Below are 71,787 nucleotides of genomic sequence, written 5' to 3' on the forward strand. Positions count from 1 at the left end.
CCGGAGCGCTGGGCCCGGACAGGCCGCCGTCCCCCCTCACCGCAGGCCGCACCGTGCCTGGCAGGAGGCCTGGGCCTCCCGGGGCCGCTCGCACGCCGCCGTCTCCCTTCCGGGCAGCCGTTCAGCTCCGTGGAAGTCACCCGTTGTTTCCGCTTCTTCTCAAGTACCCCAGGTCAAAGGAAGACCTGTGTCAGGGGCATTGAAAGCCTAATAAAGTCTTTCATCCGTAGACCTGCTTGCTGGCGCAAAGTCAGGGAAAACAAACTAAGTCATCGAGTGTTGTTCAAACTGTCAGATCCTTTTCAGCACGCTCTTCCTGCCAGCCGGCTAGTGCGTGTTCGGGGGCTGGCGCGGGGAGGGGGAGGAAAAAAAAATAATAATAGACCCCCCTCGTGGCAGCAAGCCCGTAGAGCAACTGGCTCCTCTCCAAAGCAGCCTCCCGGCAGCCCCCAGCCTGCCTCCGCGGGCACAGGCGGCTGCCAATCTGCTGTGCGCACACCCGCACGCCGCACACCCGCACGCCGCACACCCGCTTCCCAAGTTTGCTTGTGAGCGGCGCTCGGCGCCCGCTGCTCGCCCCCCGCGAGCTGGACGGCCTCCAGGGTTTAAACGCCCGCTTAACCGCTCCCTTTTGTTTCCGAACGCTAAGCCCTCGTCTGATTTTATCGACGCGGCGGTGCCAAGAGGAGGAGGACGCGCCGAGGGTCGCGGATCCCGCGGGAGGCCCTTTGCGGAGGAGCCCGCGTCCTTCTCCGGGCCGCGCGGCCTGGGCTCCGCGCACGCTTCTCCCCTCAAAAACTCAATTACCGGCACATTTGGGAGCTGAAAGTCAGCGCCGTTGGCTCCCTTTGCCAGGCGCCGTCCTTCGAGGGCCAAGCAGCTCTTTGCACGCTCGGCCTCAGCCAAGCAGAGCGGCGGGGAGGCAAGACCAGGGCCCCCAAACACCCTCCCTCCGATTGACAGTCGTAGCGTTACCAGGCCTCGCTAGGTGACATGTTTCCGCAGGCGATAGATTTGATGTGATTGCAAGAAACATCCTTTACAAACACGTTCCTTCCCCCCGCCTCAATAAAGCAGGTGAAGCCAACGGTGTTTAGAGCTAATGTCGATTCCTTTATACCGTGCAGCATTTGGATGCCCTCTTAAGGACGCGAGGCTTCAAAATTTGCCTCTCCAGCATCCTCTCCTCCTATCTCCAGATGAGCTGTCAATGTTAGTGGTAGGAAGGACGAGGTGGATTTTATGTCAGGCAAAACCATACAGCTCTGGAGTAACAGGAGACCCTTCCCCAAAATGTCTTCTCCTTCCCACATATCTCTTTAAGGCAGATCAGAGAGGAAGACTACATGTTTAGCGGGTTTATCACACACAGAAAGATGCAACCAACCATCCCCCACCGAGATCATACATTTTCATCCCATACTTCGTCCCCATCCTGCCATCGCCTCTGTGCTGTGGCAGCATCGTGGTGATGCTGAACTGTGGGAAGAGTTTAGACATCCACACGGCCACTACGACTTTGGGTGAGCAGGAATAGCTTCTCATCTACAGCATTTTACACCGATCAAAGCTCTACCTTAACGCATCCAGCAATGCGGAGGAAAGTCAGCCTCCTGCCAGGTCGTTACTGACACATTTTTGACTTTCCTGTTCTGGCTACGCCCTCCTTTGCTTTTTATTTCCCACCAGAAAAGAAAGCAATGATGAACAGGCAGTTGTGGTCAACCAAAAACTCACGAGTTCAGGATACATCCCACCTAAGAGTTCATACACACACAGAAACTTAGTCGGGTCAAAAACAGCATAGCCTGCCACAATGTCACTGAAAAACAAGTCTAGCAGGAGGATACATAAAGACGTCGGCTGAGTAACTTTCTTCGGTGCAAACCAGTCAGATATTTTTGATATCCTGCAGCTTCAAGAGGGATAACAGGCAGTTGAGTGCGAGTGCTGAAGATCACGTTAGCACTACCGGATTATTCAGGTCATGCTAAACAACAAATTCAGTGGATTAAAAGAGTCCTCGTTCCTGCTGTGCAGTTTTAACAGTCTGCAAGTTACACCGTGAGCCTGAGGATGCTATGTACGTCGCATGCCTTGTGCAGCACTTTATAGTCAGACAGGCTCAGCAAGGGGCATCGGCCTTCCTAAAAATTACCATTGACCCATTCCTGCTTAGGAACATTGAGAAACCAATGGACTCGCCCAGCAGCGAGGCGAAAATCTCTTTGCCAAGCCATGCAGAACTCACTTTTGTGTCTGCAGTGCTTTGGCATTGTATTACCATGACAAAACCAAATTACCACCATTGAGGGTAGCCCTTGCTAACACAGCCGCCCTTCTGCAGCGATACACCAGCGTGCACAAACGATAGCACAATGGAGGGGACGTGTAAGTGTGCTGGGACCCCCGCCGCGGCGGCGCACAGTTCCTCCGTTTCTTTCTTGTCTCACCCAAGTCATTCGCTGTGCCGGCGTGAGTGCAAAGCTCGGCGGTGCAAAGCATGCCTAATATCAGTGTAATGCCCTTGTCTCGCTGTTAATGTACTACCCGATGACTGCTACAGAGCAGGGACAGGACAGCCCCCGTTGTTATTGCAAAGCATTTTGGGGGACTTACGTTAAGCACTTCTACCCTCCTTAAGGGTCACTGAAATCATGGGTGTTCCCCTACACTGACCGAAGCCATGTTCCCCAGGTGATTAATACCAAAATCACCCACAGTAATTAAAGCTGTATTTCAGACGCTGATTTAAAAAAGGCTTTTGTAATCCTGACAAGCAAAGACGTTGTACTGCCCGGAGAGGAGGTCCAGGCAGGGAGAGACGGAAGCATCCTGCTTTCCAAGGCAGCTCCCACCAGCGCACTGCCGAGCCCCCGCTGCCCGCGACCGCCAAAGCTTCCCAGAAAGGCCCCGCGCGCATCGCATTGCTCCGTGGTGCATTTGCGAACACAGTCCCTTCCATAAGCAAGCAAGCAAATGGTGAACAAGTGAATCGGTGGTGTTTCTGCCCAATTTTTCAAAAGTATCCTGCTGAGGGAGATCAACCTGGTGGCTTCTCCCATGTCTGATACCAGCTGAAAGAGCTGGTCCTTCCCTCAGGGGATGCAGTGACCAGGTCTTTCCTCTTACCCCACCACCCGTGCTGGAAAACTTTTGGGAATTAATTATGCTTGAGATTTCTCTGTTGAATCTGGATGAAATTAGCTGACAGGCTTGAAAAATATTACGGGGACTGACAGACAGACACACCTACACGCTGTATGGGACAGCACAGAACCGCTTTCCCGAGCAAAACCAGGCTAAAAACAAAAACGGTCCCCGAGCAGGGCAAGCCGTGGCTGCGAGCCTCCGAGCCTCGCTGGGAGAGGGCTGATGGGATCTCTGCGGAGGCCCACAGGCATCCTGAGATTCAGCTCACAACGTGAAAAAGAGAAGGATTTGGTTCAGAGTAAAACACTAAGCCACAAACGAGGGTTTATGGGGACAATTCTCACTAAAACTGAACTCAAGCAGCTTTACAGAATAACTCCTTCGCCTCGCAATCAGCACCTCATGGATTCGAGCCCACACCAGCACCCAAATTCAGAGGCCAACGCTAGATGCTGAGGCCAAGCTACAATCCCTACGAGCTACAGATCAGAGCAAACTCAAAATCCCGTCCGTGCCGGCTCTTGGGAAGAGATCACATCGTGTCTCTGATTGCAAAGAGGAACCGTCACCCTCCAGCAACGTTTCCTGGAGAGAAAACAGCAGAGACTGCGTTTGCCTACGTTTCCCACACAGTAGCTAACTTACTGGTGTGCAAAGTCAGGATAAAATGATACTTTTAAACAGCACTAAGAAAATTGAACTAAAATATTACATTTCATGAGATAACAGCAGCCATGCAGCGTGCAGCCTGCTTAACCATCAATGGAGGCTTTTCCACAAATGTTTGCAGATATTCCTGACAATTTTTAGCTAAGAAAAATCCCTATGAGTTCCCATAAAGACTTTCTGGAAGGTATGAGATGGCCAAACCGAACACTCATTACCAGTGGATCAGACAGCAGATGGAAAAAACACGGTAAGAGGTTGCACCGAGTTTGCTGTTTCCTTAAGTTGCTGATGGATTTGCACATGATGCAACTAGACACAACACAGCACTCGCATCTTCCTGCATCAGTGATTCTGCAGACATGGATCTTCCCCAGCCTCCTCTCTCCCCTTCTAAGGCCCAGGCATTTTTGTCTGCAACCGGATACAATCACATCCTGCGTACAAACCCAGCAAAACAAAACGTCCCAGTTTCAGGTCGTGGAGCCGCCATGGCAGAAATAAGTATTGTTTGCCGGGGCTTTCTTTCTTGCTACTCTTATTTTCTGAAATCGTTGCTCTGCAGAACAATTTAACAAAATACATTGCCTGATTCACGATTTTGCAGCTAGCTGCGAAGAAGCTAGGTTTTTTTGTTGCAAAAGCCAACCCCTCCACCACACTGAAACGCAAACCTTTCTGAACGCCCAACCTTCTCCAGAACTTTCAGAATCAGTAAATACACGACGAGCTCTAGGCCTCCTGCCAACTCCAGCAGGAAACCACCAAACCCAAGATCTCCGGGGTGCTGCCATGTGCTGCAAGCGGCAGAGAACGCCTTTCGTTCTGCCTCTCCGCCCGGGACACGCTACGGCTGATGGAAAGCAGCTTGGGACAGACAAATCCCTTCCTTATTCCCAGTCTGAACTCTGCCTGGCAGCTGGTATCAATAGCACTCGGGGGGCTCAGGAGCAGCTGCCCGTTTGGGGGCTGATGCCCCAGGAGCTCAGAATAACACATCAGGACGCACCGCGGCCGCGCTGCTTTTTCAGAAGCACGTGTAGCTTGATGCTGCTGCCTCCGCTTCTCGGGAGAGGAGCCTGCTTTAGGGTGCCGACACAAACTCCCTGACCTCCAGCACCCGTGAGAGAGCCTGAACTCTGCTTGCAGGGGGCAGCTTCAGGAATCAGCATCTGGTTCTCCTTCTCCCTCCCTCCCCACTTCAATTGCCTGATTTGGAGATCATCTGCCTTTCCCTGCTGTCTCCCTCCGCATCCTTTCCTTCTCTCTTCTCTGAAAGATGGGATTTTTCCATGTTTAATTGCAAAGGGGGATCGTTGTGCTCGCTGCCTGGCTGCAAAAGCGTCGCAGGCAAGGCACGAGGGAGGCTGCGCGAGGCAGCGAGCTGCCCTTGCCCCGGCCCCCGCTTTGCTGAGGGCACCGGCCGTGAAACGGGACCCGCAAAGGTGCCCTACGCTTTTCTGCACGGCCTTTGGGTGGAAGGAGCAGCCACATCAAATCTGCACTCTGCACGCTGTGCTTACCTTTAAGGGACGCATCTGGAAGGGAATATTTCCCTAGTTTTACATGTTTAATAAAAAAAATAAAAATAAAAAAAGCATGCTTCTGTGCAAACACTAGCTCTGGGCTCAGCGGATACAACGTTGTCATACTCCCAGGTGAGAATCCAGCTAAAGAAACCCAAGTTACTGATAAGCATTGGTATTTTTTCTTCATTATTAGGTTACCTCCGCTTGTGTTTGGGGGTTTCTTTTTCCTGACAGGGACTGCCTCATGGGGCTTTTAGTAACTAGGAAAAAGGAGGGGGGAAGTAAGAATAAATCAAAATTACATAGGCACGTCATTTTTAGAAAGCTCTGCTCACTTGGGTTATGGTTTGTTCTGATTTTTGCTTAGAATTAGAGCTGGTCAAATTAATCATTATAAAAAATATTCATAAGTACATCTGCCTTTCTGTTGGAAAATATTAGTGCTCTGATCTCAGAGCATTAATTGCCTGTGTAGTTTACCACCAAACTCGTGGCATATTTTTCTGCTCCCCAACTGGACAGTTACAGCAAAACAAAAGACCAACAGAAGAAGTTTCCAGATACCATCCGCACAACTTCCAGAGCAATTACTCATACAAATATTTGCAATCTTCTCCAGCTCCACCAACACTATAGCAAAATTCTCGACCATTTTCAACCCAGGCTTGCGAGTAAGCAGAAGGTGGGTCCTGCGAGCAGAGCTCAGGGCTGTCCCGCGCGAGCACGTGGCAGAATTAAGGCTTGCACTCGTTTCATTTTATTTCTCCATTGCGATGGTTTCAGAGCAGAAGGGTCCTGCCCATCACTTCCCTGCATCACACAGTCATTCACACCAGCACTAACTACCCTCAGACCCGAGGAAAGCACCGAGAGGCAACAGCAAGGCCACGGCGCTACGAGAGCGAGCGACGGCGTCGCGGTGCCTGCCGTTGACATCTGATGGTACATTCCCCGTATAAAATTAATTGATCATATCTTTTCAATGGACCACCCACAGCTCTCAAAGCTGAGCCAGATGGAAGCAGAGAGACTCTATCTGGAAATTTTAATCAACAAAATACGATTGCACAAATAAAATGATTTTCACTATGCTTTTTTTTTTTTTTTTTTTTTTTTTTTTTTTTTTTGCAAATAAATGCTAGTCAGTAGGGCTGCACAAGTGATTCTCTTCAAAGTGTTTTGATCTGGACTACTTAAACCTATTTGAGGGTTTTCTGACACTTTCTTTTTAGAAAGATGGAATTATCACTTTCCCCTGGAAATTGGCTGTACATATTTTATACCCACTTTTCTTGCTTCCTCCCTCCCCAGAAGCCATGTCTCACATCAGTGCTCTGCCACTCGTGGATCCTATGAGTCCTTTTGCCTTGATGCTTCCCAGGATAAAGCCATCTTTACCAGTCATAGAGCTGATTTAAAGCAGCCTTTCTGGATACAGGATTTCATCACTCCTCTCTCCCACCTCAGTTTTTGCAGCTATAATTACTGGTGGATCTCACTTTATAAATATACTAAAAAAAAAAAAAAAAAAAAAAAAAAAAATCACCACTGCACATTTAAAAACATCCTCAAAACCCAATCCCTGGCCCCCAGGCCCCTCCGTCCTCCTCGGGCACCATCTCCCCCACCATCTGCCTCTTCCAGCAGACAGCGACTGGGCTCCAGCCGCCGGCCGGACGCTGCCCAAGACCTCGGAGATCCAGCCGCAAGCCTTCGTCTTGGACATCTGGTCGCGGGTGGCAGATTCTCCCTTTCACACACAAAACACCGAAAACCAGTCGCCGCGTGGGACGGGGAATCAGAGCCTGATTAACCTTATCTTGTTACGTGCAGCTGCAGATGTTGAGAAACATTTTCACACCCACGCTGGCCAGAGCGGGTCTTTGGACCATTAGCCAACGCGCAGGATGCCGCCCCGAGCCCCACACGCTCCGTATGCTGCACAGACCTCAAATGGCTTTTGGTGCAATTCAGGGCTTGGGAATCAGGGGGAAAAGGAAGTTTGCGCCTTGTTATGCTGCTCTGCAAAGCAGCCAGCACCAACCACCCCTCACTTCTTAACGTTGCCGCAGTTCATAGAAATTCGCCCCGGCAGCTGGCTGGAGCAAGCCTCCGCTCCTCGGCCGGGCCACCCCGGGGGACACCGGCCGGCTGGGGACCTTCGCTGCTCCGGAGGGCAGAAGCCAGGACAACTCGCCCCGTTTTTCTTTCTGGTCTTGGAGACAAGGAGGATCCTTCTGCACGTGCTTTTATTAAAGCATGTGCCTGCGCCATGAGCTCAAAATGACACTTGAATAATTTAAGATAACGATAATAGAAACATTAAAAAAAACTCTTGCAGAGACCAAACCCTATTCCTCTCACAGTTTCTGAATTGGATTTTGCTTGTAGCCACTTCTGTTCTATCTTAAGAGCTACAAAAAAGCACGATAGAAGGGAATATTAGGATATTACTAATGCTTCCTGAAAGCGCCTCTTGCTTAATCTTCTGCAGCGCTATTTCGGGATTCCTGTGCAGCTTTCAGCCTTCCACCGAGCGCTTTCCACGACCCGCCGCGCACATCCACAGCCGCAGCCCAAAGAGGCCGGGCTGTTTCTGTGCATCTTCCCCTGCAGCTGTTCTGCTCCCTCGAAGATGATGCCTCCCTAGGTCAGGACTGGTTTGGGGTTAGGGGATGAGCTTTATTTACAAGCCACAGTTAACTGTTTGGATTTCCCAGCCCCAAAATTCCTTGCTGGCATGCTGAAAAAAATGTTTTTTGACCTAAAAACTGAGCCCACACACTGATACTGGAGCCAACACAGCTGGACCGTGCTGGTATTCCGCATTCTGCTTTCCGGCACGCAGAAACACGGGCTGCTTCTAAGAGACCGGATCAGGACATCATCTTTTCCCCAGCAACATCTGGAATATTAAGAGGCTGGAGCAGGGCTGGAGCCGCGTGCGCTGAGCCAATCTCCGGCGGGAGCCTCCCCCCGCGCGCGTGCCGGGGAGCGCAGCAGCCACCGCCACGCGTCCTCCCACGTTCCTGGGGCCGCTCGTTCCCGAGCCACGTCCTGCAGGAGCAGCCGCTCCGGGCGAGGGGATAACGGGGTCCTGCAGCGCTCAGAGCAGCGGCTGCCCGCTTCCGGGGGGAATTGCGGCAAGAAAACATTTCTCCTCCCTTTGGAGGGGGCTGGAAATGAACTGCACAACCAGAAAGCCCATGCATTATTTTTTTCTTTTTTTAAGGGAGAAAAACAGCAAAATGCAAAGCCCACGACCCAAAACGCATCTTGGGAGCAGCTCCCGCAAGCCGCCACGGGTGCACGAGGCGACACACGCCCGCCGCCCGCCTGTTCAACCTCCCTTGCATCCATACGCCCATACGCACATGCCCCACAAAGGCATATTTTCCACGTTAAGCCTATGGATTACTGGCTCAGGCCCTTGGAAAAAAAAAAAGGGAAAAAAGGAAAAAAAAAAAATGTTGCCAGGCAACGAGCCAGGGGTTGCTATGGCATTTCGGAGCAGCGCGGCGGGGCCAATGAATGCGCGCGCGCGCCGGGGCCGGCACCGAGCCGCTAAATTTACTGCCGGCGCCACCAGGAAGGGAAGCTGTTGAGGCATGCATGATGCTGAGCGCGCGCTTGCTAAATGCGGACAACATGGCCCCCGTGATTAGGACCAGCACACTAATGAATATTCATTGGGCTGATTAAAGCAAAGTCAATTAACTACTTGACTGCTTGATTTTTACTGGATTTTATTCTTCTCTTTTAACCATTTTGCCACTGGGGATGCTCTTGTTCTCCCCTTCATCTCCCTCTTTCCTTCTCCGTATTTTCTTGTGCAATTACGGTTTAGGGGTTTTTTTTTCCTTTATGCTTTTTTACTGACAATAACACCTCCCAGGCAGATTTTATGGCTTATTTTATTTCACCAGTAAATCACGCTCTTCTAGGGTCACCGTCTCCCAACTCCAGCCGTAGGTAAGCTAGAAGGTCACAGATTTCCATCAGGGTTTTAACGCTCGTGTGCGATTTAAGCCAACACAGACAGCAAAGCCCTAACGCTGCCTTCCAGCTCCGCAGCGGGATCCCCCGGCCCTGCGGCCCTTTGTCTGGCAGCGCCGGGGGCTGCCGGGGCCGCGGCATCGCCCCGCTCCCCGGAGCGGCGGTCCCTCGGATGGGCTCGGCCCGAGCGCCCCGGGAGACCGAAAGGGATCCCGGAATAAAACAACGCCTCGTTAAAGAGGGTTTTCGATTTGGAGAGATGCCTTTCTTCTCCCAGTGCACGAGCGATGCGACACGCCGGTGCGGAGAACTGCATATTTCATACAGATCATTTTTCAGAATGTGCCCGCAAACGCTAAAGCATGTGATTAAATTAAAAATAAATGAAAAATTATTGGCCAAAAATCAACATCTGTGAATGCCCTTACAACAAAACCTGGGAAAATACATTCGTTTCCATCACGTTCTTTGGCTTATTTTGCAAACTCTCTCCCAGGCTCCGGCGTTGTAAATGCAACTGCTTCACAGAAAGATGTACTTGTATGACACAGTTATGAATCCCCTGAGGGCAGTTATTAATAGAGGTAACTAATACAACTGATGGATAGCGGTGAAAACCCGAACAACCACCCAGCGCTTGGACTCGCATCGTAGCCAGCAATGGAGGTAAAAAGGAGCAGGAACAGGCAGGGACAGTACCGGCTTGCAACCCAGCACACGCAGCTCGGCTACCTGCAAACTTGCAGCGCTTCTCCTGGTCTCTTCCAAGCAAAAAATTGTCTGGCAACCCAAACATACGCTGGTTAAACTGGGGTGGAGGAAAAGAACTTGAACCCCCCCAAAATTAGGGAGGAAAAAAGTACTAAGGGAAGAGGAGGGAAACGAGCCCCAGCATAACTGCACTGGAAAGTTTGCATTATTTTTAGCTGCAAGCTAAGAAGGAAACAACCAATTCCCGTTATATAAACTCCACAGACACATAGGTTTCTCTATTATTTTGCTAAATGATGCACATAATATACGTGCGTGTTGACATGCATATATAGCTGCAAGAACAGCTAGCGGCTTTGCCAGCATGGCACTGAAACGGGGAAGCAAGGAGCTGTGTTTTCACATGGAAGTTGGACGGGAGCACTACAAGCAGTTTCGCTGCAAACTCAGTGTGCGTAACGCATTGCTATATTAAGGCTATTATCCCAACTTTTAATCTTTTCATTTGCAACCAAATATTTAACACCTGTCAGGCTTCTACAAGCCATTGGGGCTGCAGCCCGCACGGGAAAACGCGGAGGGAAGGAGCAAATTACAGGGGCGATTTGGCACACGCGGTCCCAGATTGCCAAGATGTAAAGCCCTGAAAAGGCGGCGGCATTTCTGCTATCGAAATCAAAAATCTGCATAGCAGCACTGAGCTCCGCAGGGCACACGTTTAATTTACCCAAATCTGAAGAAAGCCACAACAAATAATTATCTATTTATAAACTAAAAGAATCACAAAAGAAATGGAAGAGGAATGTGTTAAGCTGCCTCATTAAATCGAGAAAATATACTGTTGTTTTTTGTTTAAATAATGCATTTTCACCTACGCGCAATAGAAGTCTCGTCACAGTTTAACATGCGAACAGACATATACACATGCAAACAAAACCCGAATAATTTCATTCTTATGGGGAAAAAACTTAGAGAATTGGATTCAAATGTAATTGGGTCACAACTGCAACGTCGCCAGTGACCTCGCCGAGGTTGGCCTCCGGTCAGCGAAAAGAGGCGAGACAAAAACCCCGCCGCGGTGCCACGCAGCTCCGCAGCCTCCGCACGTCCCCGGCACGAGAGGCCGCCGCATTAGCGGGGCAGGGTGGAGCAGGTCGGGATTAAGACGCATTAACTAATCCATACGGAGCAAGCTCACCCGGCACCTGCCTCGGTGCTTAGTCTCCATCCCCCAAGAGCCAAATTCTTTTCTACATAGAGGGAAATTTAAAAAAAAGTTGTTCTAGGTAAAATCTGAATGCCCCGGTTGCAAAAAGCATTTTAGCTCAAAAATAACCCCACAACCTACCAGAGTAAGGATTGCAAAATTATTGTGCTTGTATTGCGATCGATACAGAGATAAAACAGCCCCAAAGGCGTGTGTGTGTGCATGCCCATATGCACGCGCACACGCGGCAGATAAGCGACAGTAAACAACGTCTTTCCTGGCTCTAAGATATAGGACAAATTCCGCAGAGCTATTAAAAACCCCGCGCAAGCGCAATGCCTGCGTGTGCACACCGCAGCGCGCTCCGACCGCAAACCCGCCGCTGGAGCAGGGAATTCAGGGTTAAGTCCCCGGATCCCTGCCGGATGCTCCCGGCCTTTCATCACATCTCCATGAATTTTTATTCCCGCACGCTCGGGTAAATCAAGGCTGATGGTGTCGATACCAAGTTGAGTCCTATTTCAACGGTTCTCACGTTGCGTCTGCTTAATTCAGACCCTTTCAGGCTGGTTTTCAGCAGTTTGGGAGGAGGGTTCGGGGCTCCTTAATCCGCTTCTGAAGCAGCATATTTTGCAGGAGGCCGTTCCCCCCCCGACCCCCCCGGCTCCATGCACCTCTGCCCAGGCACCTTTCTGCAGGCAGAAGCGAGCAGGGAATAAATCCCCGCGGGCCGGTGGCCAGTCGAGCCCTCCGCCCGGCACAGCGAAAGGACACCCCGACTTCCCTTGCACCCGCTCTTCAAAACCACCCCCCGCCCCCAAACCTTCCTGCATTTGGGATTAAAACGTGATGTGCCTGGGATTAAAACAGCCGCGTTCGCAGAGCTCGCCAGCGACGGGGTTATCCAACACACGCTCCCCGCGACTGCTCCAGCGCCCTGCGGCGTCTGCTGCGCGCCCCGTCCTCCCTCCGCGCACGCACGCGGTAGAGCTAATAGCATCGCTTTTCCCCCCTCTCTCTCTCTCCCCCGCTTTCACAATCTGTCGCTTTCCAATCTGCCCACTCTGCTCTATTTTCCCATCCAATATTCCCCCCCCCGACACCTTCCCCTCCTCGGGGGCTCCCTCGGCCGCGGGGGGCTGCAGCCCGCGCGCTCCCGGCCCCTCGCCGCCCTCCGACGACGCGCGCAGCCCCAAACCCCTTTTCAGCGCTACGGACTACGTTACTGCTCAAATCTCACTCGGTGCTTTTTCTCAGAAACTTTAGCAACAATTTTGCCACCCTCGTCGCGGTTCTGCGGAGGGAAAGGCTCGGCGGGAGCTTCCCGGGGGGCAGGACAGCCCCGGGCAGCCCACCAGCCTCCCACTACACCGAACGCGGAGAGGCCAGGAACCGTGCGATTTTAAGCAACATTCCCGTTTCTCGTAGTCTGTGCAATAACTACTGGATGTGGATGTAGCCGGCAGCGCCTGGAGGCACTGGTGATCCCAGGGATACGTTTAGGAGACCTAGTTTTCCTTCTAGACCATCCCGCGGCGCAGGAACCGCTTCTGCCGGCTGCAGCTCGGCCCAAGGACTCGGAGAGCCGGGACACAACCGCAGCAGCCCGGAGCTGCTGGTTTGAGTTCAGGGGAAGCATCCCACTTTCTCCAGGCCTGGCAGGATTACGGAAATCAGTATTTAATTTCCCAGAAGAGAAGGAGCTCACAGCAAGCTTGTGTGTACCGACCCAGCGACACAGGTGGGCACGCGGGAGCACGGAGAGCCCCACCACGGCACCGGAGGAGGAGGAGAAACCGGCTTACGCAGCGTGCGAGAGAACAGCATGGACAGGGGAAGCAAAACCCAGAGCTTCACACCCAGGCTCCTTCCCTCACGGGTCTGCCTCGTGGGAGCTCCTCTCATCCATCACGCTTGGGTTGGGGGAAAGCGTTCATCCGAGGTCCAGGCCAAGAGCTGGTGTGGGGAGAGGACCTACCAGAGCCGGCTGCCGGGTGGGAAACGCAGACCCATCCCGGCAGGCTCGTCCCACCGCGCACGCAGCTCTCAGGGATGGGGCAGAGGAGCACCCCGATGCCGTGGGCCACAGGCACGGCGTAGCCTGAGCCTAAGCAGGATGGAAAGGTGCAGAGCAAGGACTCCTCTAGATCTACCAGCATGAAGATCCACAAAAACTACGAGGTTTTGCTTCCCCTTCCTGAAGAGAAAAGCACCCGCAGCTACGAAAATGAATACTTTCACATGCAGAATCACTAATGCCAGCAAGAAACCAAGGCCATCCAGGCAGGCTGTGCAAACACCCGTTTAAGAGTGCTTTTAAATGGAAGGGTGCGTGCGCGTGGGGGACAAATAAGCTCCTTAAAAGTCCAGAAAGCTGAGAGTTAAGTTTCTCTCCCCCTGCTCGTAATTCAAATCTGGCACGCATTATATTTAGATGGAGTAAAAGAGGCTGGCTGCTATCATGGAGCCCTGCAACGTAATACCCACATCACACAGCGAGAGGCAGGGAGGGAACCACAGCTTGCAGCCGCTCATCCTCGCACGCCACAGAACAAGGTGCTGCTCTAAAAGCAGCGATATCCAGAAATCTCCTGCGACTTCACCTGGTATGAACCGTGCTTGTGACAACAATTAGTTAAGGAACCTCCACTGTTAAAGCCGTTCCCCTGCCTGGGCCTCACTTCAGAGCCTGCAGCTGCAGCGTACGACCAGCAACACGGGCAAGCTGGCGATCCCGCATGCAAGAACCGGATTAGTATTTGTTCACGTAAAGAAAAAACCCAATGTATTAAGGAGTGGAGACTACCTCCCTCCCCCTGCAGCACCAGGGCTGGATCCAAACACCAAACGGGCAGGATCTGGCCTGGGAAGGCTTCTTGTCACAACAGTGGCTCTTCTCCTTGGAGCCTCAACCCAACTGGCGCTGCCTGACACCGTGACATCCTCCCCGTCCAGGGGCACTCCGACCTCGTGCACAGGTCCGGCAGTCAATGGGTTGGTCAACCCTAAAGAAGTGTCTGGGGAACACGTGGTCTGTCCTGACTCTCCAGGGTGGAGGCACTTCAGCTGCAGACGTCGGTCCCTCGGCCGGGGCACGCGACAGACGGAGCTGCTCCGCAACCCGGGCCGTGGGGGCCGTGCGGTGCCCCGCTCCCGTTGGGTGCTGGAGCGCCAGGCTGGGCTCGCCGGCTTTGCAACGTGTCACCCAACACGCAGTTCCCATTTTCAGTTCGTCCTTTACATAAGATTGAAAGTACTTTAAAAGAAATTAAAGATTTAAGAGTAAACCTCTTCACCTAAGATCTGTTTCAACACAAGTGAACTTAGTTATTTTCTTCTTATAAATGATTGAAAAATAGGAGGGTGTACAAGTGTAGGCACAACATTTGGCCATGTTTGTCCCACATATTTAAAAAATGGATTACTTAAGACTTTGTAATCTGTAAAGTGGCCTGGAGTGAGCTGTATTTTATCCGCTGCAGCACAAAAAAGCTTTAGTGTAATAATGTAAGGGGAAAAACAGTTCATCTCCACCTCCTCCCACCCCCCACAAAATGTTTTTAAAAATAATCTAGTCTTTGGATTGTTAGGTTTTAGCTCCAGCCAAAGCTCATCCCTGCTCCCCCACACACTCAAGCTCAGAAACCTGCAGCTGGGGCTGTTTCCCTAGGTCTCAAATCTCTCGCTGAAAAGCATCTCAAGCAGAAACATTGCACACAACATCACTACCACCAGCAATCACAAGTCAAGTCCTCAACCAGGTCACAGAAATGGAAGGAAATCAGGATGTTTAAAAAATATTTTTAATCAACCTTCTAAAATAGGATTTGCAACATTCACAGGATTCCTACTTTGAAGCTCTTCTCCACACCTGTGAAGAATAGATTTAATCATTTCAAAACAAAAGCTGGGATACTGGTTTATTCACATGATGTGAGATGAGGCCTTTAAAGAGAAGGGCAAAGTACCATGGGACTCCCAGCACTGTCACTACTGTCCACTGAAAGACACCTAGGAGGTTCCTATGAGAGCAACTTCTGATTGCACCTCTATCTTGAGAGAAATATCCCCAGTTAAAATTAATTTAGAAAGAAAAGAGAATTTCAAACTATTTTGAAAAACTGTTTGTCATTAAGAAATTTCAATAGTAAAACTAACATTTCAATGCATGCTATTTTTGCCGCAAGCATGGATTTATGAACCATTTCTTTCATTTCTCAAAAAGGCAACAAGCAACTTCCTGAATCTGCAGAATTTCGGGTAAAGCGCAGAACCCCTCGCAGCAGCGGCACTGATGCCTGCTAGAAACCCGAGCAACCACATCACCCGGGGACATCGCCTGTTCAAAACTTTGAGGATCAAGCCTGCTACAAAGATTGCTGTGTACATCCAGGCAGCTTTACCACCAGCATGGCCTCCTTGCCTTGGGCAAGTACATCTTTAGGGAAGGAAACCGGGAAGAAACCAGCCCCGACAAAGGCGTGGAGCGTCACAGCAATTTTAAAAAGGGCTCCAAATTTGATCCCAAGGACTACAGACTGCTAAATATGACTGGTGTAGCTAGCAAAAAAATATTTGCAATTATGTATACATGCACAAATCTTCAGAGATCTGCAATAAATTTGCGAGGTGACTAATTCACCCGACACAAGGATGATGCCGTCGTGACACAGCACTCAGATCTCTGAAAAGCTTCTGGTCCCTTCCCTCTCCAGGAGCTCTTAAAGAAAAGTATTGTGGCATAAAACATCCTCTTCTAGGCTAATAATTGACTGCAACTCAGGAAAGCAAAGATGAGAAGAAACAGTCCCTTTTCAGTGGGTGAAGCTCCCAGTAGATTGTCCCAAGGAAGATCTTTGGGCTTACCTTGCTCAAAAATGACCTGGAAAAGGTCATGAACAGCAAGATAAAGTTTGCAGCTGATGTCAAGTTACTTGAGAACAACTGCATTTAAAATGTGCTCTTACACAATTTCTAAAGGATCTTGCTATACCTGACTACAGAGTGATGAAACAGCAGATGTCATTAAACATCAACAAGCACAAATATGGGAAGGGAGTGCACAGATTTGCAGGGGGCCAGTCACCTGCTGGAGAGAAGATGCTGGACTAGGTGAACCCTTGCCATGACTCTCAGGTAATCCCGATATTCTGAAAATCCCATTAGGTCATTTCAGACCTTTCGCACCCCACAGCAGCACAAAGTGTCCACGTTCAATCTGATAACCAAGATCTTCACTTCTAACTTGGAATAAGTACTTAAGGTGTCCCACAGGATTTTACATTTTCCTGGTCTCTGCACTTTACGGCATTCTCAATGTGAGGCATCTGGATCTGTTATCATGTGGCAAACAGCATCTTCCCAACACAGAGAGCGAAGGGACACTTCACACCAGAGCAGACACGAGGTCAGCTTTGACTCCGAGGCTTGACAAGTCCTAGGCTAGCAAAAATGCAAGGACTGAAGGATTTCCTTGGTTGTCCTGCATGTGTCATGCCCTTGCACATCTCTGTTCTTGTGATGGATGGCTACGCTCCAAAATGATGATATACTGTAACAGTGAGTCTATTTTATCTTAAAAATCTCCACAGCTTCTGCACGCACACACAGCTAGCTACTGAGAGTGGTTGCGTGCAGATGGCTAGAAGAGTACTTTCCCAGAGCTGCCTGAAAAATACCCGCTCCAGGAGGTACTGATGGGGGTTCAGAACCCCTCAAATCAGGCAAAAAAAGCCAAAGAACTTTTCCTGCCTGAGACACATGACAGCGGAAAAACACGTGTTGGGAAAGCAGGGGAAGAGAAACTCTTTGAAGTCAACTTGAAACCAGCGTCTGCTCTCTTGGGTTTGATCGGGAGTGATGCAATGCTCCTGTGCTAGCACAAACACATTTGAAGTTCAGGCTATGGACAGGCAAAAAACAGTGCCTCCGGCTTTAAGGACACCATCTTCCTTGCAGCTCCTGGTGGGAGCTGGGGGGGGGCCTGAAAGAACAAAAATCAAAAGGCTTCATCTGCTGTTATCTTCTTCAGATGGTGGGGTGGGTGCAAGAGGCTGCCCGCTATCTCAGCCCACACCACAGACCCATCCGAGGCTCCACATCTCAGTCTGAAGGTTGCCCAGGTGGACAGTCCAGGCCCAAGGAAGCCCCAAGAGACACCATGAGTCAAGCAGGACCGTTTCCATCAGCTGGTAGGTGGTGAATGCTCCAACTTGCCCAGATTTTTCAGACCAGAGCAGCCCATCTGCCACAGCAGCGCACCGGCCACCTCCCCACGCTCCCTAGCCATGTCCCATGTGTCCCCTTTGCCCTCAGATCACACCCGCTTGCCCAAACGCTTTGTGCTGCTCTGCGTTTCCAGAGCATGAGGGCACCTTTGTACCAAGCCAAACCCCTCAACAAGTGCAACTGCAAACCAGCGGGCAGAGCGAGCACACCTCGTCCCGGGCACAGGCTCCCGGTGCCCCGGCAGGGCCACGAGCGCGCGTCACCTCTCCGGGAACTTGTTTGCATTCTTGGGAGAATGTTGAAAAATATCCCTGACCCCCAAACATTTACCTTTTGATCGGAGGTTTCCAGTGTTGCTGTAGTGTATTAAAGCTGAGATGCTCATAAAAAAACCCTTTGTGTCAACATAGTAAATGACTCTAATTAGGCTGGTGGTGCAATGAAAATGCTTAATTCATTCTGATGAGGCAGAAGGAAGAGCTAAAATGTTTATAGACAATGGGTGAACAGGGAGATATAATGCTGAGTGCCAGCTTTAAATGCAAATTACCACAGAAATCTTTCCCTCTCCACCATCCCATTCCTCCCCCTTCCTCTCTCTGTCGCCAGCACCACACTGTAATCTCCTAGTGCAGTAATTAGAAGTGAAAGGAGCCACATAGAGGGGCCTCCAAAGGCAACACTAAAGAGAATTACTGAAAAAAATACCTGCCTTTAATAGAAGACAGCACCATTTTGCAGAGTGCACCACCATGGCAGCACTTAGCATGGTGGCAGGATCAGCGAGGCGATAATTTGGAGGGGTATTACTGAAATGGTATGCAAATGTGTGCGTCCCCCCCTCAGCCACCCACCCCCATCCGAACCTTGCTTAATCGACAGTGTGCATTTCAGTAGTCTGGGGCCACTTTGCCTCCTGGAACAAGGCCAGGCCAGCACCGACAACCAACCCGTGCGGAGAAGTCAACCTTCGCGTTTCTTCCCCTCGATGGAAGTACGGAGCTGCAAGCACGCAAGAACCATAAACTTGGGAAGGAAATAAATAAATAACAACTTAGCCTGGAAGCTGCTGAGAAAGAGGACGCATGGAAACCCTACAAGGTCATCTCCAACACGTTTCTTTCCCAAAAGCCTCTTTGCTTACACTATCTCCATTTCTCTTAGAAGAGAAATTATGCATTTGGTGAGGTAGAGGAGGGGAGAGAATGGGATAAAAGGGAGGCAGAGAAGGTAACCAGTGTCCCTACAGCATATGGCACTACTTTCTTTAAACATGCTCATTCTCAAACCTCTGGAATAGGTTTTTCTTGGGCATTTAACCAAGTGGAATGGCCTTACTGCCGAACCGACAGCATCTCCCATTTTGGGACCTCTGATACCAGCTTGGGGACAGCAGAGTGCTGAAGAGTCCAGTTTCACATCCAGAGCCTGAGCTGAAACCAGCTTTGGTTACATCTTCAGCGAGTTAAGTGGTCTCTCTGTTGTTCACCAAGAAACAAATCCCCTCTTGCTTCCCACACACCAGTGCACAAATCACCCAGCGCAGCAGAAGGTCAGAACAGGAGACTAGAAAATCTGTCAGTCCTAGACTACGAGCCAAACGAGATCCTAGGAAAAGGCTGCTGAAATTACAGTCTGCATTGAAATCCAGTAAACATATATATTTTCTTTCCTCTTTGCTGCCGTACTTGAGTCTCAGCCTTGCCAAGAGCAGAGGCACACGTGCCCCGACACGGCCGCGTGGGCTAGGCAAGCAGCGTGAAGGGGACAGGGAGCCTTTGCTTCAGCTGGGAGCAGCCAGCTGGGGCAGGGGAGAAGCAGGTAGCGTTTTCCTGAGAACTGTGAATCTTTATCTGCTTTCCACTCTAACAGTTGGGCTGTCAGTGGGCAAGGTCATACTCACTCTGGACACATCCTTTAGCACAGTGTCCGTCTCCTTCGGCAAGTCCCCGTGATGCGCCCTGCCCTTTTCTGCCGGTGGCTGGTCCACGACAGCACCTGGTGATGCTCCCCCCGGATTCAACCCCGGGAAAGCGGCAGGGCTCTGGTGTGACGCCGGGGTGAGCGTGCAGACCTGCTGCCAGACCATATCCTGTTACCAGCTCCCAACCAACGTGGATCTCCCGACTTACAACATTTTTATCTGCTAGAAATGCAAAGCGCTCTCCTCCGTGCCTCCTCCCCTGTGCAAGCAGGCCCGACAAAGCCTCTTACAAAGCCGGACTCTGGCAAAAGCTCAGCTCACCTCTGCCACGACTCATTCCCAGCCCCGGCTCACTCTCAGAGCTCGCGGGGCCGAGGGTGCCGCGCTCCCCCCGAGGCCACCCCGGGCACAGCCCGCAGCGCAGCGTGCCAGCGGCTCCCGCTCCCCCAGCCGCGGGCTGAGGCATCCCATCCCCTCTCCCTCTCTCTCTGTGTTTGCTCAGTGAGACAGAAGCAATACCAGTTTGCAGCACAATAAACCATGTAAAGGAAGCATCAATTAACTAGAATACATGGATATAGTATTTAATTAACTGATAGGCTCACAGTTACCGTATGATGTCATGGAAACCTCGAATCTCCTGGGTGCTGCCTCTCACATGCCAACTGGGAATTGGAGCCATCACAAATCCCATGTAAAGTTTGAATCCTGACATTTTTAATTAAAAAAAAGGATTCTGACTCTCTTAAGTACCTTTTAATCAACACAAACACGTGCACATCCCTGGTGCTGCAGGAGCCCCGGGCCTGGTGGCTTTGCAGAGCGGAGGCCGGCAGCGTTACTCGGCCAAGGCCACCACGGTGAGCCGTGGCTTTTTGTTGGGGAAGTGGAAGAACGAGGCCACGAGGCTCTACGAAAAAAGGGGCAAAATCATGCAGGGTCAAGGACGTAACAGCAATACACTGCATTGACATTGCCTTTGATCTGAGGATCTCAAAGCACTCTGCAAACAGAAATGCATACGTTTACAGGCAATTTCCTTACTCCCGAGTAATGCTTTCAGGCTTAAGTCTAGCTTTGGTTGAGCACCTTTTAGAGAGGCGACCTGTCCCAGTCCAAACACTGAGTGATGCAATCTCACCAGCTCAGGAACAGTGTTATTTTACAGGATTTACAGCTGGGGAAACTGAGGCAGCAGGTGGTTGAGGTCATTTGCCCAAAATTAAATAAGTGTCAAGTGCCAGGCCTGGGCCCGAGATATGCCACCATCTGCCTGGTTGGAGCCAGGAGCAGTGGGAGGCACCAGCCCCTGCCCAACGCCCACTGGCCAGGCACAAGCTCTCCCGTGTCACGGGACCTTCCCGCAGCCACCCCGAACGTCCCCCGTCGCAGCAGGTCTGCCAGGACCATCGCGCTCGGGCAGCACCAACTCTGCCTCCAGCAGCAGATAAGGGGTTTTAAAGGTCCAGCTGTCAAAGCATCACACTGCTCAAGTAGGTATTAAAGTTGAATCTCTGCATCCCGTAACAAAAATGGGCAATCAGCCTCAAAACACACTTCAACAGAAGTAATTTTACTTCACTAGCTGCAAACATTAATACTTTCATTCCCTTTCTCCGGAATATTTGTCATCTCATACTCATTTTGGCTCAACAGCCGAAATCACAGCAAAAGCCCCGTATTAAAAAACATTAAGGCTAAGACTTATGGCACACCTTCCTTTACTGTTTTGACAGTAAAACATTAGACTTAAATCCATGGAGACAGGTAAGTACAGTATTATTCTTTGGGAATGAAAGTGTGCATTAGGTACAAGTATCCATCGTCTCTGTTTACACGCGAATTAGTTTATGGATGGTTCTTGACAGAGCTACAGCACCCTCCCTTAAGGGCAGTGCTCATATATTACCTTGCAAAGAGAATCACAATTTATTCGTTCCTATACGGAGCTAAAGATAGATGTGCCCCGGAATATTTTGAAATATTACATTATATATAAAATGAAATGGGGGAAGCTAAATTACACAGCTATAATTACTTAGAGTTCAGGTGGCATCGTAAATAATCTATTCACAACTTGCTCAGTGTTTATTATGTCACCAGAGCAATATAATTAACATGGTATAGATGGGAGCTATGCCAGGCAGATGCGGAGTTCACCCGGCTCAAACACGCTACGACAGAAGCCTAAAAACACACACGTGCACAGCACAGCACTCGTGAAAACCCATGTGAAAGCAGAAAAGCAAGAAGAGGGAAAAACAGCAGTTTTGCTATTTCTAGGCCCTGTTAACACTAACCGCCCATTCAGAATAGTCACATGGTTAAATTTCTGGATATGCTTCAGTGTTTGCATTTCTGGGGCATATATAGTTTTGCGTATAGAGTTCATGCCATTTATTAAGTTGTTTGTGCCATTCTAGCAAACTAGCTCACTGCTGTAGGAAGCAAATTTGTTATAAGGAATAAGGAGTTGCTACACAACCTTGCATCTATACAAGTCCTCTTCATCCAGTCCTGCGCCTCAAATACATGAAATTAGATATCCAGAATAACCACTTGAAAGTTGCAAGTAAGATGTTAGAGGGCAAAAAACCATAATACATCATTATTTTAGTAAATGCTTTTTTATTAGGGGAAAACAAGCATCAAAAGATTCAATATACTAGTTAAATTTGTAAGAAACTTTTTCCTATTTTACCTGGAAATCACAAGATTTGTGCAGTCAAAACAGTCTTGTTCCCAAAATCTAGTCAGAGTAAAATATGTGTGTATATATATATATATAGTATTTACACCCCTTAGGACTGGAAAGTTTTAGAAGTGAAGGTGCTTCTAAAAGTTCAGAGGAGGAATGAGATAAGCAGGTGCCAAACTTCCCACTAAAGAAATAAGTTGGTTAGAGAAACATGTCTTCAAGGGGATTAGTTTGGGGAATGACAGTGTGAAGGACTGGAAAATAATCTGCTTTTCTCAGAGCACCCAGGATGCTCTCAACTTGTGAGAGATTCAAGCAACTAAATATTTTTTAGGGTCTTTGTTAAAAAACAATTTGATTATTGCTACTCCTTCTCTTCATTTCTAACTCACTCCTTGCCTTTCCACAACATTTTTCTGGTTGCCATTTCCCAATGTGTTTTTAATTTTACTGCTGTAACAGAGAAAGCTAAGAGGAAAAAAAACTGAGCAAGGGAGGGACCCAAACTCCTACCAATCCCCCCAAATCAGAGGTGAGAAAGCAGGTCAGAAACCAGATTTTTTTCCTTATATAGTCTATTTTCCAGTGCCATAACAGTTATTGGGAGATGGCTTATTACATGCTTCTACCTTGCAAAGAGACCCAACACAAAAGACGAGAAGAGAAGATCTGATGTCTTCTCTCATGCTTTCTTGGCCAAAGCTGCTTACTTTAAAAGCAGCAGGACCACTTCCCCCACTGCGAGCCCCCTCCCCAGGCTTACTCCTACCCTCCGAGCGGGAATCGGAGCAAGTCTCCGGGGACACGTCCTCCAAGGGCTGCAGCCCGGCCTCCCACCTGCCCTGCAAAAACCTCGAGGCTCGTGTTTGCACATGGCTTACGCTCGGGACAGAAAGACACCCACATAGCTTGGGCACAATGAAAACTCCCCATCGGCTTCAACGAAATCAGAGTTTCCTTTTTCCTGCGGTTGAGCTGCAGGTCTGAGCTGTATCTTAAAGAGGTTGGGCTCGCTCTTGGCCTGCTCTGCGCCAAGGTGCAAGCGGGCTGGCACGCTGCCGCGGCAAGAGGGAAGATTCAGGAGGTTGGACGTGGAGCAGAGGCAAGCGCTGTGCCTTTTATTAAGCAGCATCTGCCCTTCTGGATATATTACTTTATGCCAAGTGGTGTCGACAATTTTTTTTTCTTTTTTTTTTTTTTAAGTAAAGAATATTTAATGTCACATTAAAAGAAAAATGGCCCCTTAAATTATTTGTGGCATGTCCTCTGCGCCGTGGAGGAACAAAGCTCGCTCTCCCAGCGCGCTGCACCAGGGTTCGGGAGCAGCAGTGACAGTCAGGAAACAATTTATGGTCCCCAGGGAGAGATCTGCTAGGGTCCTGCGGACTAAGATAAAATATTAGGGGTTTTTTTCCATGGGGGTAGTGGAGATGAGAGATGCAAATTCATTTCCCAAGGACTGAGATCCCACCGCAACACCTTCCCCCTCCCAGAAGAGGGAATGGGGTTTGCAGCAGGAAGTTAATCGCCGGGGTTTTTTCCATGATGCTCTTTCCTGCTCTTCCTCAAACTGCTCCTAAGAAATTTCACAGCATGAACAGGAATCCTCCAAAGGCTACAAAAGTGAGAATCCCCCCAAATCTTGGGAAAACTAAGAAAAGCAGCACACTGGGGTCCCTTCCCCCTAGGTCCTTGCGATCCTTTTCAGAGCATGAGGTCTCCTTGGGGCATGCGCTCTGCTCGACATGATTCCTGAAGGCTAGCAGAGGGCACTCCGCCCAGGTGTCCCCTGGAGAAGCTGATCAGCCTCATGTTTTCCAATGCCCTTCTCTCCCCCTCCTCCCTTGCAGACCCCGGCTAAGCTTGGCCTCACCATTAGGGGTTACATCTGCAGTGTGATGGAGAGGGTTTGCGTTACTTCTCCAGCACTGTTCCAGGACCTGCTCTAAAGGACCAAACCCACTGCAAGCTGCCGTTCAAGCCCTGCACTGAGAACCACTGAGCCAAACCCTGCTCACTTGTACCAAAAAAATAAGTGAGGTTATAGTGCTGGGGAAGGGCGACATTAAGCTCCCTGAACAGCTGCACCATCATTTTAGGTCTTCTCCTCCAAGAGGATCTTTTCCAAACTCACCCCACTCCTTCCTAGAGCCATTTCTGGAGTGTAGGAGTATCGTGGGCTGAAATCAAAGCTCCTGGACCCTCAGACGCCCAGCCAAACCCACACCACGGAAAACGAAGGGCAGGCCCGTTTAGGAGGGTGTGCTCTGCCCAAGTGCCAAGCTGGCCAGATGGGAGCCAGCTCCCGTGCGGGCTCTCTAGCTGCATGAGCGTGGTGCTGGGCTGGAGCCAGCGAGCCCCGCTGAGAGCAGCGGCAGAGGACGTATTAGCAGAGCACATTAGCCCCGACACCGAGCTGTGAACGCAACTATGTGGCTGAGGGTCCAGAACTGGCTCCCGTCCAGGCAGCTTGAGCACGCGGAGGCACACCAGCCCATCCGCGTGCTCCCGCACGCTGCGCTGCAGAGACCTGCGCCGGCAAGGACAGAAAGCTGCGCAAAAACACACCGAAACAAGCACTCGCTCAGAGCAGCACCTGCTTGGGTGCCAGCCACCATCACTTCAGCATCTGCAAAGAGAAGAGGGGTGTAATCGCAGCCACGTCCCAGAAGCAAGAGTCACACGGATGCGGTCCCCCAGATCGGCCTTTCTGCAGGCTAGATAACGCCCTGGACACGGGAGCTACAAGGCAGGTCAACATAACCTTCAGGACAGTCACTCCACTTGCAAAGCCTTCTCTCCCTTGTCAGCCAGAACTGCCCAGAGTGCCTCAGAGGTAAATTGATTGATTTAAAGCACCGTTCCTGCCTCCGGATCCACTAGGGCAGATCTCTCCTTATCTACTGACTTCACCCAAGCCCCTGGAGCATTATCTTCAGCAGTCAGCGAGATTCGAAGAGTGACCGCACCACAGAAAGACAATCCCTGGCCAACACAAACCACCGGAGCTTTCCTCTAGCAGTGCCGCAGTAATTAACACTAGCCGAAAGCCATCCCTGCACTGCCCATCTGAGCAAACACAGCCCAGCAGCACATGCTGCGTGTCAGCTCCAATACATCTCCAAAGGGCTGGACATGAACATCCCTCTGCGGAGTTAAACCCAAGGAGGGCAGTCAGCGTGGGACGGCATCACTCTGCATGGCAAGGAAGCTGCGGGGAGGCTCATCATCATCTCTTTACGCAGGTCCTGGGAGCACATAGCTACCTCCAGTCTTAGAGTCTTCATCTTGAATCACTTGCTTAGCTTTAACACACAGAATAAGGTAATAAAATGGGGATTTGATCACAAACACCAGGGCTGTTCATACCTGCCACACCACCCTGCCTCGTGCAGGCTGCTGCGACTTGTGTTCAGCACAGCACGGGGTGCAGCAGCAAAAACCGAGTCCAACCAGCACATAGGCTGGAGAAAGAACATTGCTTTCCCCAGGCACATGAAGAGGTTAAAGGCTACAAGCCGGTTTGCTGGCCACCCAGAGCAACCGCGAGCATGCACAGATCATCTCTGGTCCCAGTCTGCTTCAGCTCTAATGGCACTTGCTTCAAGGTCCCAAACAAAACCTTTCAAGGGACTCATTTCTCTGAAAATCAGCACACCAGCAAACTGCACATCCCAGTGCCTGGTGAAAAGCTTTCAGAGGAGGCTGGAGTCTCCCCTTTCTGCTGCAGGGAACTGGAACTAATTGCACTGCAGCTGAAAGTGCCACCAGCCCCGTCTCACCCCGTGGGCTCCCACCGCGGCAGCCGCAGCGCGTTGGAGAGTCCCCCTGCAACCAGGGCGGCAAGAACAGCAGAAAGAGATTCGGTATTATTGTATTCATTTAGAAAAATGTCTACAGCAGGCTGACATGAATCCCAGCGCAAGCCTAGCTCCCTTCCGCAGCATCCGCAGCTCCCCAAACCGGCGAGCGGAGGCAAACACACTCTTCTTGAAAACCTGAAGATGTAGGTCAAAATGAAAAATTTGTTACTAGAGCCCTGCGTTATCTGAGCTCTTTACAGCTTCACAGAAGCGTTTTGGCATCTCGGCTCTCTTAAAAATAAGGGCTAACAATAAAACCTGGCATTTGTGCATGGCTCAAAGCCTTTCACGCTGCTAGGGAGAGGTAACAACCTCCACCGCACACAGGTCCCAGATCCTCAAACCTGCTCAAGCATTTAGGCATTTATTCAGCACCAGGGAGCTCTGCTACCTGCACAGCCGCAGGGCCACCGTGCCTAAAACAGCCCGGGGAAGCAAGCCAGGAGCGTCCCACGTGCCACGGCAACCCGAGGCCTGGTCCCCGATGGGCCCCAGGCCCCCCAGACCCGCTCCTCCACTCGCGCCCGCAGCCAGCTCCCACCACAGAGGCAGCTCGGATCAAGGCTAATCATGTCTGAACCTAGAGGGTACCAATTTTCCAGCAAAGGGGTTTTAATCTAACACGCAGATCTCTTGTCATATCACCCCAGAGACCCGTAACATAGGTCATTTGTGCATGCACAATCTCCGTAATAGGATGCACAGTTTTAAAATGGCTAAATCTGTAGAGAAGAAAAAAATGTTATTACAGGAGGAAATAGAAAAGATTAGCTCACAGGCTGAGCTCATGTTTGCCAAGTTTCCACCCAGAGAATTATTCCAATACCGAATTCTACGCTACCAAAATAATGGGTTTATACAGCAGGCATCGTGCCAACTTTTTGGCTATAATTACAGTGTTTTCCTCTCTCCAGTTCTTTATTGATATCTGGATTTTCTTTTTTCTTTTCTTTTTTTTTTTTTTTTAAGGAGGAGGTAGAAGTGATTTTGTATGTTCAAACTACAGCAACACTTGATGCAGTTAAAACCGGGAAGTTTTAACAACCTGCCAGCCTCCAACTTCAGAGGCAATGTCAGTGCCACCATCAGACTCGAGAGAAGCCCCAGGGATCCATTACCGCGGTTTGAAGATGTCCCCGCACTTCCCTTTCAAGTGAACGCCGGAGCCGCTTGCTTCATTCGGCGGCTGCTGTGCTGCACAATATTCCTTTGAGGAGATGCTTTGCAGTGACAAAATAACTGCTGACAATGTGAATACTGACTTCATTTTAATTTTGTTTTACATTTTCTTCGGTATGTTTTGATCCTAAAAATCTTTAGAGTGCAATTTTTTTTTATGGTAATAAAGCAACTATTTATACAGTACCACGGAGGCATTTCGGTGCTGCCCGCCGCTCCTCTCCGTGTCCCCCCCTTCCCGGGGAAGCGGGTTTTGAAGGCATGACACATCCTCAGCAAGTCTCAATAAAGCAACGAGACGGAGGGAAAAGCAGCGCCCCGGAAAGGCTGTAACATCAGCAGCGACACAAACTAGGGCAGCGCCTCTCCCTTTTGCAAGCTGCAAAAACAAACATTGAAGAATGTGCTAAAGTCAACACGACTGTTAGGAAATCAAGCCCTTGCGACAGTCGTTTCTTGTAGAAGACTCCGGTTTTGGTTTCCTGCCTCAAAAAGGGCAACTGACAGCAGCAATCCCCGCTCGGGAAGCTCGCTCCCATTCAGCAACACAGTTAAAGTTCAATAAATTCCCTGAATGGGCGACTAGGTTATCACTGCTTTTAAGAAGATCACTTATTCCCAAGAGTTTTTAGTTCTCTGAGGTTCTCCAGCCACTGCCACCACTTAAATTCCAGCAGCCCCAAACCCAGGGACAATTAGTCCAGATGATTCCCGATAGTCTTTCACATATAACCACCAACATCCAGCATACCTCAACATGGGGAAGATCTCTAACCCAAGTGACATCTCTTGCTGGACAAAGCCTGGAAGCGTCATCCTTCGGTGAGGGCAGCCCTAAGGGGTCACCTAGCCTGGCTCCTGCTGAAGCTCACTTAATCATTCCAGGTGCTGAAGTTTTAAACCGTTTCCCCAGTCGTGATGCCGAGTTGCATTAAACCCTTTGTCCAGCCGATATGCCGAGCCAAGGCACCGCGAGATAAGGATTGCTGAGGGAATTGCACGGAACGGCTCACACGGGGAGCTCCCCTTCCAGCTTTGCCGCTACTTTTGCCACTTATTGTCACATAACCGAAGGCAGCAGCTCTTCCACCTCTGAAGCCCTGGCTACGCCACACCAGCAGGACTCGGAAAACAGTACCCTACAGTTACACGCTTTTTTGCCCATCTTCCTGCTCCACTTGCTTTATTTTCCAGCAAAACTATATTTATACTATTTCAACGTTGCGGAGGCAGAGTAGGCGTGCTGGAGGACACGGAGCGTTATCTTGGGCATCAGAAGACTCATCTTCCCAGGCCAAACTTTCGGTGGCAATAATAGTGGTAAGCACCTGATTTTCCAAGAACAAGCTGAGCCTTAACTGAAGGCACAACTCTGAATTTTTAAATAGACAGAAATAGTCCATGCTCACCCTCGTAATTCCAGAACGGCACAACAGCATCCCAGACGAGACGCAGCAAGCAGTCATGTGCACAACCACTTTTCCAAGCCACACAAGTCCGGAATATTTCTGTGCCCAAGTCCAGACCTCCGAGCCCGGTTTGGTGGTGCTTTGCTATGTCTAGCAGCATTCCCACTCCCAAGAAAGAGGCTGAAAGAGCAACGTTCTCCACTTAGTTCATTCTGGTGTAAACAAAAGTTGAAGTCAGGGAAGAATAAGGCCCCACCTGCATGCTACTTGGTGGCATTTGTTTCTAAAAATTGTACTGTATTACAAAGCATGCCTTTACTGAAAAAAAGCAATTCTCCTTGCCCATCTCAGCCATCTTTGCTGCCATCTGTCTTGACAAGAAGTAGGTGAAAACCTTTCCTAAAATATCTCCTCCCAGGATCAAACCACAATGTGAAAGCCAGTGCATTAGTAAAGGTTGCATTTCTGTGGCTCTCAGGTGCAAAGGTTGATCTATATTGGATTTTGGAAAGGCTCAGCCCTCTCTGAGAAGCAGTCATAAGAATCATTACATTTAGTCAGTCATCTGCTGGGGGCTTTGCACCTTTAATTGGACCTTTTCCTCCAGATCAATGAGCAGGGTCATTAACGATGTAGCACGGGGTCCTTGGAAAGGATTGATCTCATGCAAAATAGGGCTGCACAACTTGCAAGCCTACCTGGAGCTGGTAGGAGCCAGCTCGCCCTCCCAGAGCTTTTCTCCTGCTCGCACACAAGTTTTGTGGTTATTTGGCAGTACAGTAGCACCCCTCATTTTGCACCAAAGCAGCAGAGAAGCAGGCCCTCGGCACGTGAATCCCTTCCGCTAGTCTTGGCCACACGAAGCTGCCAAGTAGTTTAACTTCAAAGCCAAAAGCAACCAGCCAGCTCCTCTCTCCTTGCCCGACCTCCCCGTGGACTGCCTTTACAAAGCACCACACCGCTGCAGTTTCGTGCCGTACAAGCCTTCACGTGAACATTTATTATTTGTTTCACATAATTGCAACAGGAGCACCCAGACAGTTTTGTTATGTTAAAAATCACTCCCTTGTTTACAGCCAGTTCAACTCTGCATGAAGACAAACACCGAGACAAACATTTAAAACGGTACCAACTCAGGCAATGTTTTCATCCCAGCACTGGGAATATTCCTAAAAATTTAAAGAACTAATGATTAAAATATTATCTTCTGTTATGCTTGAGCTACACATTGGAGAAGGAAAAAATTGCCAGTGACATATTTCTTTTCCCCCGTGATAATGCCACCAAAATACAGAAGTGCACTGATAGAAGGTCTCTCCTCTCCAGTTCTGTTTTTCCTCCTGTTCCGAGGAGGAAGCCAACAGGAGCCAAGAAGAAATTGCTCCTCACTCAGCAAGTTCAAGCATGTTACTAAGTTAGAAATCAGAATTGATGTCAAGACTCATACCAGCCCACAAGTGTTTCTCTGCTAACAAAACGGGGTTTTTTTTTGCAGAACTTGCTTGTTTCCTATCACTTTTAAATGTTTTCAAGGCTGAAAAATAAAACAAAGTGGTTTGGGGCAGCTGAAACATTTCAGTTACAATAATTGGATTTTATTTTGAAAACCCCCACACCACCTTTTGGCAAAAGCTGCAAGCTTATTTTTCCCCAGAAAACTTGAAGAACATTAAGGACTCATTCCAATGGAAAAAAGTCTTTTTCATTAAAAAATGCATAAGATTCCCTCTTTGGGAATCCAGTTTAATAAACTAAGGTTTTTTCCCCTCTTTTTAGGGCGATATCAGTAAGTGACCAAGCAGAGCTGGCTGGACCCGCTCCCGATGGCCAGCAGCTCCACGTGACACAGCCGGCACTCGAGCAGGACATCTCTCCAGCGCGCACGCGGGAGGCAACACTACAGCCTCGGGAGCTCTTCTGATCTCAGCAGAGCTGCAGTAGCTACAGAAGCAGCAACCCTAACCACCACCCCTACCCTGCGACACTTAAAGATCTGATTCAGCCCCTCCTTAACCAATAAGTGGCCTCCTATAGTGAAGAGCCCCGTTGGTCTCACCTGGGACCATCCATCCACCACCCAAGGAGCCAGCAGTGGCCACAGCCGTTGCCTCCTCCACGCCCCCCCGGGCAACACTTCTGCTGTGACTCAGTAACACCCATCTCCCAGCCTTAAACCTATTTCATGGTAGGATGGAGGCAACCAACGGTCTCCGACATTGGCCTCCGGTACCGTGTCACAAGCCGCACCGCCCCAGCAAGACGGGCGCTTGCCAGCGCTGGCAGGCAGCTCAGGGTGCAGCCTGCCTGCTTCCTTAAAAAAATATATTAGTTTTAAATGCAAGTCGCAGCTTATAAATGCCAAGAAATTCCTCTTGCCACATGAACGTTTCCGGAATGCTGTGCTGAATTAAACGGATTCGGCTTTCCTCACGGATCTGCACATACAAAGAGACAGCTTGATAGATAAACACGTTTACGGGTGCAGACAGCTCTGGTCAGTGGACAATTAAGGATGCAAGACTAACATGCCAGGGCAGCTTTAGATCCAGAGCACAAATTATTCTTAGTAGTGAGTCCTATTAGTATTTTTTGCATCTTGCTAATAGAAATCCAATTACTCAGAACGACTATGAGCACATTATCCATTTTTAGCAAAATTTGCCTTATTCTGCAAACAGATTTTTGCTTCGTCGTCACTTTACTTTTGTCCCCGCGGTCCTCTGGGATGCAGCATCCTTCAAGGACATGTCACAGTAGCAAGCTATCCCGTCATGCTCGCGCTTCGAGGCCTAGCAGCTGAATCACCCCCAGCCCTATTTTCTTTTGCAGTGTTAGATTAGCGAGAGGGCTTATGACCTGCCATCTGTCACTGCAGTCTGCTGACTGTGAGTCTCTGCTCTCTCCGCAACATTGCTGAGGAGGTGGAAGGCTTTGGGGGGAGGAGGGCGGGGGAAAGTCTTTTCATCCTGCTGCCTGCTCCTTGCTCCAAAGCCTGCCCTTAAAGCCGTAGCGTACCAGGTCTGGAGGCGGCTACGCTGGTCTCGCCAGGGAGAAGACACCCGCTTGGGGGGTTATTTTTAATGCGGCGACATTCGCTGTCCAGGGGCTTCTGCAGCACCACGACGAAGCTCGCGGTACCGCGGAGGCCGGCTGCGCCGAACCTGCGGCTCCCGCATGCTGTTCCATCACACCTGCTGAAGCTCTCCCAGCCCTGCCAGGGAGAGCCGGGCAATGTGACCATGCATCTGGCTTTCTGGCAACGAGAGCGTTGCCTCTGGCGCGGCGCCACGACAGTCCCTCTCCTCCTGCAAGTGGTGAACTACTAAAAAGAGCCGCACACGCGCACGCACACCCCCAAAGACCCGAGGAACAGCTCCTGCCCCGGCCACCGCAGCCCGACAGCAGCCCCGGGGACAACGAGCCAGCCCACGGATCGCGAGCAAAGAACAACGCTGCCACTGCCGAATGTTCCTGCTTGGTTTAAAATAATCTGGTTGCGAAGCTCCTGCGCTAAAGCAGCTCCCGTGCTAAAGAAAGAACAAGTTTTCGTTGCGTCGCAGACATGAGACAACTCTCCTTGAAAGCTGGGGGACTTGTGTTCCCACCTACTGCTGGTTTGCTTGAAAAAGTATCTGCACAAGTTTTCCAATACCGAGACTCGGTATATTGCTACAAAAGCTTATCACTTCCATTCCCACTGGAACAGCTGGAATTTTTCCAGATCAATTTATTTCTATCTTAAAAGTAAGAGAATATATAACAATGTGAACAACTGCCAAATCAATCCAGCCATGGTATAGGCAAGAGACTTCTCCCTATAGCAGGTCTTTCAACCACCTCTTCCTAAAACGGTTTCTACTTAAAACCCTTGCCGATTTCCATGCCCCAAATTGAGCTCCCAAGTTTTTCTGCTGGGATGCCCTTGTGCAGGTCATTTCATCCCAGGCTCTGGTGAACGCCTGCCAACACTGTAAAACCGTAACAAATAAGAACAAACCAACTATCTGACAGTGAAAGACACAGTCTAGGACCTTGTGGGCCACCAGCATGAGGGAACTGGTCCATGTGTCAAGCCCTGGTGCTTGCTGAGGGGCAGACCGAGTTGACCTCCAAACAGATCCCCTGCCCTTGAGCACCATTCAGGTCTGCCAGCTTTGGGTGCTCATATCTTCCTTCACCATGCGGGAAGTCTCCAAAGATGTATTTCTCTGAGGAAAAAGGACCCAGTAACCAAAGGAAAGTAGAAAGTTAAATTCTTTCTCCAACGCAACGCTCACTGGGACCATTTCAACACAAGCTGATTCAGCTTCGGAGAAATCAAGTCATCTCAGACCTCTGGGGATCGGTGGCACTGAACGCAACAGGGTGAGTGGGGGGTGATACTTTGCCACAGCGTTTCTTTGTACGGAGGCCCTTCTACAGCCACAGGTAAGCATGAAAACACTGTCTTGCACGTCATAGTCAGATGCCACGTCCTCCTATTCCTTTCCAAGCAGTGATCCATCCAACAGATGGTATTGTTGACAGCGAGCCTGGGGAACTGGCACTGCCAGTCCTGCTTTCCCTGTGGTGGTCCATGACCTCACCACGGAGCTGTATTCTGGATGTTGCTAGGCACATGTGGGTAGTCTGATGTTAATCAGATATTTCTGGAAATAAAATTATATCACCTACTAACTGATATCAGGAGCAAGTCCCACCAAGGTAGGACTATCATGCACTTGGCTGTCCCCATCCACACCCTCTTTCGGCATGTTCTGCCTCGATGCAATACGAGTTTTGGCCATTTGGACACCCGGAAAGCCCGGACAAGCGGCCTCTGTGCACACACACATCAGCTCACCACACTACGCACAGCATTTGGGTTTGCTGCAAGTGGTCAAGCCATTTCTGCAGCATATGTGCAGCAGGTCTAACACAGCTTGAAAAATCACTGTACATGTGTTACATGGCCTGCACGCACATACTTTTGTGCGAGAAGCTTCAATCAGGAGCATGACACCTTTAATCATAAGACAGCAGGACCCAAGCGTTCGGCATCGCACAGGAGCCACGCGCACAGCTCGCGTGTAGACGCAGCGACAGTGTGCACAGGCAGAAAATTAACCCAGCTACATTATCCCCTCCAGCAGCTCCGCATTCAGGGATGCTGCAGGGATACAAGAACGAAGGAGGACAGACAAAGGCGAGGATGTGGACCGCCGCACAAGAACCCACGCAGCAGCGTCTGGCATCAAAGCAGGAGCTGTTCACCTTCAGGTTTTCTAGGGCAGCTTGGCCTCTCGCAGTCCAAGGAGCACGACAAGAGACAGGTACAAGGCAGAGCTGCCAGCTCCGGCGAGCAGCCCCGCGGGAGGGGGGGGGGGGGGGACATAGGCTCAGCCTGAGCCCTGCCTGCAGGACGCGCTGAGACAGCTTGGACTGAACCAGCCCCGGAGCTGTCAGCGAGGTGCAGCCGACCCCCTCGACGCAGCTCCTGGAACTGCCCCCAGGTACGTGGTCGGGACCAGCCGGAGGCAGAAGGTGCAGGAAAGCTGCCAGCCTCGCCGTGCAAAAGCAAGCCAGTGGGACTTTCTGGGGTGCAAGACCCACCATGCCTCGGGTTTTCCAGCCGATGTGTTACAGCCCGAACTGCGCACATCAAATTCTCACGCATTAGCCATGCAGAGCAGCTAAAAAGTCATTTGGAAATGCAGAAGTGTATAAGTTACTCTAGCTTGAGGGCCCTAGTAATTTATGCGCTGCGAATTTATACAGGTCATGTACCTATTTACTTTGCTGTGCTCTAAAAAAATGCACAGTTACCTTAGCAACTTTAACATTGCAAGGGAGTATGGAGCTTTCTTAAAGAGACACTGCCAGAGCGGTCAGCCTGACCAGCCGCTCCCTGCTCTCCTCCGCTTCCGAGCTCTGCATTCATCTGCAGTTTTTCCTCAGATTAATTACAGGTTTTATTATTTTAACCTATGAACAATCGGTCTCAGAACTCATTGACATGTTCCAATAAACGAATATATCTACCATGTGTGTAAGAACGAGAAAGCATCATCAAAAATGCACAGAATTTACTCATTTCATCATCCTGACATGTTCTGAAAGCTTAAAATAATTTTTTGATTTGTAGAAATTGCCTAGACTCTATAAAAACATGCAGCATGCTAGTTACACCTTGGAGGCCTTCAATTTTTAAAAAACATTGTAAAAGAAACATAATAAGCAGAGTAAGCAATGTGCGCTCAGCCTCCCAAACTTGTTTTAGTTCATTCTAACTCTCATGAGGATTTTTCTTCAGATTTGTTCATGAACCATTTTTCTTGAAATGAATTTAAAAGAATCTCTAAAAAAGACTTTGAATACCAAAAAAGCAGAAGCAGACTGCTCAGAAGGAAACCCCTTCCTTGCCCATTCACGAAAGGTCTGCCCCAACACCCAGCAAAACCAGCGAGGTCTCACAAAGCCTCGGCCACCAGCCCTTTTGTCATCCCCATGAAACATGTGAAAACCATCTCAAACTGGGAATTTGGAGGCTGGAAGTCCTGCAGGTTCCCCAGACTCGCAGCCCAGGCAGAGGCTGCTGAACGACAGCGGTCGGATGCGCAGGAGAGCACGGCCATCCCCAACAGGGAAAACAGGCAGGTTTTACCTTTTGCAATTCAATGATCAGATTTTTTTCCCCCAAACAAGTACTAGCTCATCCCAAGCACACCAGGGCTTTTCGGTGGGGCTTCCAAGGCGGACCCCCCACCCCGGAGGGGCCAGGGCCCACAGCAGCAGCCAGCAGGGAACCTTCTCCCCCAGCCGCAGCCATCAAAAGCAGAGTAAAGTGATGGCAGGACACCCTATAGCTCAGCCAGTGACCAGGCTGCAGAAAACGGTGATGATTTTGTTACAAGACCTTTAAGGCCATGGTCAGGACTGGCCTGCAAACACTGCTGTGCTGCAGTGCCTCTGGAGCTTTGGCCCTCTGTTCCCTTCCTACACACGTGTGCAAGCCACTGCGGACTACCAAACAGGGTGAAATATCAATTTTTTAATACCTATGTAACCATCATCCAGATTTCAGTAAAAAAAAATTAATGATTTCTTCCCCAAACACTGATTTTGCAAACCCTAGAGAGCACACAATAGGTTTGAACAGCCTTTAAAAAAATAGATATAAGCATGATATATTTTCTGCAGCATACTGCGAATCTGGGAAGCGCCTCAGCTCTCCAGCACAAAGGTTGCACACATGGAGCTGGAGCAGGGAGAGGGAAGCTATAAAAACCCATTTTCTGGGCAACCATTTTATCTCTGTTATCAAAAAAGAGTCAGGTTGTGGCTCTTTGTAACCACAAGGACAAAAGGGACTTGAAAATACTAAATGTTGACTGCTCCTAGCGACTGGTCTGCCTCCAACCAAGCCCTATGCACCAGGCCCATGCCGCCTCTCTTCGGATAAGCTGTAGCTGAAAGTTAGGAAAAATATTTACAGCAGAATTATTAATTTTTTTTTGCACTTCTGTCTGTTTTCCATGGCATACCTTCAGCTTCGGGTTTTTATTTCAGGGAACAACGTGGGAACAGATCTCAGAAGAGCCCCTGAGCAGTATTGGCAGACTCCCTCAAGAGCAGTAGGGCAGGCCTGAGTTAAAAACTGATTATTTTCCTTTTGCCCTTACTGCTAAACACACACAAAGCCCAGCAGTTTTTCAGCACTGCACCCAAGCCACACTGGTTTGCCCCATCCACATCCCCCAGCCCTCACATGCTTTCCAAACAGCCTCTGCAACAGCATCCGAGGTTGCACGACATGCTCCGCAGATCCAGAGTCTGCAGACCAGGAGCAGTGCCACAGCAGCAGGGCGAGGAATGGATTCCCATCCTCCCCAAATCCTCTGCCCCGCATCCGTCCCCGCCAGCGCTTCCCCCCGGGAGGGAGCAATCCACCCGCCGGGCCCAGGTCCCGCAGGCAGCACCGCTCTGCCAACGCACTGTCAGATCCATGCCCTACCGCATTAATGCAAGTTGGTGGATTTAAAAAAAATTAAAAAAAAGGGAAGGCAGGACAAGGCGTAGCAGATGGCTGAGGACAGATACTGCATCCCATTCTTTCTTGCTCTGCAAGAAAACAGCTTCCCTCTCTGCTGTTTATCATGCTGCTCCTAGCTTTTTTCTTTTCATCTAAAAAAAGAGGCAGAAATTGGTGTCCAAATACCCGGGGCATCCATGTTGCTGTTGCCACCACTTAAATTTCGTGTGCGTCGATCCCATCGCAGCTCTTTGGGCACAGGGCACAACGAGGGTGTGCCTGCCAGGAGCTAATCACCCCCTCGGGGGGTTATTAGGCACCAGGCGATGGCTCCTGCCTCCACTCCCTGGGGACACGATTATATCATGATAACCAAACCCCCCAGAGACACCTTATTGCAATTATGACATTTCTTTCAGGTCTCTGTGTGAATACATTAGTCAAGGAAATTGCTTTGATCACTTGAAACTTCCACTTAGTGCTCAAATACTTAAACTGGGTGGTTTACAGAGATGAAGTTCCTTCCTCATGATATCCAACAGGCAGAGAAACAGGGCCTTTAACCCAGGCAGAGCAGCACTAGGGCCTGAACACCAACGTACAAACACACTTCCATCCATTTAGGACAGCAGTCTTCCAAACAAGCAGACTAATCCAAACACTTAAACCACATTTTGGCTACTCCAGCGCCTGCAGAACCAGCCCAACAAATAACCTCTAGAGAACAGTACAAGATAAAGAAGAATTAATGATATTGCTGGTACCTTTATCTCCACGAGGAAGAGCAGAGCACTCTAAGGAACAAGGAGAAGTAGCAGCAACCACTGCTGCTGACTTTATAAACTTGGCTGCCTCCCTTTAGCTTCACTGGTCTCACCTGCGTAAGGAACCCAGCAGCACCCCAGGTGTTTCAAATGACCTGCAGGGCTCGTTTGCAAGGACTGGCCAAACACTCCAGCAAAAACTCATTAGCTAAACGAGTCCACCTGCCTCCCACACCTCTTTTCCCCTCATGTTGGTTCTGGACCTCCCTGCCGTGGCACAAGCACTAGCTACTTGTACAGCTCATTTTCTGCTTCCATGGTGGTGCAGAAAACCCCGATCTGCGCTACTGGAGGGTTAAAGAGGGGAGAGGCCAGCACCGACTGCACACATTAGCGGTAGGGCAACATCAAGGTCACACAGAAGATAGGTCACACGAAAGGCCGGCGCGATGCCGCAGATGGATAGCGTTAGCTGATCAAAGGTGTGGCCAGAAGGTCTCCAAAGCCCATAAGGATCCTTCAGGGACCGAGTGAATTAAAACAGAGAAGCAGAAATAACACCTGCACCCCAATAGCAAGGAATATTCCCTGGAGACCTATGGACTTAGCACGAGGGCACTGTATATCTGTTTGTGTGTTTGTTTTACTGACCTTGGCTAAGTGTTTATGAAATACATATTGGTTATTGATCACTCTCCCCGTTCCTCGCTCGAGAGAGCAGAGCAGTTAATAGCCTAGGCCTGGTGTCAGAGAAACACAGAAAACGTATAGATGCCGGGAAAGAGGAGCCTGGCTAAACGCCTAGCAGGAGAGATCAGTGAACGTGCATCAGAAGCTCAAGGGCATCATCCACCTCGGGGGCTTTTGTAATAGTTTCTTTACAGCTGGGCTACATTTCCTTGTGTTTGTGCCAGAAATCTTTTTTGTACATTAACCAAATTTCGGTGGTTTGGTTACATATCTTGTTAAAAATAAATAAAAAAAATCCAAACTCTCCTGAATGTGATACATTAAAAGGGAAATACAAAAAGAGCTCGGTGTGCACTGCACAGCTCTCAAAGAAATCTGTCATGCAAGAATTCAAGTCATGAGAATCAGCCCATAAAAACATGCCTCTTAAATTTATTAGTCATAGAAAAAACATCTGATAATAGACATTATATACACTAATTGCTTAGAAACTTAAGAAAACAACATTTTTGTAATCCTACGAGCACTGGGAAATGATTTAGAAACCCACAAAAATAAATAAATCCAAGTTCCAGTTTTGCAGCATGGAAAGGGGACATGTACAATAAAAACAACAGCTTTAAATGATGTTCAGAGTGTTATTCACTCATAATAAATCACATTCACACCCTTCACATGGGTAAAAAGTGCAGCAAACCTCTACTCGTTCTGTTAGAAGATGGGGCAGGTCTGTGAGGCTTTGAAGCTGGACACAGCCAAGGCTGTTTATAGTAAAGGGTGTCATTGCTACCAGTATTCTGCACTATTAATATGAAAATACATCTTGTTTTAGGTTATTTTGAAGAATGAAGTGATGGGAATCACATACAGGCAGTGCAGGAAACCACCAGCCCAATCTTTGAAAGCTCACGTGGGAAACAACAGCTGAGCAAAATGACCATTTCTTGAGGCAGAGAAAGCAGGTTGCCCTGTTACATGCCCTTAAAAACAAACTACATACAATATCAGGGGAGAAAGGTTACCTTAACCGTGCCTGCAGTTCTGTCAAATATGTGACAAAAAACAACAATTTAGAAAAGCATGAAAGTCCTTTCTGAAGCTCCTAAAGCGACCCAAATTAGTTGAGGAGGAACACTGTGGTCTTCCATCACTATTCTCCCGCAGAGGAATGACCCAAGTAATCACCTAGAAGAGAGTCCCACAGATCTTCCCTCCCAATATCATGTGCTTACGAACCGGCTCTTTTCTCCTAGAGCCACTGAAACAGGGAAGTTAAGCAATTTCCCTAGCAGATTCTCCTGGTGTTGCCGAGAGAAGACACCTATAAAGCTTGTAGAGGCGACCTATAAAGCCTCTGATTTCAGGAAGGTTTCACAGTTGATGGTGAGCAATGACACCAGTGTTGGCTGATTTTATTCTATAAATATAGAGCTTGTAAATCACGCGGTTGGTATAATCGTTGCACACTGTTAGCTGAACTTTTCCTCTCTGGGTGCTCCATTAATGTCCTAATAGCATTACTCTTCTACTCGTGATGAACAGTCAAAGCAGAAACCTCCGTATTGCTCTGTATTTCCTATGCAAAGCTTTAGTCCATAGTCACCTGTCTGCTAAGCATATCTGCATCTCGTCTTGAGCTTTGACCTCTAAAACAGAGATCACCTTTAAAACTGCCACTAGTTGGGGGTCTCTGGCTAGCTAACAGGCACTGTATCCCAGCTTCCTTTCAGAACGGGGAATTATTTGGCTTCAGTGGGTTTTAAGGTAATCCAGGCTTTTATTTGGGACTTGCAATCAACCTTGGGGGAACAGGAGATGGGCAAAGCTTCTGCCACCTTTGTTTACGTTGATTTGCTAAATGAGAAGCTCTGATGATTTCGGTGGAGCTGCTGATGCCGAGGTCTCTTCAGACCAGGGGCAGATGGCAGGAAACAGCTTCTGGACCTACAGGAGGCCATAGACAACGTGCTCATGCTCCTAGGTCCATTACGTGCTTTGGAAGGCCTTGTCCTGCCGGTGGGTAATTCTGTCACAAATCTGCAAGCCTGCTCTGTCCCACCTGCAGATGGAGAACGCAAAAGCTTCCAGTTTGCGTAAGCCCTGCTGATAGCTACTGTGATTCTCCCGTGTCTTCCTCAGTCTTCCCACCACCTTACGGAGCCCATCGCACTCACACCTCTTCTCCTGAATTCGAAAAGCAAGTGGAAGCGTCAGAAAATCTGTTATACAGGTGATGCCTCACTTACAGCAGTCATGAGAACATTTCTGCCATGAAAGCCAAATATATATATAAAGTGTTGAAGATAATGACAGAGTGTGCATTATCAGCTTCTCATCACTGTATAGTTATTGGGGATAAATTTGAATCCGTGGTGAACTTCATGCATCTCACATCCATTACTGACTATCAGTGAAGGTGACTCCAGGCAGGGGCAGCTTATCTCCGATAGTTTACCAAGTTAATTGAAATGAGCTTAAAACCGGAATGATCACATTCCCCTGCACACTACTTTGTTTCCCTCTCTTTAGCAATGTGACAGGTGATCTGCAGAATTACAATGTGACAGAAAGTATTACTGCCAACAGAGCTGGTCAAATATATTTCAGAAGGGAAAGAATAGGGAGTATGGCCAAGAAGTACGCTATACTGATAAACAACCATTTTTATTTGAAAATGCTGCAATAGTATTATTATTATTATTATCAAAAATATTGTTGCAAAGTAGAATCATTCGGAACATTACTGTGAATTAGTATTTACAACCTCCATACCTGCACTGCTTTCTTAGCCGTTTTCAAACATGGCTTTCTTTGCACTAAGAATTTGAACAGAAACTTAATGTTTATGTGTTATCGGGAAAATTGCTTCTTGTTTATGCTGTTATCCTGTAATTTGCCTGATGGGCCACGTGGCTGGGGTGGCCAGGCGCGGAGGAGAGGGGGTGAATAGCAGCCCTGCAGCGGTGCTCCCGGGCTCCCCTGGGGATTAGAGAGCTGCAAACACCTATCGCAGCCCTGGAGAGCAATTTAGGCCTTTCCCAAAAGTGGCAAACGTGGCCGTGGCTGGAGCCTAGCCAGGGCAGCGGCGCTTCCAGCCGTTTGCTGCCCCGCTGGTCTCGCGCCCCTCCGCCGCCGCCCCGCGCCGTGCCCGGTCCCCGCACCCGGGGCTCGCACGGTCAGCGCTCAGCACGAACGACAAACGCGGTCTGAACATAACAAACGATCCTTAGGACAATTAGCGAGAAAAATAATTGTATTTTAAAGAAAAAGGCCTTAATGAATCACATCCGCTGTTTACACTGAATATATTGATCAAGAGGAGCTCTTACATCAATGCCTCTCTCCAAGCTGGATAACTCTCCTCCTGGAAACAAGTAAATGCACTTGTTAGGGTGCACTTGGTTCTCCTAAGGACAATTACGCAAGGACAGCATCAGCGCTGTGCCAGAAAACGAAATCAAGAGCGAGCGAGAAGCCAGGCGCTGCCAAAGCTGAGCCGGTACCTTACGAAATCCCAGCCTCTCCCAACGCACAACTCCAGCCCTGCAATATTTGCAAGGTGACACAATTCGCGGCATATTCCTGTGGTGTAAAATCCACCGAGGGCAGGAAAAGCCAAAAGGAGAAGAAGAACCCTCAAACATTTAAGTGCTAGGTTTTAAAATAAAAGCACAATGAAAGGTTATGCTGTCATTAAAGGAATAGCCAACACTTTACAGCGTGAGTTAACACGGCGCTGCAGCAGACACACTGCATTTGCAGCTAATCTGCCAGTGATTAAACGAGCTGTTATTGAGCATTTGCCCTGTTGAACTAGGTTTTCCTTATCCTTATTAATCATTCATTTTACACTACAGTAGCCTCCTGTCTTTAAGCAAAACATCTTTTTTTCCTTTCCTTTCCTTTTCTTTTCCAATAAGGGAAATTCAGGTTTTTCCCCGGTGATGTCCTTTACGATCGCAGGAACAGATAGCTGAATAAAAGCAGGAATAAAACCTGGGAGAGCTCTAAAGAGCGTGGGGAAGCAAATTCTTTCCGCACTAAAACTTAGGGAGTTAGAGAGTAGAGGACACGGCCAGAGCCACTAAGCTCTGGTGTAAACACGGCCATTTAAGAGGATTTGCATAGCATTTATTAACCTGCCAGAAGAACCACACGGCCCCCGTCAGCCAAAACAACTGTGTACACATGTGCGCTGCCTCTTGTTATCGAAATACAGCTTCTGCCAGCCACTTCCCAGCATTTTCCACGGGCAGATAAATACCAGTATTGGGGATGGGGGGGGGGGGGGGGTGGACCCAGCCTCTTGTCTGTCCCGTTCAGGTTTTAGGAAATCTCACGGTGATTTTTTAGCTACGTTAATAGGAAGAAAGGTGCAAGCAGTCCCCTGCAGCGCCTCGGCCGGGTATCTGTGAAGGCATCGAAGGGAAAGCGCGGGAAAGCAAAGGAAAAGAGAGGAAAGGAAAGGAAAAGAAAGCAAAGCCAAGCCAAGGCAAGCTGCCTCCGAGGCGCGGTCCTGCCTGCAGCTGCCGCGGGGATTTTGACCCACGCCACCACGATTTATGCCTCAGTTTCCCCGAGCTCGCCGGTGCTGGGGAGGCCACGGGAGCGCTGCTGCCTTTTCACCGTCTTTGCTAGCAGGCCGTATTGACCGCGTCGGTCGCGAGGTGCTCAGCACAGAGTCCGCTGCAGCGAATTTCACGGCTGTCTGGAAAGTAAATTATATATCGGCACGTTGCTGAGGCGTTTCCTCCCAGGGCACGTGGAGGAGAAGCAAGCATCTGCCGGCAGCAGGCACGTGCGCGGGACGGACACGTGCGGGGCGATGGAGATCGAACGGCGCCGGCAGCCCCCGCTTCCCCAGCGGCTCTGCGAAATCTCCCAGTCAGCCCCATTTTGGGGTAACCCGGCTTGAAAGAAAGCGGTGGCAGGGGAAGGCTCGTGTTTTGGGCAGGAGCCTGCCCCAGGCTGAGGAGGTCGCCGTCCTCTTGGCCACCCACCGCAGACCCGCACGGCTCCCGAGAGCCCGGTCGCGCCGGCGGGGCTGGCTGCAGTGTGAGCAGAGCCCTGAGCATGTGGCCCAGGCGTCCGTGGTCCACGCTGGCCGGGAGGACATCGGAGGAGGCCTCGCACGTGTCCGACGCGAGCAGCACTGCTCCCCTCTTTGAGCCTCCGCCTTAGCCGGAGCACGGCACGGTGCCGGGCACAGCCCGCACGCGAGGGCTCTGCACTGTGCTCCCAACCCGCAGGACACCTTGGGGACAGTCACCCAGCCTGGGCTGCACGTGCAGGCTGAGCGGGGGGACACAGCCCTTCCTCAAGGCCAAGTGCTTTCCACGAGCAGACTTTTGCTGATGGACCTGTATCCTACACACACACACACACACACACACACACACACTCACTTGGAAGTTCAATACAAGGATGCTATCAGCTGAAAAAAAAAAAGCAAACAGAAAAGAAAGCTTGTTAGAAGGGATTTTTTCCCCCTAGATTCCTCTGGGTTTCCCTTTTTCTCTTTGAACACGTTTCCTTCACTTTCCATATGGAAAATAGGCTTCAGTTTAGAAGGCGGATTAACTAACTCATTTTTTGCTTTCACGTAACAGCATGTTGTGATGTCTGCTTTGCGATTGCTGCATAGGAACACCTTTAACATTAACCTACATCACTGATTTTCCCCTGATTCTAGTTTAGAATAAAGACCATTGCTACTGAGTTTTGTAAACCCTATTTTTGTGCATTTGCTCTTTGGATTATAATTTATTCTAATGGTAACTTCTTCAAACTCTTAATGTAATAAAATCCACCCTCATAATAGCAACACTACTATTAAAAATCTAAAGACGCCTTCCAAAAACCAAGGTGAAGCTGCAATTGAGGATGAAAACGTGACATCCAATATGTTAAAGGCATATAGGAAAAGTATAATTAGTGTAAGCCAGACAGCCGAAAAGAAAGTGAGTTTTGAAACCTCTCCCAGTGATCGCATACCTCACAGAGTGGTACCAGCGCAGCTCCAGCGGTTATTTTTAGCCTGGCACACACAGGTATATTGTTACCCCGTCTGCTGCTAGAAGTAATTTTAAATATCTTTCTGAACAATCAAAGAAGATGCTGTATTGAAGAACAGGCACAGAAGTCATCTTTATCTCACATTCTCCATGAGAACATTTGACCTTCCTGATTTGGGTTCATTTGACAAGAATTTGCTGGCTCCTTACAGATCTGCATCTTGTGTAGAATTATTATAATAAAAGTTCATATCACAAACCCCGCACAGAATAGCTTTCTCTTTACCTACGAAAAGGTGACATTTTCCAAGCTGTTACCTAGAGAGCAAAGGACAAATGGAAAAGATCAGTCACATAAAAGCAGCATTATCACAACATCCCATGGCAATTTCAGAGTTCTTTGAAGGCCAGATGCTTCTGCTCCATATCTAAATTTCATATAATAAGACACTCAGTGGAAACACAAAACATACCTGTGTTGCAAAGTAAAAAACATGGCTATCCTACAATTTGAAGTAATTTTCTATTTGGAGTTGGTCAATTTTTTCAATGTGAAAGTGTTACAGTTTCCCTAGTGTGCCAGAGAGAGACAACAAAATATTGCTGGTGAAGTTGAACAAAATACTATAGAGAGATTGGAACCATTGAACTGACTCAGCTGGACATGAGCCGTGGCTAAGAAGTTGCTGCTGAGTCTGAATTTCCTGAAAGTAGAGGGACTGTCTGGAAGGATCCCATTTCATCCATAACACAAGAAGCCCTAGGACTGATAATTCGAAAACAGCCTGCATATGGGGACGGTTTTGTCGTGGTCTCTTCCCATGCCGTAGCGGACAACTTCCAGTGCTTTCTCAAAATGCTTGGGTCTACCGCAGACCCCTTGGTCTTGCTTGAACCATAACTGGGCAAAGCCTTCGGAAGCCTCTGAAGTTTGAAAAATTAGGTTTTGCGTAAGAAACAGTACAAGTCAGTCCTCCTCAGAACGGGATTTTGGTGTCGGGATCAGCAGCGAGCAGCCCCTGTGTGCACCCCCAGCGAGCTGACATATTCCAAATTCTGCGAGCTCTATTTCCTTGCACAGATGGCAACCTTGCATGGAAGGTCCACAGCGAACTCTAAAATTGTCATTTCAACCAAACGTTCACGTCGGTGCTGCCTTTCTTAGGCCAAATTCTTGCCAGACTATCTGCAGGAGCTGGGAGAAGAGACTGGCTTTACAAGAGTGCAAACTGACTTCACTGGAACTATTGCCAAACCAGACTGATGGAAATGAGAGGAAAATCACTGGCCTCCAGTTCTAATTCCCTGCGGAAACAGAGCCTTTGCAAAGCCTCGATTCCCACTTGCTCATCCAAAAGAGAACAAAAACAAATAAGGAAGGCAGTGGATGCCATCTGCAGAGTCTAACCAAGGCACATATCTACCTTGACTTCCTTTGCTAAATCATCTCAAAATACAAGCTGTTTTCCTGGTCGTTTTTATTTATTTATTTATTTTGCAAAAAAAAAAAATCGATTCCTCTATGATTTACGGTGGGGTTAAGGCAAACGTGAAGCCCATATTAAGGCTGTTCATCTCATGATAAGGCAGCAAAAAGGTCAACAAATTACTCTCTCCCTAATGGTTCATTCGAACCAATGAAAACAGGATATTTTATCCTCCCGGGTCAGGCCTGCTTGGAAACCCCGCGTCCCCTTCCCCCCTTCCCTCCCCAGCCTCCGCCACCTCCCCACACCTCCTCCCCTCTCCCGCTCCGAGCCCCTTTCTTTTCACTATCGCTGCTCCTCCAAGGTGACCTTTTCTCCCAGCCCTAATACCAAATTTTCTGGCTGAGTGGAGCTGAGCATCGCGGCAGCACCGGCCAGGAGCCCCTCGTCACGTCAACGGGCCCGAGGGGCCGGACCCGAAGCCGCCGTCCCGCAGGCCCCGGCCCCGGCCCCAGCACACGCCGGGCCCGTCCGCTGCCCCCGCCGCAGCGGCTGGACCGAGCGAGGGAGAGGAGGAGAACTCGGCGGAAGAAGGATGCTGGGCGGTTCCTCTCCTGCTCGGGAGAGGTTTATTCGATAATCTGAGCCTCATCAATTATAAACTTACGGTGGATGAAATAGGGTTCTTACGGCTCAGCCAGCGCGGGCGCAGGACGCGCTGACGGCCGCCTGTTAGGAACAGCCATCACATCTGATTGTTACCGAGCTGCTGATGGAAGGGCGAAGTGTAGGGATGGGAAGTTCAGCCGGGTGACATGATGCAGCTTTAATGAGTCTCTCTCTTTCTTTTCCTTTTCTTTTTCCTTTCTCTTTTCCCCTGGCCTGGCTGTTTTAATATGGAAATATGGAAAATTCTCACAAAATAAGTCTGGCACTTAGAGCAGAGAAAGACGGCCAACCTCCGGAGCCTTGCAGCCGTCGCAGGGCAGCGTAGCACCACAGGAGCAATTAGTTCCTTAAGTTCTTTAACACAGAGCCGGTGGAAGGGGGGGTGGACACTAGATTAAGCCCTGCTTCATTTGCCTATTTATTCAGCTGTCAGCAAGCTGAAAGGGTTAAACCGGCTGTTGGAGAAGAAAGACTCCAAAGGAGCCAGCTCCCGGAGTGACCGTCCCCAGCGGCCCCGGCGCAGCCCCGGCTCACAAAGCTGCGCGGCTCCGCGGCGAGCTGCACCGCGCCGCAGAGAGGCCGGGAGCTGCAGGCTGGCCTCACGCATCAAACGGTTAAAATGCACTTTTTGGAGCAGATGCACGGTGCTGGCTGCTGGGGAGTGCGGCAGCACTGACTCAGCACGCGCGCCGGAGGTCAGAGCGGCCTCGGCTCCGGAGCGGGGAAGAGCAAAGCCCTGGCTGGCAGCAGCGACAGCCCAAAGCACCCCCTGCACAAGCAGCACAGGTTTAGGGAGAGAAAGAGAGGGTTTCTAAGCCCGGGTGCAGGTCTGAAACTGTGAGAGGTCGGTGTGCAGCAACGGACTCTCTGTCTCTAAATGATGGAGAGATTAAGCTCCACGTTTGGATATGGTTTGTATTTGTTCCCTTGTTTGCTTTTCCTTCCTTGCAGCCATGCGTGTGTCCAATTTGTGCATCTCGATGCTATGAAGAATTGATGCTCCCCCATATATTCTCGCTTGTACTTTTAATATTTCATCAGAATCAGATTTTACAAGTTAACTCTCCCCGTGAAGTTGTTTTGCTTTGTGTGCATCTGCAGACACACGGTGCATCAACTGTGCCTGCACCGTAAGGGTTATAATTACAAAACCATGTTTGTGGTGCAGTGCCAGATTATTCCTAATATAGGTCACTAATCTGGGTCCTCTTCTGGCTGAAGTAGCCTTCAGCACCCTTTGTTACAGCGTCTGACAGGCTCTGCCACAGCCGCGAACGTTTCCTCCTTCTCTCTGCGTTATTTTGGGAGAATTTGTTTTCATGCTCTAAGAAACGTGTTTGTTTGTTTGTTGTCCCAGGATTTTTTCTCCTTGAAGAATGGAAAATGTAGCATAGTCAAAGTAGATTTTGAGAAATACATCACACGCACTGATTTCCTTACACGCCGAGCAGGAACGCAAGGATGTGGAGTATTAGAGCACAAAACACACAGATAGCATGTAATGCAATTGTGTCATAGCATATCATTGAATTTTGTTAATATAATAACCTGAAATAAAGTATTAAGACAGATTTACATGCCTTGGTAGCACAGCTGAGGATTCAAAGATGTAAATATAACATATTCTAGCTTGTTCCCATTGAAATCAGTGGAAGTCCTCCTTCACAGCTGATTGCGGTGGGGAAAATGGATCCAACCTAGGCAGAATAATGGCAGGAGGGGGAATGGGCAAGTTCAGTGGAGTTTTCCAAAGCTGATTTCTTAGCTCGAGTCTGTTCTATTTTCTGTTTGTTTATTTTTGGTTTGAGAAAACAAAAGTAAGATATTTTCTTCAATATGTACAATAAACTAGAAATCACTCCACTGCAAGGAAGGAGAAAGGAAAAACCTTTTTAGGTGTTATTTTCCTTTTGTGCTCTATTGATAGAAAATTTCCTCAGCCACTGTTTTCTCTTTGCCACTTTACCCGCCCGAAGGAAGCGGCCGCAGTCTGCTGGAGCCTGGGGCTTCTCCGAGTCTGCTCACGTGCTTCACAGGGAAACCTCACCACGTTTTTGAGTTCCAACTCAGAAAAATCAATATAGACAAAAAAAAAAACCAAACAAAGCCTCGCACTCAACTTACATGGGGTCATATTTTTGCACCACTCACCTATCTTTGTTCAAAGAGGCCCACGAGCAGGTATTCACTCTCCCCGCCGACTGCTAGCATCATTTTTCACGTTTGCAGGACTGTGCAGCTTCACACGTCAGCAATTTGGTTTCGGGAATTCATCCTCCCAAATGACTTCCAAACCCAGCAAAAAGGCACCGCTTCCTATTCCCACCGAGACAAACAGCGATGCCCCAGTGAACCACAGCAGAGGGAGGCTCCAGCCCGGACCTCGGAGAGCCAAGATCTTTCCCAAAAGAGTGAACTGATTACAAATTGTTTCTACAAAGAGTATTTTACAGTCACTCCTCCCTAATACCATTTCTTTTGATTAACTTGAAATCTCATGAAAGTTTGGGGAAATAGAAAACTTCCGCTATGCAGAATCCTGCAAACACATGTTTAAAGCCAACGTAAATCTCCGCACTGAAAACTCCCCGCTTCAAAATACTTTCTCAGATTAAAAGCGGATTTTTCAGAGATAGAACTGCAGCAGCTACAAAAGCAGATTTGCGAATTTTGCTGGAGAGACGCAGCTTTATGCTTCCCTTGAACAAAACTAAATCAAACGCATTAATGACGGGCTGGGAAAAATCAACGGGCAGAGTCCTGACAGTCCCAATAGGATCTTGGAAAGGAAAGAAAACAGCAATGCCCAGCCCTCCCGAAACAGCCGAAAGGAATTCTCTCGGTGTCGGATGCCTCGAAAGGGGAAATGCATGCTCCAAAACCCAGCAACACCACCGGGGGAAGAGCACGAGAAAACTAGTACGGTATTTCTTATCTCCTGATTATACATGTTATCTACCCCCTCTCGGATTATTTTGGCATTTCGTCTGCACGGCTTGCTTGTTGGTGCATTTTTTTTCAATTGCATTTGATGGAAGAATCATGAATCTTTTAGCTGCTGAAAACCTCCCGTGCCGGCGAGCTGTCCCCAGCCGCCCCAGGAAGGTTCATCCGCGGCGCTAAACAAAGCGTCGCTGGAGGCGGAGAGGGAGCAGCCGCCCGCCCGGCCGTCCCCGTCCCCGTCCCCATCCCCGTCCCCGTCCCCGCAGAGCCCCCGCGCCGTCGCCGAGGAGGGCAGGGCCCCTCGCGGGGTGCCCCGGGGGCGAGCACCCGCCGCAGCCCCTCGCCCAGGCCAGGCTGCGGCCCCCGCGCCGGGCGGCTCCTCCGCTTCCCCGTTTACATTCAGGTCGGCTCCCCAGAGCGGCAGGGCTGGACGCTCGCGACCGAGCCACAGGCTTGGTAACTTTGTGCTCTCCAGCCGAAGGAAAAGGCTGGGAATGCAGATTGGAGCCCAAGGCATCTCCTGGTGTCACTGCACTGCGAATGCACATGGCCCTGGCGCTGGGAAGTGCTCGCATTTATTTTAAAAGCATAAAGGATTTATTCTGCCCAGAAGTCATTCAGGGTGGGATGGAGAACACCCAGACCTTGGTCTGCTATTTTCATAACAACAACAATCACTGCTATGTTTTTGCTAATTTACAGAGGCTTTTAGGGCACTTTTACTTCTCTTCCAAAATTATCTGATTTTTTTTTCTGTATTTCAAGAAACTGCACCACACATCGTCTTCAGCCATAGCTCCCAGCACCCTGATGGGCTGTCACAACCCACCTGGGTTTGATGCACTTCCAAGAGCCAGCCCTCTATTTCTTGTATATGCCAAATATAAAGATCCATTCATAGGAATTTAGGATATTTGGGCAAACGTGGGGTCAATCTCCTGGTCACCGAATAAAGAGTCACCATTGAGCAATATTGCGAGACAGAAAGAAGCCTCGAAGAATAACCTCCCCCCTGCCAGAGAGGGAAACCAGACCGGGGAAGGACAACGGCCCAGGGACAAAGCAAACCTGCGGGAAACAAAGCCACGGGCTCGTGCTCCTGGCTTGCAGCCTCATCTACGCACCCCTGCTCAAGTCTACATCTTTGCAGGGTGTGCAACTGGCATATGGGATTTTTAAAGGCAATTTTGCAAAGATGGGCTTCTATTTCTGTGCATGCCATAGCTCTTAATCCCGAGGCAGAAACAACCAATGCCGGAGTTTTGCATGTATGCATATGCATTACCTGGAAAAGGCAGGCGAATGTCAGTTTTGGGTTTCTACCAAAATCTTTCCTTAGCTGAGTTTTTCTCAAGAACTGGAGAACAGACAGCAGCAGAGCCCTTAAAATATGTTTTCAGGATTTAAAACACAACCTACAGCCTTGCTCCCCTCCCCACATGCACTCGGGGTGAAATTCAGCACTCGCAGTAAGTCACAGCTCGCTCCCGAGTTGAGTGTGAAGTGGAGAAGATGGACAAGAGACTGCCGAAGCGAATGCTGGGTCTGGGTACAAGCTTTTGTCGGATAAAGAATATGCGAGCAGAGGGAGGCTGCAGCAAAGTGAAAGAGGGGACTAGAGACAGTGCTGACTGCCTTGCGATCGTTTGAGCTCAGGGACTTCGGCATGTCCCTCGCCAACGCCATGCATTCACTGCGCAGAAGAGACCGCGAGATCCTGGCTTTGGCATTGGTGCTGGATTCTCCTTTGTCGTATATTCATTTCTTTGCACGCAGCCCATACACCTAGACAGTGCGTGGGAAGTCGAGGTGTGTGAATACAGCCGCACGCATATTGCGTCCACACGAGCGTACGGCACCTCCGCGGCTCCTGGATGCTCGGACGTTAGCCAGGGATGCCTGTTGTTGGACACTTATACATGACTTAGAAATCCAGCTAGTACGACGACCATCTGATTCACTTGTTTACTGCCCACTCCAACAGGAACTGGCCCTAAAATCAGTTAAAGCTGTAAACAGCACTCACTCTGTGAACTAAGAACGAGATGTTTGTTATTCTGTGGTTTTTTAGATGTTTGCTGGCCTAACTAGCTTTTCATTAACTCAAGAGCTCTGCTATTTATCTTAGTATTCCAGCATTTATGACCTTGTAGCTATATCATCAGATTCTTTATGTATAAATATATATGTTCTAGGTTATCAACAGTTTGTTCTCATCTTCCTAATACCGGCTTTTAAAACTCTCTAACCAGCTCATACAAATTCCTACAGAAAAATATTGAAAAGCTTTCAAGGCCTGATCTCTGGGCACAGGCAGCTCACTGAAATCAGGGATTGCGTCATCAAGTATAGTAATTAAGTTTGTTGATATCACGCACAATAAAATAATGCCCTCCCTTTTTTTTTAAAAAAAAAAAGGTGTAGTTGCCTACTCTGTTTGCATTAGTAGAACTTCATGGATCATTTCTGTAGGGTTTTAGTCCAGTTTTACTAAACCTCAGTCTGTGGCCAAATTCGGACCAAGCTTGTCCTTGAAACAGAGAGGGAACGCGAGAGAAAAGAGCAAAAAAACAGTTCACCTTTCTGCCAGTGAACTTTTATTTTCCTTTACCATTTATTTTGACTTCAATCAATCAACTATTTCTTAACCTTTGAGGACTTTAAATCATCAGAATAAAAGAAGCTATTAAAAGCTGTATAAAAAGGCATTTTACTATTTGTTTCCTGTGCAGAGTCTTCCAATCTTTGGATCACATACGTCAGAGATGTCAGTACAGGCACTATGTCCTCTTCAGGCCTCAACTTGCACAAGTTGGTTTAGCTACGAACACTTCATTGGGCATCCACGTTTACGTACACGAGCTTTTGAGTCTTGCCCTCAGCTTTCCTGTTCCTTGTGATCTGAGCTAAATTCCAGCAGCAATTACTATTGCTTTTAGTGGCCACTGCATCAGGCCCCTAATTCTGAGAGTCATAAGCGACGGCCACGGCCAATTCTGCACCGCGCGGGGCCGGGCTCTGCTGATGTCCGAGCAAAGCATCATGCACACCGAAAACAGCAGAATCGGAGGGAAAGAAAAAGCCTAAGAACAAATCGGGCTATAAAATAATGATCTTTCTGCTGGGCTAAAACTGCCATGTAACAGGGAAGGAATTTATGTCACTAAGCTGGAGCAAACTGAAGAGGCTAAAAATTAAACTCACCTTCCTTTTGCATCAGAAGGGCAGAGTGGACACATAGGGACGCAATGTGCTGGCTAGCTCAGCCAAATCTAACCCAGACCTTTAGGCACGGCCCATGAGCCTTTTCTTCCTTTTCTAAGGAAAGCAACAGTCGAATCCTATTTACTTCTTAAAATTCACTGCATTCAGACTACTTTGTTTGCCAAACTGCTATTACATCTGGGTCAGAAGGGAAACTTCTGCCGTTTCTGAGGATGCAATAGAGAGACTGCTGCCTATAAGAACAGGCAATTCAAGACATAATGTTAGCCTTTATTCTCCCTGTAAGACGGGTATTTTTAGAAGGAATATATTTTGTCTTCTACAGTGGCAGAACACCAGTATTACAGAACTTTCCTGAGACAACAGTTTTTGGCTCACAAACATCAGGAGAAGTTGACAAACATGAATAAATACCACTCAATACAGCCCAAATCGCTCTGCCTCAGGACAGCTTCATTTATTTCCAATGCCCTGTACCCTCCGGGAATGCCCTCACCGGGTATTAACAGATTCCCTAAAAGACTTGTTTCTGCCCTACACTTAAGGGATTTGAAGCTAGATTTTCTGATCTACAATAAAGATGCATCTTCAATTAACACCTTCACTTTTCTTCTCATAATCTTCAGCTTCTCTTCTGCACACGGAGGGGAGAGAATCCATGCGGTGCTTGCAGATGGCCGTGATTCAGCGCAGGGAAGGGTCTCCGCTGACGCCGGCGGCTGAGCCTGGGGAGCTCCTTCTGCCCTAGGGAGGCACAGATGCCTCCAAGCAGGGAGCAAGAGGAGGGGGACGAGTGGGAAGACGCTTTCTCGGGCAGGTTTGGGCTCGACTGCTCAGAAGTTTAACATCCCTGTGCTGCACCATCGGGGGTGCGTGTTGGTCCAGCCACCTGCCCCAGGTGCAGCTCCTGCAGCCCCCTGAGGAGCGGACGAGTGGTGGATCTTGGTGGCAAGAGGACCACTTTGCAATGGATAAGCTGTTACAGAGCAAGGGTGGCGATGCTCTTTCAGGAGCATCTCGCAAAAACCACCAGGTCAAAAAGCAGGTGCCCTCTTTCCAACCAGAGGCTGCCCTGGGCTTGGAGAAGTCCCGAGAAGTGGATGTAAAGGTGAACAGTGAATCTCGCGGTTGATTCACGACAACAAGAGCTACAGAAGGAGCTCTCTCAAGAAACTTCTCCAAGCTCTTAGAGCAAGTAAGAGCAGATCACTGTGTCGTTTGCTTTATGGGTCTATGGAGGATCTGACTGGGTAAGAAATGCACATATTTAAGTTTATGGACAGCTAAACTCAACATTTTGTGCCTAGCTATAGACATATTTAGTTCTTCACATTAAAAGGTGTATTTCTGCCATATGGGGCACTCTGATTGCCCCAAATGGATTGAGTTCCCTAATTATTTAATTACTATTCCATGATGACACCTGTTATTAACACTATGCATAATAAAAAATATGTCTAAAACCATAAGCCCTAAAAAGCAAATCAGACAGATGCATAAACAGAAAAAAAAAAAGAAAGATGTAAAAATATATGTGTCACTGGTAAAGATGAAGGAGCGGCACAGTAGGAGTCAGAAAAGTGGAAATATTGGGGAAACAACAGTATGGTCCATGCCTTCTGCTGGAGCTGTACAGACACACGCCATGGGAAAGGGTCGCTGTGCTGAGGAGTTCACATCCGTGGCTTCTCCTGAGTGAGAAAACACCTTTGCGCTGCCTCTCTCTCGTCTTACTGAGGACAGATCTTTGGGGGCAGAAATAGCCGAGCTGATGGATTTGATGGTCTCTGGCTAAATTTTCACCTCCAAGCTCCCTGAGGATAGCTTGCTCACAAAAAGGCTCTGCAGAGAGAGAGGGCTTGGACTACCACGGAGAAATAAAGGAGAAGCAGAGACCGATACATGGGACAGAGAGAGCAGGAAGAGAATGGAAAAGGACAGGATCTCTGCTCATCCTTCCTGGAAGAAGGGAGAACAGAGAGGAGGGAAGGATGGGAGAAACCCAGCGGGGCAAGAGGCAGAGCTGGCAGTGCCAAAGAAATGTTTCCGTGCTGGAGAGGGGGAGGTTCGGCTGCTCCTTCCCTGCTGGCACTGCACCAGGCAGCGACTCCCGTCCCGACCCTCTGCCCCCAGCTCACCCTTCCTCTCACGTCTGATGCCCAGAGACTTGCAGAGCAAGGGGGGAGCAACATTTCTGTGTTTTATTTTTATGTAACCAAAAGAGCAACTTGGACAGAAACCACCCAAGGTCTCCTGAACCCTCTCCACCCATCTGCCCTCCCAGGGAAGCCAGGCCCTTCTCTTCTCTCCTTGCTAGCTTGGCCGGCCTGCAAGGAGCAGGACGAGGAGAGGTCCCCGTCGGCGGTGGAGAGCATCTCCCAACTCCCAGCCCACTGCTGGGGGAGCTCAGCCGCCGTCCCGGGGCAGGGGCTGGCGCGGCATCACCCCCCCTCCGCGGTGCTCCAGCTCTGCAGGCCACGGGCCGCATCGCGGGGAAGGTGTCGAACCCCGGGCATCTCCCTGTGCGGCCTGGGAGAGGCTGGATTTTAAGGAATGGGATGGAGGAGGTAAAGGGAGGATGGACACTGCTGAAAACAAACCCAGTAATGGGAAAGCGGTGAGATAAGAAGTTGAAGGGGAAATTATATGGTCTGCCTGCTTTTCTCCGGAGAGCTAGACAAATGCTCAGCGCTGTCATCTACCAGATCAACACCATGTGCTTTGAGGAGCGAAGGGTGCAAAGAGGCATTACTCTAAAATAATAATAACAATAATAAACATAATCATAATAACCACAACAGCAATAATAAACCCGGAGCCAGGACCCCGCATGAATGAACTCCCTGGCTCCGCTTGCTCCAAGGTCGCCTGGCGCACGGCACGGAGACTTGCGCGACAGCCTTCATCCCGCTTCCCGGCCCTCTCATGAAAGGATGCGGCTTAATGTGCTGATTACATTTACGCCAAGTTCTTTTAAGTGCAAAACAAATGCAGAAACTCCAGAGATTTGCTGCACTGCTGATAAAAATCTTTACTTAGTAATTAGCATAAAGCATTCACTTCTGTGTATAAGTTCTGCTGGTTTTACAAATTAATAACAGTAACAGATCTTGCGCAGTAGGTTGAGGGCACTGGATTTCTACCCATACCATAATCTCCTCAAAATACTTATTTTATTTTCGTGTGTCAATGATGACGCAAGGAGAAAGAAGCAGCAGATACCAGAGGGGCAGTGGGGATGGAGCGTGCCCATTTCTCAGGGAAAGAATTGCAAAAAGAAGAAGAAAAGAGATGGATCAGTGCTGTACATTAATCGTACAGGAAAATGCAAAATGGCTGAAAATAGAGGAGCTGTATTTATAAAGCTGTCTAGTTTCAACAGATCAAAGGCAGAAGCAGGAAAATAATCCATTGGATGTGTCTAATTGCAAAGCGTATATTGTAAAAAAATAATCCCTGGCTGTGCGGCTTCTCGCCGTCCCCTGCGCTGCCTTCAGGCCCCGTGGGCCGGGCAAACCAGCCGGGGCACCGGCCACTGTGTCCCCCCCGGTGCTCCCGGCTTCGCTGCCTGCCGTGCGGACGCGCGGCTCAGACGGGGGACGGGAGCGAAGTGTCTTTTGAGGAGCTGCTTGGAGCAGGTCACCGGGCCCTGGCCGTGACACCCAGCGAGCTGTCACTCGGGGACACACCAGCTAGCTGCCACTTCGTGCTCGCTTGGAGGGAAAATCCCCCGGGATGCAAATCCAAGTGCCTGTTTGTGCGTGACGGGGCGAAGACAGATCTCCTTGAACCCTCAGCCTGCCCGTTCGCCTTCTCCTTCCCCAAAGCTCGGTGGCCGGGTGGCCCCGTGGCTCCTCCGTCCCCCACTGCCCCCACCCAAACGCAGCTCCCGCTGGCCCCAGAGCAGAGGCTGCTGGCTGGGGGGCAGCTCTGCCGGCTGGCGAGGGGGCAGGGACAGGGGCAGGGCAGGGACAGGGGCAGGGACAGGGACAGGCAGGACAAGGACAGGCAGGGCAGGGGCAGGGACAGGGATGGGCAGGACACAGAGCAGGACAGGCAGGGCAGGGACAGGCAGGGCAGGGACGGGCAGGGCAGGGACGGGCAGGACAGGGCAGGGCAAGGACGGGGCAGGCAGGACAGGGACAGGCAGGGCAGGGACAGGCAGAGCAGGGACAGGCAGGGACAGGCAGGGCAGGGCAGGGACAGGCAGGGACAGGCAGGGCAGGGACAGGCAGGACGGGGCAGGGCAAGGACAGGGGCAGGCAGGGCAGGGGCAGGCAGGACAGGGACGGGCAGGGCAGGGGCAGGCAGGGCAGGGACAGGCAGGGCAGGGACAGGCAGGACAGGGACGGGCAAGGCAGGGGCAGGCAGGACAGGGACGGGCAGCACAGGGACGGGCAGGGCAGGGGCAGGCAGGCAGCGGTCGCTCCCCCTCTTTTGGGAGCGGGGCCCTGCGGTGAGCCCGGGCCGGGGGCTGGGGGGGGGGGGCGGCTTGCTGTCCCCCCGCTGCTCTTCCCCGCCGCGAAGGGGCCCGAAAGCGCCGGCGACCCGCTCCGCGCTGCCCGGCGTCCGCGGCGGCGACACGGGGCCCGGACCCCCCCCCCCCCGGCGGCAGCGGGGCCCCCCCGGCCGCAGCGTCCCGGCGCCACCGAAGGGGCCCAAGGAGCCGCTCCAGAGCCGCGAGACGAGGCCGGCGGAGCCGCGTCCCCCCCATCCCTCCCTCCCCCGCGAGAAGCCCGAACTTCTTAGCTGATTAATCGCAAAATTCCTGAGTACCGCGGCAGAGCTGCCGTGCGGCGGGGGGGGGGGGGGGGGGGGGGGAAGGGGCTTTTTTTTTTAAGTTGTGCTCTTTAAAAAGGCCGATGAAAATAAAGTTCATCGGGCCGCTTTGATGCCTGTGTTAGCGATTTAGCGGCTGCGTTAATAGATTGCCCCTTCCCTTCGCACCAGACCCTGCTGAACACGTTGTTTCGGCTGCGCTACGGATATCCGAGTTCGCGTTTCTCATTATACGAATTCTACCCACGAAACGAGTGATTTTATGCCATTCCCGCGCGTCGCATCTCGGCATCACCCCGAGATGCTCGGTGGGTTTCCCGGGGCGAGCAGGACCCACGAAACCCCACAGCCGCGCCTCACCCGGCAGCGCGGCGAGCAGAGCCCGTGCTCACCGACACGCTCTTCCCCGGCAACTGCCGCGCCAAACCTGGCACGATAAACTGCAGCGACGGAGACCTCCGCCGAGAAACCAAACTAGACGGGGCTGCTGCTGCGAGCTCCTCTCTGCTAGCACCTGATGTTTTTAGGGCGAATATTTAAGGTGGGGGGAGAAGGGAGATCTTTTTCCCCCCTCGAAGCCCCTCTGGTGAATAAGGGAACGGGAAAGGAGGGCGACCGAGGCAGGCAGCAACGCGGCTGCGGGGCGGCTGCCTCCCGCCCGCTGCCCGACGCGGGGCCGCAGCGCGCAGCTCCCCTTCGCCGCGACCTGCCCAGCGCGCAGCGGCTGCGAGCCGGTTTTTTAAGGGAGGATGCGGATCCCGCGGTGACAGTTCGGTTTTGCTCCTTTCCCTGGGTAAAGCCACCTCTCCGCAGCACCCGGAGCCAGAAACGCAACCCCGACGGCGCGCCCGCCCCGTCCCGCCCCGGCGCACACGGGCGGCGCGGTGCCGGCTCCCTTCCCGCGGCACCTATAGACACTTAAAGACATATTCCGCAAAATACCCCTAGAAACTAGACGTATGTTGTGCGCGTGGCTAGCTAAATAGACGGGGTAAGTCATACAAAGGCGGCGGTAGGGATCCGGAGGGCGCAGCGCACCGCCAGCCCCGCTGGGCAGCTATACGGGCCCCCGGGTTATATATGCACTGGACATATATCAGGCGCATGTAAACGCCGGCGCGTTCCGTAAAGCCGCGCAAATAGAGCCGCGAAGCTGGGCGCGGACAAGCCGGCAGCGCTACACGCGTGGGAAAGCCGGGGGCGGGCGCGGCCCCTGCCCGGGGGGGGCCCGGCCGCCCCGCTGCCCCCGCGGCCGGGAGGAACGGCCGCGGCCCGGAGCGAGCGGCGGGTTTGGAGGGGAGGGCCGGGGGCTGCGGTGATGGGCGCCCGGTGCGGCACCCCCGCGCCCCCCCCCCCCCGGCAGGCAGGGCCGGCGGCGGCCGGTGCCCCCTCCCGCGGCCCTCGGGGCAGGCGAAGCCTGCGGCCCGGCTGCCGGAGCCATTCGCCAACATGTCGCGGAAATTAGATTAAATAAGTGGCGAGCAGTGTTTAAACACACCGTTGTAATTATTAACCCCCCCATCCGAATAGGGGGGGTTAATTGGCTCCGAGACAAGGAGTGCGAGAAAGCGAACGGAGCCTGCGAAATGATGCAGCATCTGGCGGCAGGGCACGCCGGGGGCCGAGCATCGCCACGAGGCCCCGGACGCGGCGGGCGCACGGGGGGAAGCGGCCGAACCCCGCCGCGCCGCAGCCCCGCTCCACGCACCCCCCGAAGCCCCTCGCCGTGGCGAGCGAGGAGGCGGCTCGCGCTTACCTGCCAGCAGCAAGCCGCGTCCCTCGCGAGCTGATGATTCCCTTCCAAACAGCCCCAAAACTTCCCCCGAGTCCGCCCGGGCGATTATTTTTTTAGAGCTAATCAAGGAAATAAAGTTAGCGAGGAGGAGAGTTCCCCTTGTTCGGGGTCTGCTTGGGGAGGAGGGGGTGGGGGCAGCTGAAGAGACCAGTTGCTGCCCACCGCTTTGACCAGTGAGGGATTCAACCCTTATTACCATTTTGTTTTTGTCCAGATTCGAAAGTAGGGCCCCCTGCATTCAAATCATGGCCCTCCGTGGTTATTGTGAAGGACAGGCCTTGGCGGCCCCCTCCGGATTGTCCTCCCCGAACAATCCCGGCCTTTGTGGAGGTGTTGCTTTTCTGTGCGCACACGGCGCTGATGGCACTTCAGGCCCAGCTCTTAAAGAAACTGTTTGCAAAATTATACCTTTCCGCAAGCTCCTCCACAAGGAAGCGGGGAGCTGCAGTTAGGAAAACATTATTGAGGCTTGTAATTTAATTAAAAATGCTAAAGCGGGTGGAGGTGAAACAAGAAAGAGCGGAAGAGCGGAAAGGCAGGAGCGCGGTTTATGTTGTTTTGAACCCGCGCGGCGGCATCTCCCCGGCGCCGCGCTGAGCCTCGGAGGCTGGAGGCCGGGCGTCCGTGCCGCCGCGGGCGAGCGGCTGTTCCAAGCGGCGATGCAAAGCCCCCCCGTGCCCGGGGCAGCGGCTCGCTCGGGCGCGCGGGGCTTCGCACGTGCACATCACCAGCCTCTCACCGCCTCTCTGTAAGAGCTTAGGCTGAGCCTAAGGTGGAGAAGCTGCGTGCCGTTTCGCAGCGTCCTCAATCCCAGGCTCAGAAGAGCGTCGGCCGCGTCGGACGCCCTTCCCTCGGTGATTGGTGTTACCCCCCAGCCAGCAGATCTGTAAATGTCCAAAGAGCAACACGACTTTAAAAAACAGTAATAATCGAGGCGGCGAAGCAAGGCAGCGCCGGCGCTGGGCTCCACGGCTGAGGGCCTCCCGGACCCCCGCCGAGCCCACGCGGACCTTCACGTCGGCTCCCAAACCGGGGTGATTTGCCTGGGAAACCAGCACCCGCGGAGCAACTGGCCTTGACAAGAGCAAACGTAGAGAGGACGTTTAACGGGTCGCGGGAGGGAGCGGGGCGGCGGAGGGCGGCTGCCCAAACGCCAGGCGTCATTTCGCAGCCGCCATCCCCGATGCCCTGCCGCACGCGTTACCCTCCTCCTCCTCGCCAGGGCCCGGGCCCGGCCGGGGCGTCCAGCGACGGCGGTGGCATCTTTAGTGCCAGCGCGCAGCCGAGGGCGGGGGCGAGGCTCTCCGTGGAGACGCGCCGGGCTCGGCTTAAGCACGCCTAATCGCCTCATTTCCTCCGAGCGATCCGGATGCCGCGCTCTCGGGCTGCGCAACATGTCATAAATAGCTGCGCTTGGAGTTGATGTGCTTTACTGGAGAGAGGGCGGTTAAGCGATTCCCCACCTCAGCGGCGCGGTAATGAAGAGGCTCTGGAGGAGACGCCGTGCCCCCGGCCCGAGCGGGCGCGCGGGGAGGCAGGGCGGCGGAGGGCCGCTGCTGTGCGGGTGCTGCGCGGAGCGTCGCGGGTTTCTCGTGGTGTTAAAGGAGTTGCAATAGCCACCGGCTGCCTCTAGGACTGGCCGCTTCCCTCCAGCGTGCCGCGGCCTCCCGCTCCGCCGACGCGTGCTGCGGCCATGAGTCCCAGCGCCGGGGCGCGAGGAGGAGGCCCGGGAGGAAGGCGAGCAGCCCCGGGCAGCGAGGGGCGGCGGGTCCGGGCCTGCCCCGGCGGCGGCAGTGCCGGGGGGAGCTGCAAGGGTGCAGGACCCCCCCGCCACCCTGCATGCCCTGGAGCCAAAGGGCCAAAGATGCTGTTAAATATTGCGTCTGGTAGCAGGGTGCAAAATGCGGCGGCGTGGCAAAGCCTGGCAGAGCCTTGGCGGGGGAGCGAGACCCTGCACTTGGAGCACGGTGTGCCCAAAACGGGCCCCCGGTGCAAACCGGGGCAGGCGAGACGCCCCGGGGGCTGCGTGGGGGCCGTGGGGGCCGGCCGAGGCCGAGGGCGGCACGGGCGAGTCGAGGGCCCTGGGAGCGCTGCGGGAGCACGGCACCCTCCAAACCTACCGGCGGTGCCGGCATGGTGCTGCGCCTTCACGAGGCAACTGGGGAAAAAAAAAAGAAGAAAAAAGAAAAATTAGGTTGGAGACCATCCTGCTGATCGATACAACCAAATAAACATCTCTAGGGAGGCAAAAAAAAAAAAAAAAGCGCCTTTCCCCCGCGCAGAGCCGCGGCACGAGGGGAGGGGAGGCCAGTCGGCGGCGGTGGGCTGGGGCAATCTGCTCCTGCAAGGAAACTCTCGACACCACAGTCCTGCTCTGCGAAACCATGTGCAGACTTTCCTTTTATTTTTTTCCTTAAATTAAGATCATTATATTTTAAAAACGCCAAGCCCAGGGAGGAGGGGAAGGGCTGGGGGTGGGGGAGCCCCCGGCATTCTCCAGCTCAGCAGCCCTGAATGTTTCCAAGTTGCTGCTGTGCCGTTCGCTGAGGGCTATTGTGTGCGCCGAGGGCCGGGGGGGCGCGGGGAGGGGGCTCTGACCCCCCGGTGCTGTGGATTTGCTGCCCGAAGACCGTTAGGAGCAGGCAGGATGAATGGGATTGAATGGGATTGTAATGCACAAGGCCCTCCTCCTTTCTCAAGGAGCTGGGAGGCCAGGAAAGCGAGTCGCGGGAGAGCAGGCGGCTTTCTTACACATAGGAAGAGGCTTTGCAAATCAGCAAATTGCATATTTCGAGGGAAGAGGGGAGGGAGGGGATTTATTTATTTTTTTATTACAGATCCGAGAAAAAAAAATGCAGCAGCCAAGAAGACCAAAAGGAGACAGAGGGAGAAAAACAGGGAGAGGAGACTTGATAGGAAAATCTGATTCCCAAACCTCTTGTAAGTGTAATTACTTTCTAAGAAAATGAATTACTTTCTAAGACAAAGAAAAATGTAAAAGAATGCCTTAAATGACAGCAGAGACCGCGCTCTGCTGATCTTTCTCCTCTGCGGCTCGATCGCTGGGGCAGAAAGCAGAGGCCTAGGCTCTGCAAAACCTTTCTCCGAGGTTGCAGACGGAGCTGGGCCGCGTTTTGAGGAGGTTTTGTTTTCTCCTCCAGGCCGGCGGGCACTGCCGAGCCGGGCTCGGGACGGTGCTCGGGGCAGCGGCTCGCGGAGCGGTGCTCGGGCACCTGGGCCCAGACCTGGCGGCGAACGGACAGACAAAGCGGGTTTTCTTATTTACTCCATCAGCAGAAATAGCACGGAGGGGGATGCAAATCTTCCGAGAGAGCGGGCGGGTGTTTCGGAGCGCTCCGCAGTGCTCGTGTGCCTGTGTGTGCGTGTGACACGCTGCCTGGGACAGGGCTGGGCGCGCGGTTTCTGAGGTTTGTTGTGCCGCAGTTGATTTCGGGTTCAGTCTTGTGTATTTTTCTAATGTGGTCATCTATGCATGGCGGAGCCGGGGTTTGGAAATGGAAGGAAAGTGGAGGCATGTTGCTTGTCTCTGGGATTTCTTTGTTCGGGGAACAGTAGGTGGTAGGTTTAAAAAGGCAGAGAGCGAAAGAGGGGGAGAAGAAAGAAAAGAAAAAGAAAAATGGCCCTTTGCAAATCATCTGACTATTTTCTTCCGGGATATAGAAATGCTGCATTAGAGATTAAGGAAGGGCCGTGCTTAAGACAAAATGTCTCGCTGGAAGTGTTAATAAAATAGCAGCAAAAGCCCAGCCTGCTTTCAGACCCCGCGGCTCAGGAAGAAGCCGCAGGGCCAGGGAGGGGGGTGGGCTGGTGGGGGGATTTCATGGCAAACTTTGGAGGGACCGAACTAATGGTGGGGTTTGTTTTAAAGGAGAAATAAAATCCTGCCACCGCCGTGCCAAACAGGGACGCTCCCCCCACCGCCATATGACATCGCTAAGTCACTAGCACAGGGCTCTCTCCGCACTGACAGGAGGTTTGAAATATCACATCCCCCCTTCCCTCAGAGGCGGCCAGGGCTAAAAGAAAATAAAATAAAAAGCGCAGCTTCGCTAGAAACATTTACGGGGGGGGGAAGAGGCACATGAAGGAGCACGCTTTGCATGCACGGATGACAGGCAGAGCAGACCCGGGCATGGCCATTCGTCTCATTAAAGAGGTGCCTCTCGGAGCGAATCTGCCCCTCTGCCTTGTCCCTCGCCGGGCTGCGGGGAAACGGAGCGAAACACCTCATATATGGGGAAAATATAATACTAATTTAGCTCTTCGCAGCGGTGACCGGCCCCGCCGGGTGCTCCCCCCACCCCGGCCCCGCGCGGCCGCCCCGGGCCCGGCTCCCACCGGGTGCCGAGTGCTGGGGGGCGCCGGGGCCGCGGGGCGCCGGGGCGGCCGCTCCCTTCAACACCATGGACAGCGAAGCCGCCGCCGCCCGCGGCTCCCCGCGCACCGCCGCGCCGCGCCCCGGGGCCGCCCGGAGCCTCCTGCCCGCCGGAACCCGCCACGGCAGCGGCCTGGCCCGCAGCAGCGCCGGGGCCGGGTGCGGAGCCCCACGGCGGCTCGCCTCTCCCCCCGCGACCCCCCCCCAGGGAAGGGCGCTTCCCTCCGCGTGCGTTGGTTTAGGTCGTTTTCTTTAAAATCAACACGAGAGCGAGAGTCTTGGTCGCTGGAGTAAATAGGTCAACACAGAACAGGCTGTAAATAAGCAGATTTTTTTTAAAAAAAAGTTTCAGAGGACGAAAAGCGAAGGGAAAATTCCCTTTGCTGCGTAGCGTCAAGCACTGATTTTCTCCTGTTTAGTGCCCATGTCATAAACTGCACCGTTACAGAAGGGAAAGAAAAACCGCACGCAAACAGGGACGAAGGCTCACAAGGCTGTGGCTGCCTTTTAAACATGGCTCTTGAGCTGGGAAGGTGATATTTCACCTCGCTGCTATTTCTGTTAGTCCGCAGCTAGCCAAACACGGCCCACCAGCCGCTCTTTTCACAAAACGTTACGTGGAGGCAGTTTTCCCCTCGGCCCGGCAGAGCTCGCGGAAGGGAGACGCCGTCCACAGCACCATTGTTTTGGCGGAGCGGGGCAGGGACGAGACCTCTCCTGCAGCGGTTGTCACCCAGCTGTCCGGGAACTGCTCACGCTGCTGCGGTGAGGGAGAGACTTTGGGCTGCAACAAGAACGTCTCCCATCGAAACGACCGTCCCTGCCTCCCCCTCCTCATCCCCTTCCTAAGAAGAAGTAAAACACCACGGTGCCAGGAAATGCACACACGCAACCCAACCCTCGCCCGAAAGCCAGTCTGCGCCGAGAACGCGTAGTGCTGCCGGCCGTACAAGTTGCTCTAGATGGAAAATCAGGTCGTGCAGAAACCCACCGGCTTGCGCTTCCCGTCATAAAATCAGTGTGTGCGTGTGTGTGCGTGTGTACACACACTGCATGTGCGCGTGTTTGGCGGGGGGAGGCATAAATAATTAGGCAGCGACGGAGAAGCGCCTCGCTTACCGAAAAATTCAACACACGCAAGGCTTCGAAGTAAGATCTCCCCTAGCCGGACATCGTCTGATGGTCCTTAAATACATTTTCTCTCCCCAGAGATGAAATCCTGTGACTCTAGGTAAATAAATAAATAAATGACGGCGCTCATTTCCATTGTAATAGCCGCCCCGCGATGAGGTCTGGAAGTTTAAACAACAGCAGCTGCAGCAGAAGCATGTCTGAACGCTTCACGCCCCGCCAAAGGGACGCGGCGGAACGCTAGCTAAAACCGCGCGCGGCGGCTGCCGGCGAGGGCCGGGCGAGGGGAGCCAGCGGCTTGGGTCCGCTGACATGAGTCAGGGCAGGCTGAGGGCAGCGACTCTATAGGTGTTTTCTGTGTTTTGCAGAGTGCGAGTCTCAACTTAAAAAATACCGTCGGTTTATGACTTGGAAGTAAAACCAATGTCCCTTCAGCTAGGCAGATCTGCACTCCAGTGGGTCTCTGCTCATGTAACACTGAGAAAAATCTAGCATTAAAACCCAAAACACAAAATTCGTATTATATATTTAAAGGGAACCTCTTACTTTATATAACTCAGGACACATTGTCTCTTCTCCGAGAGAACGGGGGTGAAATCCTACACATTTCTTAAAAAAAAAAAAAAATCTGTTTCAAAATTACATCCATGTCAGCTTTAAAGAAAATTATCGCTGATGTCTTTTTGAGCTTGGAAATATAACTGTAGGATGCAGCTTTCCCCTCCCCCTCTGTCCCTCCACCCCCTCCCTTTCCAACAAAAAAGGGAGAAAAAAAAAAAGAAAAAGCAACAGAATATATAAAGCTCCTCTGATTAACAGTTTAGGTGCAGAACCCTATTTATAGGGTACGCGCTCTCCTATAATGACTCGCTTCTCCAGCCCCGTAGCGGAGCAGCACATTAGCGATGCAGCTGCAAGTGCTCAAGGCTCAACCGCTCCGCTCCGAAAGCCCCAGCGCCCGGCCGGGGGGACGGCGGGGACGGGCTGCCGCTGGAGTCTCGAATGTTACTCCGGTAGTTTCAAGGACATCTTGCTGATGAGGATTTGGTTAATGGAGGAGAACTTATGTCCTAGCGGTGACGTCATTGGGTCCCAATGTAATCCTCTTGTGCTGAACCCAATCAGCAGATGTGCTGAGAGCCTGGATGCGGAGAAGAAGCTCTAATCCCTTAGACTGGATGAGATCAGCTGAAACAGCCAGGACTAGACCCCAAACCCCTCTGCTAGGAAGATCAAGAGAAAAGGGATAAATTGAGAGAGACGCCTCATAACCCCTTTAAAGAGCTTTGGAGAAGAGAAGAGAAAGATGGGTGGTGCACCAAGTTCATCTTGCTTTCAAAGCCTAGCGGGAGCCTGGGTTTCACTCTGATGAGGTCCTGCCGCATTGTTCCAGCGCAGGAGGAGGAAAAAAAGAGAAAGGAAAAAAAAGAAAAAGCGAAAAAAGTCCGAAATTCAAAGATAATGAGAGACTAGGCGCCTTTCTTATTCATCTCCAGCTTGCATACACAAAAACAAGCATCCCGAGCCACGGGAGGGCGTTTGCACTGGATCTGGGAAAGGCAGCGGAGTTTGTGCCGCGGAAGCCCCAGCGCTGCTTCCAGGGGAATGGGTAAATCCGCTCGGAGCGAGGCTCGCCGTGCTGTAATTGCGGGGTTTAGGCGACACCGGTGGGAGAGCCACCCAGCTCTGTCGCTTACTTGGAAGAGCATCAGGATTTTTTTCCTCCCCTTTTGCAAGCGACCTTAATGGGCTTGTGATTTTTTTTTTTTTTTTTTTTTTTTGGACAAGAAAGGAAAGGGAGGAAGGGGAGGGGGTGAGGATTTTCAGATGCGGTATCTAAAGAAATCGTCCTAAATTCATAAAGCGCCTCTAAGTCCGACAGCGACCAACGAAACCGCTCTAACCGCTTTACCCCTTTTCGATCCCTCCCGATCTTTTATTTTTATTTTTATTTTTTTTAAGTGGAGCGATCCTTGCGCCTAACCGCAGCGGAGCGGAGAGATCGGAAACGCGTGTTTAACCTCTGCCGCTTTCCCTTCGCGAGGAGAGCGATCGGCTCCTCCGCCTTTTGAGCGCTTTCAGCGGAGACACGAGCGGGATTTTCGCTTGGCTCCGGTAGCCGCGGGAGGGAGCGGGGCGCCCGGTCCTCCAGGGGCCCCGGCCGGCGGCAGGACGCTCGACCCGGCTGCGAGGAGCCCGGCGCCTCGTTGAGCGTCTCCAGGCTCCGCGCTGGGACCCGTCGCCCGGCACCGGCGCGTCGCGGCGGCCGCAGGTTCGTGGCGGGCGGCGCTCGGGGCGCTCGGCTCTTCCCACCGGCCTCGCTTTTCCTGCGAGGGGCAACGGGACGCGACCGCCCGGGCGCTCCGCCGCCGCCGCCGCCGCCGCCTCCGCGGCCGCCGGTGCCCCGATGGGCGGCTGCGGGCGCGGGGGCTCCGCGCCGCTCCGCACTGACAGCCTCTCTCTGCTCTCCCCCCGCGCCCCCTCCCCGCGCCGAGCGGGGCCAGCCCGAGCCCCTCTCTGCGTGTTCACAGCGGACCTTGATTTAATGTCCATACAATTAAGGCACGCGGTGAATGCCAAGAGAGGAGCCTCACAGCTTCATTTTCATGGAAATGCGGGACATAAACCCTCTAATTACACTTAGCAGCAGCCCCGGAGCGGGCTACGGAGCATCCTCGGCCCTTTGACAAATGGGGGTAACAATGCCTGCAGCGCCGGCGGGGCAGCTGTCTGCGCGCATTACCGGGCGGGGGGCGGCGGGGGGAGGCCCCGCTCCGCGGCGGCCGCGTTTCGGGGGCTCCCGGCGCACAAAGGGCAGGAGGAGCGGCGGGACAATGCGGGCAGGGCCGGGGGGGCCGCGGGCAGGGGCTTCGTCAAGCATCGGGGAAGGGGAGGGGGTCGCCCCCCTCTCCCGGGACCGGCGGCCCCCCCAGCGCCACGGCGACCCTCTCCCCAGCGCTCGGAAAGCAGCGAGGGCAGCGCTCGCCCCCGCGATGCCGGGCCGAAGCGCCCTGAATCCAGCGGGCTGCTTTTCGGGGGGTCGCTTTTGGCCTTTTTTCTTCCTTGCTTGGCCGCTGCCCCCCTGCAGCCCGGCTCCTGCCCCGCGCCGGGGCTCAGCCGCGCAGGGCCCCGCGAGCCCTGGCACCGCAGCGGGGTGAGCACGGTGGGCTGCGGGTCCTGTCCTGCCCGAGGGCCCCGGCGTCCCCCTTTGTTATCCCTCCGTCCTATTCCCGGCACTAAATCAGGAGGCTGCTTTTTCCTGCAAGCCGGCCAGGGCGAGGGGCTGCAGCACCGTCGCCTCCGCCGTTGCCCCCGCGGCCCCCGCCGGGCTCTGCCGCGCAGCCCGCAAGGCGGCACGACCCCCTCCTGCAGCCCCCAGCGAGAGGGCAATGCCCACGCCGGCTCTTAGGTCAGGCTTTAGATCTCAATAAATCTCTGTTGCAAGACTTGTGTTCTCAGCTTCCTAAAGACACGCCGAGCCCCGAGTCCTGAGCCGCCTGAGATCGGTACTTGGGCAAGGGAAGATTTAATTATTCGGCTGCAAAAAGCCACATAGCTGGATTCAGCCGCATACACACAACTCTCTACACCCCCTCCCCTCTTCATCTCTGCTCCGCTTTATCAGCATTGCGTCTGTCCACGGAAGCGCATCCACAGACATCTCCATCCTCCATCCCCGCAGTGCTTGATGCGGGACACACGACCTTGTCTGCAACGGAGGTGTCTGTAGCAGAACAATTTCCTTGTTTAGGAGAGAGGGAAGGAAAACCCGTAATGTACCTTGCGGGACTGCTTGGTTTCACGCTTGCCTGTGAAAAGCGGGTGCTTTTAGGTAGGGCTCCTGGGGGAAGTGGGACAAGGAAAGGGAAGAAGCAGAGCACGCAGGCCGTGGAGGAAAGCTGTGCGGCGGGGAAAGGTAGCTGCCCCAGCTCCCAAAGCTGTTCTGCAGCAGACGCGTCGCACAACCGAGCGGTTGAGGATGGGTCATGCTTCCAGCACTGGGAAGAGGCAGGAGTGAGCAAGCGTGACGCCTATACGGCTTCATCCAGCAGTGCAGCAACTCACTGCGCTCCTGTGGACCCGACGCTGCGCGTTGCTCCAGCGGGGCCGGGTACCGCGCGGCCCCGCAGAAGCTCCCAGGGCAAAGGCTGCCGGGTGCAGGAGGCCCCAGGCTCACCAGAAGGGCTCTAGAGACACAGAGATCCTTAAGAGAAGCTGGATTTTTCCCCTCCCTCCTTCCCAGTAGATCAGCGCAAGTACCGAGGTGTCGGAGACCTGCTTGCTCCCTCGTTCATCCAGCACTGCAAGGTCGCGGGACACATTTTGACCTAATTTCCCCCCGATACAAGTCAGGGGCTGTGCGGTGACTGCGTTCCCCGCTGGGGGAAGGGACGTCCGTACCACCCCGGCCTCTTCCACGCAACCCTCTGAGGGTAGATTTCCAGCCACAGGGCAATTCTGCTCTTGGGCAAGTCCTTGGCTCTTTGCAAAGCAGGTAGCGAGGGGATGAGAAGTCGAGTGCAGGCAGCCAGACCCCACCAAAGCCAGAGCCGCCTCAGCGGGCACCGAGACAGAGCGCAGCACATCACGCCAAGGCAATCTGCACTGCAGCAGGAGAGCTGCTGGCTCCCTCCAGGGGCCACGAAGAGTCCAAGGACAGATCTGAAGGAACACAGGTAACGGGGGGGCTGTGCAGGGCCCAGCGGACAGGGCTGGGCCTGATCCTGCAGGTGCAGAACAGGAGGAACCCCAGAGCCACGGGCGAGCGGTGAAGGTGGCCTGTTGCCCCAGACTGGGGTGTGGAGGGGACCGAAAATCAAAACCCACTTGCACAGGACAGTGCAAGCCAGATACTCATCCTAAACCAGACTCCTCCTTTAGTCAGCCACGGCTGAGAGTCCTGCGCAGAGGCAAGGCTGGCCACCAGGTCCACAGAGGCCACCCAGACTCCTCAGCAAACACGACTAGCTCTGTTCCCAAACGTTCCCTCTTTCCCTGGGCTTCCTACATGCTCCCTTCTCCTCAGCCAAGAGGGAATTCAAGAGGTCAGGTATCACTGGAAACAGATAGGCCTAATCTCCCCCCCGCCGAACCCCCTCCAATGCACCAAAAAGCCTTGCTTGAGTTGTCCGGCCAGTGCAGCCCCACGCGGGACAACCGGCCCGAACACCCTCCCTCCCGGCTGCACGCAGGAGCCGCAGCACGGCTAGGCAAGACTGGTGCACGCACACACCGCGTGACGTGCGGACACGGGCTCCCGGCTCCGAGGTCGTTGCACTGCAACGAGACTTGCGCTACAGTCCGAAATCTGGGGAGACGAGAACTCAAGCTAGCAGGAGAGCCAGAGCGGCTACCAGCCGGGGGTGGAAAAGCCAGAAACGGTGGTGATGGAAGAGGCCAGAGTTTCACACTGCAGGTTTCCTGCTCGCAGTGACTCCTGCTTGTTTAGGTAAGCCAGGGCTTAAATGCCTGGGAGGGCAGGTTACTTCACAGAGACCCAAACCGATGGGCTACAAAGGCCCAGACGTCCACAGAGCTGCCCCAAACCCTGCCTTGGCCCATCATGTTTTCTTCTCAGTGACAGGATCCCATGTTCTCAGGCAAACGGTCCCTATTCCCTGTCAAAGCCGGCTCCTTAGACTTGGTTGCCACCGATCATACAGCACCTCCCAGCAGGCTCAGAGGCCAGGTCTGCCCAGGGTTCAGCTGGGGGACATCTACTCCAGGAGGTCACAGACTCTGCAGGCCAGTTCGGTGAAAAAAGCCCTCACAGCAACACTTAGCCAAGCAGTAAGGAGAGCACTGACACCAAGGCATCTCTGGCCTCAGGCATTAGCTCCTTTCCCTTCAGAAGGAGGATTTGTCTAAGATCAGATGTACCCTTGTGCCAGACATGGGCTTAGTGGGGTCAAATCCAGTTTCCCGATGGAAAAGCTTTAGGGGAAATGAGCCGATCTTTGCAGCAACAGGTCTGGACCAGGCCATTCTATAATGGAGCCATCACAGAGGACAAATTACCACCTTATTTCCCTTGCACAGTTCTCCCATGCTCACCAGGGCAAAGAACGCAGCTGCATCCAAGATGGGGGTGAGAAGAAAGATTTACCTTCAGCCCCCTAAGCACCCCTTCCTTCTTGTAGATGTACACAAAGCACCAGTCGCCCTTCCTTACGCATACGACAACTGGTCAAGGAATGGTTTTGCTTATGACTGCCTCGTCCTACACAAATCCTGACATCGGCCCTTAAGGAGAGGTTAAAAAATATGTACATTTGCTCTAGAATCACCACAGAGCAGATGATGGTAATTCTAGGGCAAATGTACATATGTTTTTGTCATCTGTTTTGTCATCCCACTGCGCATACCAGTAAGGCCTCAGGTTTGGGCTACATCAAGAAATACATGGACTGGTTGCAAAGAGGATAAGGAGAAACAAGCCTGGGCAGAGCTCTAGAAGTCCCAGTCTCAAGAGATATGGGTTGATATGGGTGATACGGGTTGGTGAGCCCAAGAAGAAAGAGGTTAGGGAAAAGATGTTAGCAGCCAAGTGCATAAAAGGCTGCTGGACAGGGGAGGGAACCACTCATTTTCCATAGTTATGTAAGTAGCAATGGGCCCAAGCTGCAGCAGGATGATTCAGGTATTACAGTAAAAGCTTTCCAGCAGAAAGGATAGCAAAGCACTGGAATAGCCGGGGAAGGATGGGAAATTCCAGCCTAGGGAACATACTGGAGAAGCCTCTAGCAGAAGTCCTGAGGCAGCACTGACCCTGGGGTCCCTTCCAGCCTTACGCAGAAGATGCCGCTGGCACAAAGGTGATTTTTCAGCTAGCATCGTGCATCTATTTCCCTCAGAACAAGGGCAGAGCCTCCAACCATCTCCGTGTGTCTTCCTAAGCCAAAGTGCTTCTCTGTCTCCTCACAAAGACCAGCAAAGATACCAGTGCTTGAGGGGAAATGACAGAGGGCAGAGTGTCCATGGAAGTCCAGGCTTGCCACACTGATACAGCAGCAGGGCTGAGGTATCCCCAGAGAAGTGAGCGAGTTCAAGGCAGGGCCAGTCACAGCTGGTGCATGCAGTCAGACAGCTGCGGTCTTTGGAGACGGGTGGTGGAGGTGGAGGTCCTGCCTAACGCAGCAGCAAACTGCAGCGTTCACTTACAGCAGCTGTCAGCCATTCAGAAGCAAAGCCAACAAATACAGTGGAGCTTCTGCCACCGCTCCGCAGTAAGGGCCATCTACCCTAAGACATGGCTACTTCATCATGAGAACTCACAGATCATTTCTTTCCATAAAGACAGGAGAACTACAGACTGCCGAGTGGATGTACCTTCCGGATCTTATGGACAACAGGGAATAGGCAGGGGGTCTGTAGGTTTAC

This window comes from Dromaius novaehollandiae, chromosome 16 (genome assembly GCF_036370855.1).
Source record: "Dromaius novaehollandiae isolate bDroNov1 chromosome 16, bDroNov1.hap1, whole genome shotgun sequence".
NCBI lineage: Eukaryota > Metazoa > Chordata > Aves > Casuariiformes > Dromaiidae > Dromaius > Dromaius novaehollandiae.